The sequence below is a fragment of the Cornus florida genome, unplaced genomic scaffold (genome assembly GCF_030987335.1).
Source record: "Cornus florida cultivar Cherokee Brave unplaced genomic scaffold, ASM3098733v1 CherokeeBrave_3.0.0_Hap2_Chr08, whole genome shotgun sequence".
NCBI lineage: Eukaryota > Viridiplantae > Streptophyta > Magnoliopsida > Cornales > Cornaceae > Cornus > Cornus florida.
In genome coordinates this window covers 57243615-57315703 of record NW_026775578.1, presented here as the reverse complement: position 1 = coordinate 57315703, position 72089 = coordinate 57243615, and the positions used below count along the sequence as shown (strand labels likewise).

At 34.9% G+C, this 72089-nt stretch overlaps 2 protein-coding genes and 1 pseudogene across 2 annotated transcripts in view; 1 reads left to right on the top strand and 2 right to left on the bottom strand.

The window, feature by feature from the left end:
• Positions 1-8702: 8702 nt before the first annotated feature.
• Positions 8703-8801, bottom strand: LOC132272029 (small nucleolar RNA R71; annotated as a pseudogene).
• Positions 8802-27125: 18324 nt separating this feature from the next.
• On the bottom strand, positions 27126-61572 carry LOC132270318 (pectin acetylesterase 9-like). Its single transcript, XM_059771502.1, has 12 exons — positions 61443-61572; positions 61254-61336; positions 60094-60223; positions 32315-32394; positions 31388-31474; positions 30461-30585; positions 30257-30317; positions 29894-29950; positions 29733-29810; positions 29530-29635; positions 27420-27568; positions 27126-27230 (listed from the first exon to the last, which is right to left on the bottom strand). Exons 1-12 carry the CDS (start codon positions 61570-61572, stop codon positions 27126-27128), a joined length of 1191 nt encoding a protein of 396 aa, XP_059627485.1.
• A 10169-nt stretch (positions 61573-71741) lies between these two features.
• The window catches only part of LOC132270317 (uncharacterized), a 510-nt gene continuing 162 nt past the window's right edge, over positions 71742-72089 (top strand). The window contains exon 1 of the mRNA XM_059771501.1: positions 71742-72089. This exon is cut by the window's right edge and continues 162 nt beyond it. Coding sequence (XP_059627484.1) covers positions 71742-72089 — 348 coding nt within the window.

Sequence of the window (72089 nt, the reverse complement as noted above, 5' to 3'; positions counted from 1 at the left end):
ATCGGTTTACTTTGGACTGAATAGTCCACGAGGTTTTTCCAACGCAAACAGTTGATGTATTTTATCAACTGGGGTTTCCTCGCTAAAATCCTGGTGTCATCTCTGACTTTACTTTGCTTTATTTTAGATTGCATGATATTAATTTATTAATTGCTAAAATAAAGTAAGTTAGAAAAACACAAGATCTGTTTTTAAAATAATCAAAACTTTCTTAGTACATTCCATTGCGTACAACTCATATTTTATTATTCATTAATGTCCTATGCAGTGTCAAAAATTGTTAATTTTAATGAATAGCAGGGAGTTATATAGGGACCATGCTGTTAAAACCTGACATGATCCACGTGTGCTGAAATGACACGTGGGCAAGATTCCCTTGTCAGGGGAAAATCTGAATCCTTAATATATACTGTATTTATCATTCACATCTATCATGTCATTATACATATATGTGGCGTTATTATCTATTAGCAACATTATTCAATTATTCTCCTGTAAATACAGGCTCGAGTTATCACATATTCTCATAGTAAAATACTCAAATGTCTGTCATTATGTATTAACGGCATTATTCAATTATTATATTATATTCATAACTGAGTTAACACATTTTATCATTTATAAAATAGTAAAAAGACAAATCGACCCATGCACTCATATTCCACACATCACTTTTTTTTTTCTTTTTTTTCTTTTTTTTTTTCCATCCCCCAGGTGGATCTTAAAAAATGACACAACAAATCTTTGTATTCACATGTGAACTAATTTAAAAAGACAAAACTCATAATTGTTAAAATAAAAACAGACCATTCCTGTATTTATATATATATTAACATGATAAGTCCAGTTCATAGCACAGTCACTAGTTATTGAATTTTATTATTGAAATTTTGATTGTTAAGTGTTACTATAATGGTTGTGGAAAACAACTATTAATTTTTTAGAAAGGATGAATAGGTTGGACTTGTATTTTATTATATTTTTGCAAATCTAAAATTTATCAAAATAAAATTAGATAATCAACTCATAATGCAAAAATTAAAGTTAAGGTAAAGTAAAGTAGAGTTATAGTTTGACACAGGAATTTTAGCAATGAAATCCTCATTGGAGAAAATCATCCCACTTCAAGAAAAATCTCGGAGACTATCACATAGTCTTGAGTGAAATGATCTACTATAGATGAAGCGATGTATAATGGACTTCGACTAAGGCTTATGACGAGCCCATTTCTAATGCGTTTAGAAAACAGACTTTTTAATGCGAGAGGTCGCTTCACAAGGTCAAAATAAGATTATGGTTTAAGAAGCCTTTCTAGTCAAATTTATATTTATAAAACCACTACTACAACTAATGAAGTATAGCGAGTAGGGATCATCCATAGGGATTATACCTGTTGGAATTTAACTTCGACTTTAGCGTATCAATTGATTGCAAAAGAAAGAGATTGGTTGATTAAAATAAGATGCCAGGAAATTAAAATGAAATTAAAGTAAACTAGTGAGAGATAGGGATTTGCTTTCCATTAATGGGGAATACATTGTTGTGAGCAAAATGCGACTACCAATAGCTATATTAAGCATGGACCATCAAATTAAAGAATGAATTGTCTACCTAACCGACAAATAAATTAAGTGTAGCATAATCCATCAATTCTAAGCATGACTCATCAAACTAGTAACAATTGTAGCATAAATCAGTCTAGAGAATCATGGAATTTGCAATAATAAGCCACGGAATATCAAATTAAGTAAAGATTATCTACCTACCTACAAACATGAATTAAATTGTAGAACAACCCATCAAGTATAAGTATAATCCATCAAATTAATTGACAAACCCATTCAATGAAAACCCATGCTTAGCCATCACTAAATCCTTAATTAATCACACATAGACATGCAACCAACATAGAGAATTTAGTGTAGAGATCAATTCCCCAAATAATCATACATAAGATAACATGTAATTAAAATAGAGAATCATAAGGAAGAATTAAATCAATAATCACAAGGCTAAGCACTAATCACAACAATATATATATATATATATATATATATATATATATATATATATAAATCCCCAAAAATATAAACACAAGGGTTTAGATTACACAAGACTTAGGGCTCATCCAAGCCCTAAGTGTAGATTTAGCCAATCATGGAGAAGGTAGATGTGGTCATGAAACCTTCAAGGGTAAGCTCCAAACATAGCTCCATATTCTTCTTCTTCTTCTTTGAAAGTCTAGAAAGTGTGTATGAATGGATCTAGAGATGTGTTCTTGAGATGTGCCTCCACTTCCCTCTTCTCTTCTAACCCTAATCTCTAACTTTCTAGAAAGAAAAAAACTAATAAAAATATAGAAATTACAATGAAATATATGAATCTCTCTACAAAAATGGTTGAATCTCTCTTATATACAAGGCTTTGAGAACCCAAAAATGTGTGAACTCGGCCCTAGGAGCTTCCCTTTTAAGCTCTGCCCGAGTTGGTTCGAAATGAGATTCAGATCTGCTTTTTAATTACTTTCATGAACAGTTCGATCGATCAGAGAAAAGTTCGATCGATCAGAGTTTGATCGATCTCAAAATAAGTTCGATCGATCAAAAAAAGTTCGATCGATCAGAAATAAGTTCGATCTATCCAACTTGGCAGTTTTTCAGTATCAGCCTCCCTTTGCTCCAAATTCTGACTAAGACTTAGTTTAACTCCAAAAAGGCCTTAAGAAACCATTTTTAGCCCGTTTTAACATTATTGACCTGAAATAGACAAAAACACAAATAAGTACTAAAATGGGTAAATAAAGATAGATGAATGGACTAAAATACCCTCGCTTAAGGGGTTTAAATACGCACTTTTCAGCGCTCATCACACCCCCTGATGAGCGCTTGAAAGTACGCATTTAAACCTCCTAAGCTTAGGTATTCTAGAACCTTTATCTATCTTATTTTCCCACTTTAGATTGATTTCGTGTTATTTCCATTTTCAGGTACTTATCCCCAAAATAAGCTAACTCAGCTAATAAGAGCATAATTGAAGCAAACTTGAGATGAATCAAAGAAAGGAGCAAAGTGGGAGCAAAAGGAAGGAAAATGTGGTAATTCAGCAAGTTTGATCGATCAGGGAATTTATTCGATCGATCCAACATTGATCGTTTTCAGCACTTCAAGATGAATCCAAGCTATTTTGTCCTTATTCTGAGACCCCACAAAGTTCAATTAATCCAACTTTCTTTCGATCGATCGAAAAGATTCCATCTTATCTAGTTGTACCACCCCACCTACCAATTTTGTCTCTATCCCAAAAAATATCTCCAAAATATCTCAGATTTGTCTTTATCCAAAAAGGGGCTGCCATAGAGGATCGATTCAGCCATGTTCGATCGATTTCAGCCAAGGTTCGTGTGATACCCCCCCGGATTTCCGAATGCGGGTTGGCCAGGCCCACGCCCGAATACCCGAGGCTATCAAACAAATTGATAATAAACGAACACAGAGTACAAAAGAATAAAGAAGAATAAATAAAATGCTGACAAGAAACTAAAATTATAATCTAATAATAAACCTCATAATATATTTCCATTAATTAATAAACTCTTCTGATACAACTGATCCTCCAAAATACAACTCGGGAATCCATACTGTGTGGACCCCTAGAAAATCCAAACTAAACAAATGACAGTAATCTAAAATAGGAAACTGAATCATAAAGGAACTCCTATGTAGCATCGGAAGAATGAAGTAGACTGATCCCCGCTCAGCACGGACAACCTCTACTCGTGACGAACACCTGAAAAATAATGGTGGGTCAGGCCCACAAACAAGTTCTACTCTACTACAGTCCAAGCAGAGATCCAATACACGTGTACATCCTAGTCAATCCAATAGTAACTAGTAGTCCGTATATATATATACACACACTAAAGGAACCTCACTAAACTATAGGATTGTCTCAACCTGAATAGTAGGCAACATGCAAAATGCACATATAGTGGGCATGAGTACCTAGACCTACCAGGATACACAACTACACTATATCTAACTACACATCCCTGGCGATATACGCGCCCTAACCATTGATCCTGAGACTCAAGCTCATATCATGGCACCATACTTATATATATAAAATCTAGTAACCATCATATCCAGTATAAATTAATCCTCCATAAGTCATTCAACTTGTTCAGCTGACCTGACTTGAATATAAGTAGGACTTAACATTTTAGTTAATCCATTCCCTTATATAATAAATTAATCCTCCATAAGTCATTCAACTTGTTCAGCTGACCTGACTTAAATATAAGTAGGACTTAACATTTTAGTTAATCCATTCCCTTATATAAAATAGGTAGCACTTAACTGATAAGTTAATCCATCCCTAGAATACCACCGTCCCATACCGGTGCATTAAACCACACAATCCAATAATTGATGTAACAATTAAGGAAATACATCAAACATTCTATAAATAACTATGATAAATATGATATCAAGTTATCATATAATAGGAATGACTTATTATTTCTTTAAACTTCCTATATCATATGTCCTACACAAATTGAATCTTATACATGATGATATTTTATTATACCATTAAATAAGGATTCTCTATATCCAATTCATCCTACACATTTAATCTCAATTGCTAAAATATTTTAAAAGATTAAATCCATTCGTTTGTTTAAAACATTCAAATAGCAAGTATCATTTTGATTGCGTCTATTTAAATTTATTAAAACCCAAACCTAGTCCCTATTTAATGTTCAGGAATCCTAGGCATGTTTCTACGTTCCATCATTCCACAGATATGAAAAATATATAATTTAAACATGTAAAAATTCACATAAGAAATCAAATCAAAATTATGCATTTTATCAATTCATAACACAAGAACAAATATGAACCAATTTCATAAAACCTATGTTCTAACCCAATTAAACATGCATGATTATTTAATTTTATGTGTTTAATAAATTCTGGAATTTCCTAGGCATGTACAGAAACACGAATCAAAGGGAAAGAGATAGAAGAAGAACTTGCCTTAAACTTTCGGATTGAAAGTTAAACTTCTTCTTCCTTGATCTTCTCTCAATAGGGTTTTTCTCCTTATTCCTTCCCTTTCCTCCTTCCCTCTCTAACATTATCTCTCCAGTATATATCACGTGAATATTTCTAACCCCCTTTTACAACCTATAGCTATATATTTATAGGCTAAATAAAATAACCCTAATCCTTTTCCCAATCCAAGTCAATTAAAAAAAATATGAAAATAAAAATATTAAAAAGGTAAGCAAAATATGTTACGTATATAATTTATGTATATGTTTATTAAATAAATAAATTATACACATTCCATTATTTATGTTACCATAATATTATAAAGTAACTTAAAACATAACACGTATCAAATCTATGTATATTTTTATTATTTAAATAAACATATACATCAGATTAAATATTACTACCCAAATTACCATAAAAGTAATTAATAAATTACTTTCTCTTTTATATATATATTAAAACGGTAAGTAAAATATGTTACGTATATAATTTATGTATATGTTTATTAAATAAATAAATTATACACATTCCATTATTTATTAATGGATTATCCAATAATACTTAAGTTACCATAATATTATAAAGTAACTTAAAACATAACACGTATCAAATCTATGTATATTTTTATTATTTAAATATAAAACATATACATCAGATTAAATATTACTACCCAAGTTACCATAAAAATAATTAATAAATTACTTTCCTTTTTATATATGTATATAATATATCTATATATATACATACATTATCCATGGGTAATAATACATACACATCCAACCTCCTATCCAAGTAGTCCATGGGACCCAATTGGTTGGCCCATTACTACTAACCATAACCATAAAAGAAAAATAAAATAAAATAATAAAAGAAAAGAAAACATTTAATTTACAATTAATCAAAACACCATTTAAGCACATAATCTAATTAAACAATTAACACATAGACAAATACAAATAATACATAGACACATAATCAAATAATCAAGTAATACCTAATTCAATTAAACACATAAGTAATTAGTCAAATAATTAATTAAATAATTAAAAAATACAATTAAAACAAATAAATAAATACTGAGACTATCCTTTTAAAATTAGGGGTATTATAGTTTGATCGATCGAACTTCCCCAAGTGCATAAAAAGACAAAAATCCAGCTCATTGAAAGTTGTCCCATAGCCAATCATTAGAGGAATGTTGGAGTGCGAGCCCAGACCATTAGGGTGACATTTTAACCTACCTATATAAGGAATAAGAGGCACCTTTTTGAGGAGAGCTAAAGAGAACGAGGAAGAAAAGAAGAGAAGAGGCTAGAGACACAAGCTTGGAGTTCTTCCATCCACCAAGAAGAGGAACAATTTCTTCCATGGAGTTAGCCCTTGAGGGTTGGAGGACACCATCCATGAGTGGCTAAACATCTTCTTGGGGCTAGAGTTAGCCCTAAGCATGCTTTCTATATCTTGATTTATGTATTTTTTAGGGGATTTGTGTTGTAATACATGTTTTGACATTTATATATTCAATTTATTCAATGATTTGTGTGGTTTAATGCTTCCAATTGATCATTTCATTCTATCCATATGTCTATGTATGCTAGAATAGATGTTCATGTGTTTGTCTCTTGCTTTTGTGTTATTGATGCATATCTATGTGTATTGATGCTATAGATCTAGAGATTGTCAAGACATAGTGCTTAATGGAATGCTCTTGTGGTTTATTTGATGGTTCATACTCATTTCTTGATGGATTATGCCTCTCTCTTAGTTTAATTAGTTTAATTTTATGTCATTGGCTTAGTTGTAGTATAGTTGTAGTTTAGATGTTAAATGGGAGGACAATCCATGCTTGTTGTTTGGTGTTCCATACTTTTGAATGCAAGTAGTATATGTCTCTAACCTTGTGATGTGTTTGGATTGTGAGCATAAAGGAAGGATTAATGACTTAGTTTGATATATTGTGCTTTTCACTTTGTTGCTTAGACAATATATGCTTAATTGGTCATCCATGCTTAATGAAACAACCACAAACACACACTATTGTTGCAATACATATTTTCCCCTCATTAATCATTCATTAAGGGTATAGAAAAGCTATGCTTAGTGGTAACCTCTAAACCCCAAGATCTCTCTCTCTTTTATTCTCACTATTGCATTTTATTGTTTACTTTAATTTAAATTGCACATTAGTATAATTCAACCAACCAACCAATCTTTTGATAACTCGACCTACTAACCCTAATCTCGATTCCACAACCTTGTACGACCCACCAATCCCTTGGGACGATCCCTACTTGCCCTATCTATATTTTGTAGTGAAAGGTAGTAGTGGCACTTATAAATTCAAAACTTGGCCACATTGCACACTCACACTCTTAGTGCACATTTTAAACTTCGGTCACGGACGACAACCACCAAGTTTTTGGCGCCGTTTCCGGGGATTGTTTGAAGGCAACGTCGTATTTATGGAATCAATTAGGAATTAGTACTATTTTGATCGTGTTTTTACTTAATTTTCATTTTCATTTTGGTTATTTATTGTGTTGGTTCTTGTTTAACTAGGTACATTGAGCTAAGAAGGTGAGCAAAGGAGCATTCTAAGCAAGGAGCTAAGCAAAGCAAGGAAAAAGCTAAAAATCTAAAAATTTTGCAATGCTAAAATTGGAAAATGAATTGAAGTGCTAAAGGAACCTTTGTGAGCTCTTTCTTAACTCAACCTCTAGTTAAATCGTTAGCCTGTGTGGCGGCTTGTATTTCAATTCTTAGATAAATCGTGAGCCCACGTGGAGGCATTTTATTATTCTTTGTATATTGTTAAAAGCGTGGGAGTATTAGATCATTGTACGTGGAGGAAGTTTGTTGTTGATTGATTTGTTGCGAAGGTGAAGTGTTTGTTCATTGTTTATTGCTTGTTGTTTCTTTTTGTGCATGCATGGTCGTAGGTTATTAAATCCTACCTTGTCCCTCTTAATTTAAATTTAGTATCCATTGTTCGTACACCTCGGGGAAGGGGTAATTTTGATCATTATACTTCTACAATGGAAGTACATAATGAAAACCATGTGGAGGACCTTGGTCATATAGACCAACAAGGTATCCTCCACCCCAATGTGCATCATGAAACATACAAGTACCTTTAGGCATGCCGAGGCCATTCATTCACCAATCACAACAACAAGGCCAAGTTCCATTGGGAATGCTTAGGCCAATGTTTATTCCACAACCTCCCATAGTCTAAGCTAATCAAGGTGCTTATGTAGCACCGCTGGTTGCTAATCTACCTCTTGTTTAAAGAGATCACTATGTGCCTAATAAATATAATGCACCCACATACATTCAATTGCCACCATTTAGAGCAAACCACTATGAAATCAAACCACAAACCATTCAAATGCTTCCTAATTATCATGGACTTCCAAGTAAAGAACCTTACAAGCATTTTGATGAGTTTCTTGAAGTATGTTCCACTGTGAAATACACCGACATGTCGGAAGAGGTCTTAAGGCTTAAACTTTTTTCATTCACCCTCAAAGACAAGGAAAAATATTGGTTCAACAATCTTAGGCCTTTTTCAATAACTTATTGGGCAGAAATGCAACAAGAGTTCTTGAAGAAGTACTATCTGGTTTTTAAGACCAATGCCATGAGAACTTCAATTAGGGAATTTTCACATAGGGATGGGGAAATATTTCATGAGGCATAGGACCGATTCAATGAATTGCTTAGGAAGTGTCCACATCATGACATGCCCAAATGGCAATTAGTTCAATATTTCTTTGAAAGTCTATCGGACAATTATAAAGGCATGGTTGATGCTTCCATGGGTGGCTCTTACATTGATAGGCATGAGGATGATGTGTGACATCTTTATGAGAGCATGAGTGAAAATTCTTTGCATCGAACTTTATCTTCCAAGAATGGTAGAAATTCTAGTGGAAGAAAGAGTGTTGGCTTACATCAAGTCGACCATTCTATTGAAATTGCCGTCGAGATGAAATCATTAGCTCAAAGTTTTGATCAATTCTTGATCAACCAAAACTTGGTGAATCAAGTATCTTCTTTCCCCAACCATTCTCATCATGCATCTAATGAGACATGTATGATGTAATACCCCTAGTTTTCAAAAGGATAAAATGGGAATGGGAATTTAATTTTCAATTTTGATTTGTATTTTATTTTTATTTATTTAATAATTGGACTTATTTGTTATTTGTTTAGCTTAATTGTTTTATTTGCCTAATTGATTTATTACTATTTGTGTGTATTTAATTTAATTGTTGAATTGAGATTGTTTTAATTTAATTATTTGATGATAAATGACGTGCATTTTATATGACTTATTTTGGTTAATTGTCTACATTAATTCAGTTTTATTCTTGCTTGGTTACATATTAATTGTCTGATATCCTTCGGATCTGTGCTCGGACTTGATCACCCGTGGCTCTAGAATCGAGGGGTATCACAGTTGGTATCAGAGCACTCCAGGTTCTAGTGTCCTTAGGAGTGTCTTTTATTAGAAGTCTTCCGCGTTGCGTCTCTTAAAAACTTAGAGCCATATTAGGATTCGTTGTGCTCCTTTACGGTTCATTAGGAGGAGCTCCTGATGTCAATTATATTCCATAATTATGGAATGGTTGACACTAGAAGGAGGATGGGGTATGCGGCGACAGCAAATCAGACCGAAGGAGTAGAGGAGTACGTTATCGAGTTCTCTATCAGAAGCAGAACTTGGGATTTAAGGTTTAGATCCGGTTGGCACTACTTTTAGAAGTATAAGCCAATGAGGGATATAGGAGTGTGTTTTAGGTCCCCGTATAAAGGAACTAACACGATTTTAGTTATTCTCATAAAGGAGACAACCGAGGAATAGGAGTCCAAAGAGGATTCTAGTAGAGGAGATTTCAACAAACCCAAGAAAGAGGGTATTAAATGTTGAAAATCAAGGATCACGTGAAAGTGATCTTGTTCACTAATAGTATAGTGAACGATACTCATAGAGTTGAGGTGGATAGTTAACTTTGTGTATTACCTTTAAATGAGGTAGATAAAGGGAACTCTTCAAGGGTTTGGGAATCGGATGAAGTTCTTCTCAGAACAAAGCAAAGATTATATAGCACGTTCCGAGGAGTATGGGGATTAGGTTTTAATGATCTAAGTTGCTTTATACAGCTCCATTAGATGGTTTGTATCCTGTGTATAAGGAGGATGAAGGTTAAGCCTTTGGCATTTGCTGAGGCAAATGGAGTTGGTTTTGAGCTATGTTTCGAGGTTGGGTGATTACCTCCGAAACTGTAGAAAGGAGATTGTGAACCAATCGGGTAAAGTTGATTTCTAAAAGAGATTTTCTTTGCTAGGAGGAACGATGTTTTACGTAGGAGTTTATTGTGTTTTATTGTGTGTGCTTTATGTGTTTCTTTTTCGTTAAGTATCAGTTAATTACCGTTTTGGAGGAATAGCGTTAATTATGCTAGGATTGTAGGCATGTGATTATTTGATTTGGTTAGTATATCTAACTTTAGTCAATCAAATGAACCTAGACATGCGTGGTTGTAGTATGTGTTCAGGATGGGATAAGAAAAACCAGCAGTTTTGAGTCAAATGATATAGATTCATTGGATAAGCTGTAACGTCATGCTGGTTTATCGAAGGAACTAGCTTGGCTGAATATCTTCTAGGAAAATTTTAAACAGGTGTTCCTAAGTCAGTAAGAGGATTTTGGTACTGGTTAAAGTACTTGTTGGAATGACACCGACTGAGGATAGTAGACGAATTTACTAGTCATCAGTCAATTCTTAATCAAGAATTTTATTCTCATCAGGGGGTGTCATTAAGAGGAGGTGCTGGCGATGCATATCAAGGAGGAGGCAGAGTTACTCATTTGCACAAATAATATGGAAATTTTTTTAGATTACCGTTCGCAACAAGTAGTTGTTGCTCGAAATTTTTTTGACTATTTGGAGGATGAAAAGATTTCCATATGCGGTTGCAGTTAAACGGGATGTCTAATAGACACTTACTTGTGTTAGAAAAGTAAGATGTCAAAGACTTGAAGATGAGACCGAACATCTAATATCTGTCTCAAAGTCTGATGTTTGGTAAATAATTTAGATGGACCGTCAGAGGTCATTAGATCCTTGCGGCCACTACTCATGCTAGAGCGGGACTGACAGAGTAGTTTCCACAGATTTAGATGAGAGATTATTAATTCTACACAAGGGTCAGGATTCTGGTTGGGAGATCGTTGACTGATAAAATTAAATCAGTTTCAATTTGTTTATTTTGGGAACTAGTAAGATATCAGTTCCTACGAATAGCGCGGATCACAAGACGGCTTAGATGGATAGATGTGGTGATTCACACTTTGCGTTAAGCTTCGTCTGGTGGAAGTAATAGGGAAGAGGATGATTTTATTAACCGATATGGTAATTGAACCTTCAGTGGTTATTGCACAATCCGTTGTGGTTTAACATATGGAAATTATAACACCTGCTGTTACCAGGGAAATGGAAGTGGTTAACTTAGAATATTTGAGCTGACCCCACAGGAGGTAGTACCTTACTCAGATGAGTTTAAGGTACTGAAGGAAGATTGGTAGTTATCTTTCTGCTTTTAGAAGGTCGGAGTGACTGAGGTATAAAATTCATAAATTTTACGGTGCAGTCAACTGGTTATGGTTTGCATCCCGATATACAATGTTAGTTTTGGTGCGGTACGGATAGGGACATGTACATAACTGTCTCCAAGAGTATTATCTGTTAGTAAGGTGGAAAATTGATACTTGGATATCACTGGAGGTTTTAGTCCTTTCTTATATCGAAATGGGAGTAGGACTAATCAGGAGGGGATGGTTGGTAGAAATTACTGACATTTGTTAGAATTTTAATTCATATGGTTTAAGAGTAGTGGATAGAGCAAGTTCATTTGTGGACTACACGTTAGTGGAGTTTACTTTGGCATTTCTTATCAGTTGTACATTGCGCTGATAACAGAGTTATAGCATGTGGTTATTCAATATGGAAGATAACTGGTGCTATGTCAAAGGAGCTTTCTGAAGGTGTTGGAGCAACAACTATGCTTCGCATCTCTAGACGGGAAATGGGATCGTGATATTCTATTTAATCATGGCAAATATACTTAGGATATATATCCTAGGTTGGCATGGGTAATTGAAAGTGTTACTTACCGTTTCAGATATTATCTGTGCTATTATTGGCATAAGGAGGTTCATGCGATAATGTTTGGGATTTTAGATAGTTGGGTTGTGTCGATCTCTTACTGGTTGGTCCGACATGGAAGCGAGGTTATCTAATAAGACCTTGACTTTATGTAAGGATACATTGGAGAACCATGCTCTCTTTTGGTAATGAGTGCTCACGGTTTGGAGGCGACAGTCGGATTTTGTAGCTAGTTGAACTCGTACATGGGAGTTTTCTATCAGGGAAGGGTTGTTTGAGCGGTTTTCCGTATCGGAAGCAATGTGTTTTGGAGGAAAGTCAATTTTATGTATCGCACTGACTCTTCACGGGTTTTGGTTATTGGTTTCGGCAGTAGCCTATTGTTTAGCGTTACTAACTTGTTAAGCACTGGATGCATAGGACTTTTATGTGTTAGTTCTATGGAATTGGAAGGACGAGGGATGGTTACCCTTCATTAAATATTAGGTAAGATTGGATCGTTGCTAGATACAATCTAGGAGTTGCACATTTATGCTATTTCTTAAACTTAGGAATCTTGTATATGGTTGGATGTGTTGGAATTTGGGTGGCGCTCATCTAAAGGGGCTGTGCCACACGAAAACGGAAATGAATTTTGCAAAGACATTAGTTCAGATTTTTGTGAATTCCGAGGACGGAATTCCTTTTGTTAGGGGGGAAGAACGTAATACCCCTAGTTTTCAAAAGGATAAAATGGGAATAGGAATTTAATTTTCAATTTTGATTTGTATTTCATTTTTTATTTATTTAATAATTGGACTTATTTGTTATTTGTTTAGCTTAATTGTTTTATTTGCCTAATTGATTTATTACTATTTGTGTGTATTTAATTTAATTGTTGAATTGAGATTGTTTTAATTTAATTATTTGATGATAAATGACGTGCATTTTATATAACTTATTTTGGTTAGTTGTCTACATTAATTCAGTTTTATTCTTGCTTGGTTACATATTAATTGTCTGATATCCCTCGGATCTGTGCTCGGACTTGATCACCCGTGGCTCTAGAATCGAGGGGTATCACATATGACTTGGTCAAGTATTTTACATTCTACTTCCAATTGTCCCCATGGACATGTGCAAAGTGAGCACCATGAACAAGTCAATGCAGCTTTTGTTAATCAAGGGAACAATCCTTATTGCAATCACTATAATTCTAGTTGGAGGAACCACCCGAATTCTCTTGGAAAAGCCAAGGGGAGGGCTTAAACCCTTCCTAAGGTGGTTTTCAAGGGAAGTACATCCCACCTCCAAGGCAAGGCCAAGGATCCCAAGGATATAAACCATATCAATCACAAGGAAACCAATTCTCAAATTCTCATTTTCCCAATCAATCATATTCTCAAGGAAATGCTAGGAGTCCCACTTTTGAAGAGAAAGTTTTAACCGCTTTAGGCACTCTAGAGGTGAACACATAATTGCTTCATTCTTACTCTCAATCTATTATAAAGCTAGAAACCCAAGTAGAGCAAATAATTAGCACTTTAAATGCGAGAGAGAAGGAAAAAAGGCCTTTGAATGGCCCACCAAAGCAACAATGTGTTGTGGAGACTCATTCCTCATCGGAAGGTCACATAATAGAGCATGTCAATGTGGTAACGACCTTGAGAAGTGGAAAGATTGTGGACAACCAATTGGGTATGTCCAATGAAAAGAATGAACCGATGCAACCAAAAGTTGACACCCGTCTCGTTTCTCATCATTAAATAATCTGAAGGACTCGCCTAATAGATAATGCCTCTAAATGCGTAAGGTAAAGACCACAGCTGCCAACTCCAAATCATGTGTTGGATAATTAAGCTCATAAGGCTTAAGTTTACAAGATCCATATGAAATTGGTCATTCCTCCTGTATCAAAACACACCCTAGACCTTGTAAAGAAGTATATGTGTAGACAAGATACTCTATCCCACTCTGTGGAGTAGACAGAACCGGTGCAGAAGTTAACTTACTTTTTAGCTCATCAAAAGCTTTCTGATAGTGTTCATCCCATACGAACTATACCCCCTTCTTAGTTAAGTGAGTGAGTGGTCTCGCTATCTTTGAGAAACCCTGAATAAACCTACAATAATATCCTGCCAATCTGAGGAAACTCTGAATCTCAATAGGTGAAGTAGGTTGTCCCCACTCTACCACTGCTGAAACCTTGCTAGATCTATTGTATTCCCCTTTCTGACACTACGTGACCCAGAAACTTCACTTCCCTCTGCCAAAATTCACACTTCTTGAACTTGGCATATAACTGGTGTTTACGAAGCGTTTGTAACACTATACGAAGATGTCTAGCATAATCGTCCTTTGATTTAGAATAAATCAAAATATAATCAATGAAGACGATGACAAATTGATCTAAATAAGCCCTGAAGACTCTGTTCATTAAATCCATGAAGATTGCTGGTGCATTAGTCAATCCAAAGGCATGATACGAAACTCATAAGAACAATACCTAGTGAGAAACGCTGTCCTAGGAATATCTTGCTCCCTAACCCGAAGTTGATGATATCCAGAACATAAATCAATTTTAGAGAAATATGTAGCTCCCTTCAATTAATCAAAAAGATCATCAATCCTGGGCAAAGGGTACTTGTTACGAATAGTAACCTTGTTCAACTCCCTGTAATCTATACACAGGCGAAGTGAACCATTATTCTTCTTCATAAACAAAACTGGTGCTCCTTAGGGTGAAGTACTCCTACGAATAAAACCCTGACTGAGCAATTGCTGAATCTGATCCCTCAGCTCTCGCATCTCCACTAGTGCCATCCTGTATGGTGCTTTAGCAATAAGCGTAGTGCTTAGAGGTAAGTCAATCATAAAGTCTATCTCTCGACTTGGTGGCAACCCTGGAATCTCTTAAAAAATATCCAAAAATTTCTATACAATTGGTATGTTATCCAGTGACACAGTAATCTCCTCATCAGTTTCCTCCTCCACATAGAATAAATATGTGCTAGTAACCTACTTAGAATGTGGCATAGCGACGACGTACATATCCTGACCAGGTATGGTGAAAATAATAGACCTATTATAACAATTAACTTGGGCATGGTAGTGAGATAACCAATCTATCCCAAGTATCACATCATAAGTGTGCATATCCAGAACCAATAAATTGGCTAGAAATATGAGTCTACCAATATCTAGTGTCACAGGCCTATCACTCTCATATAATATGGCAGCATTGCCTAAAGGTGTAGAAATACCATGAGATTTATCACATACTCGCGTCGTCATCCCAGATAATGCAACAAATGATTTAGATACAAATGAATTTCTAGCACCCGTATCAAATAAAACACGACCTTGTGTATCATGAATAAAAAACATACCCTCAACAGCCTGAGGTGCCTGAATATCCTATGGCATGGGGTTAAAAACCCTGCCATAATGCAACTGCTACAATGCCTGTCCCTGAGGCTATAGCGGTACTGGTAAAGCTAGATATGTCTGTCCCTAAATCCGTAGAATCTGTGGAGCAGGTAAAGGTAATGGTGCCCTCTGTCCCTGCTGCACATGCTATCCCTGTCCTGCTTTAGGACACTGCTTGGATGACCAAACTCTCCATAAGTGTAGCAACTACCCCGGAAAGTGCCAAATAGCCTCCTTTATTGATTAGCCTGTGGCTAATCTTGTCCTGTAGTCCTCCATCCTGCTGCCTCTGAACATGTGCTCCATTCCTTTGAGCATCTGAACCACCCTTGTGCTTCTTCCAAGAATGTTGTCCTTGGAATTTGCCCTTATCATTATGTCAGTATCCATTGCCATTCCCTTTCTCAGCTGACTGATTTGCAGAATCTCTGTCACCCAACTTCTCACCCATAGCCTGTCTGAAGTCCACGGTCAACTGATACTACTATAAAGCAGCATCGACCACCTGAGCATAAGTAGTGTAGGCTGGACTACCTGTAATAGCTCGCTTAATAGGTCACATAAGTCCCTTAACAAAACTATTATATTTCTTCTCTTCTGTATCCAGCTTCTCTAGAGCAAAAAGAGATAAGCGCGTGAACTGCTGCTCATACTCTGCCACTGTCATGTTCCCCTACTCTAGATTATGGAACTCTATCTTCATAGCTGTCCTGACTGCATATGGAAAGTACTTCTCATTGAAGCGAGTACTGAAATGCTCATATGTCAATGAAGTCCTCTCTTTTATGGTGGTAACTGACTTCCACCACTGTAGTGCATCCCTAACAAGCTTGAAGGTAGTAAATATCTGCTTCTGAACCTTTATGCACTGAACCATGCGAAGATGTCGTTTGATATCCTTCTTTTACTGGTGAGCTACTTTCGCATCGGTGGAGTCTGTAAACTCAGGTGGGCTCCCTTTTGTAAAAGAACTCCTAGCCTTTTCCCAAGGATCAATCTGAACCACTGGTGATGGTATAAGTGCCTGCTGAACCTGTGGCTGATTCTGAAGTACAGCTGTTATTCTTACTTTTATAGCCCGAGTAAGGAGGTCATTGAGATGAGGAGAATACTCTGGATCTCTTCCCTGATCCTGAGTCTGCCGAATTTCCTCCCGCTCTACATGCAATTGACCACCATTGTCTTGAAACCCAGACAATTGTTGTTCTTCCTCCATTAGCTGACGTTGTAGGAGATTTTGCTTCCTACGTGCTGCTTCCCTTCGCTACCTATTGTTCTGTCTGGTTCTAACATTAACCATATTGTTAACATAGAAAGACAGATATCAATACTATTTTAAACGAATCCTAAACTTAAGCTCTAAAAAAGAGAATACACTACGTGAAAGTCTTATTACGAAAAACCCTAGAAACATTTGAACCTGGAGTTCTTTGATACAAACTATGATACCCCTCGATTCTAGAGCCACGGGTGATCAAGTCCGAGCACAAATCTGAAGGATACCAAACCATTAAGTATATAAACAAGCATTGATTATAAAAGAAATAAAGAATAAAGAATAAACAGGATGAAAGAAATCTAAATACTAATCCTTAAAATTTTTAATTAAATAATCTAATATTTCCAAAACCTCCAATATTATTACAACTCGGGAGTCCATCCTAGTAGACCCCTAATAATATCCCAACTGGAAATAAAATAATTGAACCGAAAGAAAATCCAAAACAAAAATAGGAAAAAAACTCCTATGTAATCGTAAGAGTAAGTGACTATCTTTGCTCAGCACGAACAAGCTCTAAGACTGGAACTGTCGAACACTTGAAAAATAATAGTGGGTCAGGCCCATGAACAAGTTCTACTCTACTACAATCCAAACAGAGACCTGATACGCATATACATCCTACACAACTCAACAATAGTTAAATAGTCCATATATGTATAAATACACACTATAGGACGCTCACTAGACCATAAGTCTGTCTAAACCTAAATAAAAGGTAACATGTAAATCACACATAAAGTGGGCATGTATACCTAGACTATCAAGGTACCCAGATGTCTACTATATCCAGTTATCTATCCTAGGCAATATACGGACCCTAACCGTGATCCTAAAACTCAAGCTCATATCACAGTACCATAATCATATACTTATATATATGTATATGATTATGGTACTGTGATATGAGCTTGAGTTTTAGGATCACGGTTAGGGTCCGCTCCATCCAAAACCAAGGTATGTCATTCAATTGTTTATTGACTTGACACAAATATAAGTAGGACTAACTTTTATAGTTAATCCATTCCTTATTCCAGAATAGGTAGGACTTAGTGTTTTAAACTAATCCATTCCTAATATGCCACCGTCCCATACCGGTGCATATATTCCACAAATCCAATAAATGATGAAGTAAATAATAAATTAAAACATCAATTAATCCAAAATAAGCATAATAATTTTCAAATAGTCAACTATGCTTATTACATTGCTGAAACACGATTAACACTCTTTAATCATACATAGAAAATTTACTAGAATAATAGTAAGCAATTAAATCATTTATTCAATAATCAACATGCAGATTTACTGTTGAAATTCATGTTGCTCCATTCCTTAGCCTATTAATGTAAATCATGCTTCCAAGTATTTTTACATATCTATAACAATCATTTAAATCATTCATAGCAACTTAAACAACTTAGAACTACTCTAGATAGCCAACAGAACCAAAAAAAAAAAAACCAAAATTGAGCAAAAGAGTTGCCTCCCTTACAAAGGGAGCCACTTCCTTTCATCATGGAGCCGGCTCCCTTTATAAGGGAGCCGCCTCCCCACTACCTAGAGCCGGCTCCCCCTTAAGGGGAGCCGCTTCCCTCCAAGAGGGAGCCGACTCTCTCCCTGGTCTCATCCATCGTTCTCATGTTCGGCGACTTCCAATCATTCCGACCCTCTCTATTAAGATCTCTAATGGTCCTAACTAAGCCCTAGATTATTCCAGAAAAATATCCAAATCCAATATGCATTATCAACATCAATTTAAACAAGTATTTATGCAAGAAAACTTAAGTTCAAGCAATTAAAAATTTATTAACATACATACGGTTATAATCTGAATTAACATGCATAATAAGATCAATTTAAAATCTAAATACTCTTGGAATTGTTTTAGGCATGTAAAGAACATGAAGCCTAAGGGAGAGTTTTAGAGGAAGAACTTGCCTTTGAGATTTCGAATAAAAATCTCAACGTCGTCTTCTTAAGTTTGCGACAATTCCTTGACTATTCTCAACTCCTCTATTGCTCTTGGTCTAACCCACGAGCAATCTTCCTCCTTCCTCCTTGGTCTGACCTTTAATATATAGCCGAAAACCTAACTTGGTCTCTCAGTTTTGTCTTAAACCTCTCTGTATATCACTTAGCCTCTGTGTGTACATAAATAGGTTGTTTTTTAACCCTTGGCAGACCTATAATGATATATATATATAGACTTAAAAACAAACAAACCCTAATTCTAACAAACCCTAGTCGACTATCCCACACCATGATTTCATAAAAATATATAAAATCCTAAAACTATATAATACATATATAATGAATAATGATACTAATTTAATCATTAATAATAAATAATTAAACTAACCTTATATATATATATACCCATATATATATGTATAACCATCCATGGGTATTAACCGTACCCATTTAACCTCCTATCCAAGTAATCCATGTGACCAAAACCGTTGGTCTATTACTACTATCCAAGCACAACTCCTTAAAATAAAATAAATATCTAATTTAAATATTTAATTACAATTAAACACTTAACACATAAAACAATTAGTTCAATTTTCACATAAGCATACAATTTAAATGAACACAAATAATTTACGTAAACAATTAAACAATTAAACAGATAACCAAATAATCTAATAAATAATTTAAAAATGCACTTAAACAATTAATTAAATACCGAGACAATTTTTTTAAAATTAGGGGTATTACACTTTCCAAATCAAAAGGAATTAATTTCTTTTAAAGAAAAGAATTTTGGTGGGTCCAAGAAATTGGCAATTCATTTTGTCAGTGTCAGAAGCCAAAAGAAGTAAGTGGTCTTTTTAAATTCCATGCCTTTTTTGTGCAAACAAAGGCAAAGAATTTAGGGGGGCAATGTTTATACCCTTATTTTCTCCCAATGGAAAAGCAAATATGTGGAAGGAATTTTTTGTCAAGCCGGGTTCTGATACGTGGAAGAATTTAGGTCAACCTAGTTTCTGATGGGTGAGAGTTCTGCTCAAGGAAGATTTTCACTAAATTCCAATTAGAGGTAGTTTGGTTATATTAAACTACTCTAATTTGATGAAGGCACATGGAATATGGTTTGACTCAAAGAAGCCCATATAGGGACTTTGGTAGTTGAATTAAATCACAGGAAAAGCCACGTAAGGAACATTTGGTCAAAGGAACATGTCAATTATTGGACGTGGAGAGTAGAATTCCTAAAAATATGGAGGTTGGTTTTCTTCAAAAGCCACTATATTAGCCATAACCAATTGCACGTTTGGGCCATTATTTCCACCATCCGGGAAAATATGAGTGATGATCATTACTCAGACAAAAGAAGTTGTGCAATTTATTTAGGATAACGGCATTAAAGCACGATTACATCATGGCACGATTGCATGGAAGTTCTAGAAGCATCAAAGCACGATTACATCATGGCACGATTGCATGGAAGTTCCAGAGGCATCAAAGCACGATTACATCATGGAACGATTACGTGGAAGTTCCAGAAGCATCAAGGCACGATTGCATGGTTTGGACACTTGGAAGCATTTGAAGGCATCAATGGAACTGCTTGGAACTACTATTGTAACTGATTATATTTTTATTTTATAAATAGGTCATTATATTGTAACCTAATAGGCCTGCTTAATGCCAAACCAAACACGCATTTCAATACAATCGTCATTTTCATTGCAATGCACTTTCAATATGATTAGTTTTAGTCCTGCACTTTACTTTTCATTAGATAATTTTACAGTCAATTCCTTTACTTTCATAAGTATCATAGTTCTTCCTAACCAGTTAACTATCCAGAAATCCTTTATTAAAGGCAAAAAGAACCCCGAGGTTCATTCCAGACCTCATTACAATCACTTGGTCTCGCAATCTTCCTTTTGGAATATTGTTTGGATCTTTCTTCAGAATTATTGTAGTTCTTGGCATGCCCATCACGTTCTATCAGAACTGACCACTTTTACAGGCCAAACAGCTGCAATAACAAGTAACAATCTAATGGATGTTATTCTTGTTACTGGTGAATATTTATCAAAATAATTCAAGCCTTCCTTTTGCCTATATTCGTTAGCAACAAGCCTGGCTTTACATTTATTAATTGAACCATCAGTCTTCATCTTCATCTTGAAAATCCACTTATATCCTAAAGGTTTAGTACCAGGAGAAAGATCCACCAACTCCCAAGTATGATTTTGCCTTATGGATTCAATTTCACTATTAACGGCTTCTTTCTATAAAGGAGCTTCAGGAAAAGACATAGCTTCCTTATAGCTTTGTGGCTCATTCTCCAATATATATGTCAAAAAATCAGGACCAAATGACTTAGATGTTCTAGCTCTTTTACAACGTCTAAGTTTATCCTTATTTCCATAATCTATAGACTCTTGGTCTATATTCTCTTGTACATTGCTATTAGCAATATCATGATTTCTTTTAAGATGATTTTTACAAGGAAATATATCCTCATAGAAACAAGCATTTCTTGACTCAATAATTGTATTGACATGGATGTTAGGAATGTCGGATTTATGAATAAGGAAACGATATGCACTACTATTCTGTGCATGGCCTATGAAAATACCATTAAAGGTTTTTGGTCCTATCTTAACTTTCTTAAGAGTAGGAACCGTAACCTTAGCTAGACACCCTGCACTTTTAAGAATTTATAGGAAAGTTTTTGACCTTTCCATAATTCATAAGGTGTCACATTTTTTTTCTTTTGAGGTATTTTATTGAGGACATAATTTGCAGAAAGCTAAGCTTCCCCCCACAAATTCTGGGTTAAACCAGAACTTATCAACATAGCATTCATCATTTCTTTTAAGGTACGATTATTGAATTCAGCAACACTATTCTATTGATGTGAATAAGGAGCTGTAGTTTGGTGAACAATACCATGTTCCGAACAAATGTCAACGAATGATGTTTCATATTCACAACTGATAAGCGCCGAATATTGCATATTTAAGCGCCCTTAATTGCATTAGTTAAGTCCATTGTTCATTTAATTATGTAGATTACTTTCATTTGTATATTTTTGTGCATTTTCAGGTTCAATTGCAATAAAGGAGCAAGAAGGGTGTTTTGTAGACTTTTGATCAATAATGTGCTCAAAAGCTGAATTTCAGGCAGCAGTGGAACTCGATTTTGATTGCCACTTTTGACCCAGAAATCTCAAGATCTGGAATTCCATTATAAAATGAAATATTTAGAGATCTGAATTAGCTTTCTAAATCTTCAAACGGTTTGTCATTCGGAGCTCGGAGCAGAGAGTTATGGCCTTGTTACCAGAGGTGCACACAACTGCCTGGCAGCAATGAAATTCTGCCTTGATCTTCATTTTCGACCAACCATCCTTGATAATTGGATCTCCACCATAACATGAAAGATTTAGATCTCTGAATCAGCTTTCTAAATCTTCAAACGGTTTGTCATTCGAAGCTTGGAGTAGAGAGTTATGGTCTTGTTACCAGAGGTACGCAGAACTGCCTGGCAGCAATGAAATTCTGCCTTGATCTTCATTTTCGACCAACCATCCTTGAGAATTGTATCTCCACCAAAACATGAAGTATTTAAAGCTCTGAATTAGCTCTCCAAATCTTCAAACGGTTCATCATTCGGAGTTCGGAGAGCAAAGTTATGGCCATTTCATCAAAGTAGGTCTGGGCAGAGCAAGTGAAGCATGGAGCTTTTTACACTAAATTCGAGTGCTCGAGGCCTTGCTTAGAGTGCTCGAATTTTGGGCAGAATGCCCTTCGGAAATGGCTCATTTCAGCCCACTTGCACCTTGGTTTCTTCATTTTGTTTTCCTCTTTAATGAAGTGGTTGGAGATGTTGGTTGGTAGCCTCTTGGAGTGGATAAGATATCTAATAAAGGGAAGCAAGGCCACACAAAAAATCATTAAGCTTCATTCTACAAGATTAGAGGAGGGAGAAGAGAGCAAAGAGGAGGAGTTCTTGAAGCTTCAAGGAGGAAGCTCGAAAATGGAGGGGAAAGCCTTGCTTCTTCCTTCATCTAGGGCCACCATGGGTAACTAAACCTCCTCTAGAGAGGTGATGAAGCTCCATTTTGTAAGCTTTGCTTTGTTTTGATTTATATTTGGGGGTTAATATATGTATGTAATCCTTCCATGAACTAGAGCTCTTCATTTGATGTAATGAATTTCAATACCTATACATAATCATCTTGAGTTAAATATCTTGTCTTAGATGGTTTTTCTCCTATGATTATATTGCTATATTTTCATAGTGACAATGGAATGGAGTTTATGGAAGTGTTGTTAATAGCATGATATTTAGGAGATTTGATAATCTATTGCTTAGGATCTTCCTTTGATAGATTATTCTTGGATTCTATGTCATGTGCTTCTACTATGTGATTAAGGGCTTGATAACTCTATGCTTAGTGAGTATGTCTAAGGTTACAACCTAGTTTAGGTAACCAAAACATGCAATGCTTTGATAGGTTATTCTTACCTATTGATTTCATAAATTTCTTGAAGGGAATGTAATAATTTGTGTTGTTGCATCCCATGGTTATACATATATGTTATTCCCCTAAGTAAATCATATCCTAGCATGCTTATTGATGGTTGTGGAGTCTCTTCCCTAGTCTCTTCTCTATTGTTCTATCTCATCTAATTCTTGCAAGTCGCTGTTGTTTTATACACATTTGAATTCCTAGTTTAGTGACAAACAAAACAAACCCTCTATGAACACCCCTCATCATTCTAGAAAGATTCTAGACACTAAGGTTGCCGTAAGACTAGCGCAGTCCCAGTGGTTCGACTTACCCGACCAATAGCCCTATTTTACAATGATTCGTGCTATTGCGAAGGTTGATGTATGATTGACCAACCGATCAGCAACCTCTACCACTTTTAAATACCTTTATCTTTTTGTGAAGTTGATTCTCAACCTCATTCTTGTAATGTTTAAACATTTCCAAGGCTTCATCTTTGCTTCTTAGCAAGTATACATAACAGTATCTTATGCAGTCATTAATAAAAGTAATAAAATATTTTTTCCACCTCTAGTTAGCACGGATTTAAAGTCACATATATCACTGTGAATTAATTCTAGAGGTTCAATACTTCGCTAAATAAAGTGAAATGAGGTTCTAGTTAGTTTTGCTTCTACACATATTTGACATTTTTTATTTAAATCAATATTAACTTTAGGTATAAAATCCATGTTAATTAATCTACGAATCGTATCATAATTAATATGTCCTAACCTACCATGCCACACATCAGATGACTTAATTATATAAGCAAAAGCATTAGCTTTATTATTATTAATAATTTTGGGTACAACAGTCATTACATTGAATTTGAATAATCCATAATTTAGGTACCATTTGCCCACATACACCCTATTCTTAGTAACCACTAACTTATCAGATACAAAGACCAGCTTGAACCCATTCTTGCTTAGGAGTGATCTAGAGTCCAAATTCTTCCTGATGTCTGGTACATGTTGCACATTATTTAGAGTGAGCACTTTCCCCGAGATCATTAGTAGCTTAATCTTTCTTTATCCTTCAACCTTTGCAGCAGAAGAGTTCCCCATGTGTAGTTGTTTTTCATTATCTATATATTCGTAGGTAGTGAAAATCCTCTTTTCTAAGCAAACATGACGAGTAGCCCTTGTGTTCGCCCACCATTCTCTAATATTGCCCACAAGGTTGATTTCAGAAACCACAGCTGAAAGATTTAGCTCTGACACATCAGCTGTCAACTTATCTTCCTCGGCAATGTGCACCTCAGTGCTCTTTTTCTTAGAGTTATGTTGTGCTTTGTGGCTGTGACAGTCTTTAGCTCGATGTCCTAGCTTCCCACATATGTAGCATTTCCCAGTGAACCTCTTGTAGTTTCCTTAGCTAGGATCTTCTTTAGAGTGCTTCCTGTTCTTATTTTTCTGTCCAGCTTCCACTACATTTTCTTTTGACACCATTGAAGAATTCCCGGCTTTCTTTTCAGATGTACAGTTATCTTCTTCAATTCTCGGCCTGACAATCAGGTCTTCGAGCCCCATTTCCTTACGCTTATGCTTCAAATAATTTTTAAAATCTTTCCAAGTAGGTGGAAGCTTTTCAATAATTGAAGCTACATAAAAGTATTCACTCAAAGTCATCTTCTCAGCATGTATCTCATGTAGGATCAGCTAGAGCTCCTGCACTTAGCTCATGACTATCTTGGAGTCTACCATTTTGAAGTCCAGAAATCGTCCGACCACGAACTTTTTCAAACCAGTATCCCCTATTTTAAACTTCTTGTTTAGTGACTCTCATAACTCTTTAGCAGTATTTATTAGATTGTACACATTATATAAAGTGTTGTCCAATCCATTGAGGATGTAGTTCTTGCATAGGAAATCTTAATGCTTCCATACATCAACAACTCCTAACTTTGTAATGTCAGTCTCTCCCTCTTGTAGTACTAGGGCAGTTTTAGTTAGGAACTTGCTCAGATTTAGAGTTTATAAGGTAGAACATCATTTTCTATTGCCACCTTTTAAACTCCGCCCCATTAATTTTTTTGGTTCTCCTTATGACTAACAGGAATATTAGGCATAGTAGTACTCGTACTCGCCATTCCTCTGTTATATATTAAATATATAGACCACAAGTCAATATACAACAATCATAACAACAAAAATAATAATTAAATAATTAATACTATAGTAAAGTAGAATTTGCCTTAAGATTGTAGTCCAATATATGGTTTAAGTATACCGTATACTATAGTTTTACTTATTTAAATATTATATAGAATATAATGTGTATATATATATATATATATATATATAATTTCTTACAAAATATAATTATATATATGTAATAAAAAAAAAGTATATAAAATAAAAGAACTTGAATATAAGTCGAGGCTAGAATTTGATCATATGTCCTTAAGATAGATTCGCCCCGCTATGGTGCTAACGAACTCAGTGGCGTCTATCTCCCAAGATACAACACATTTTCTTCCTTCGGTAGTAGCACTACAAACCAAAGGAATGGGCGAACTAGCTCGGTGTAGTACTCTCTCTCTGAAGTAGACTCGAAGGCCGACTCAAAATGACAGACTAAGACTCGAACCCACAAACTAAGGCTTGAATGCACAAGAAAAGAGAGGAAGAGAATTCAGAAATGGAGAAGGTTGATTTATGAATGGTGTGATTTGCAAATGATCCAAGGGAGGGTATTTATAGTCAACAAGGTGTCTTTTCGGGTGGGTGCAACCCCTTTGAAAAAAAAATTAAAAAGTGGTTTTTAAGCAAGTTGCCTTAAAAACTAAAAAGTGATTTTTTCAATTTAAATTTAAATTCAAATACCAATCACCCATTTGTGACACCCATTTAAATTAGCCTAGCCCAAAATAAATTAAGTCCGAACACAGACCCAATTCAAAATTCCGTTTAGTAAAAAGAATAACTGGACCTTACAATTAAGCCAAAGCCCAAACCCGGACCAGGCGGGGCGCTCGAGTGTGTGGTAAATGGTTAGGACCCAAGCTTGCCCAGGTCCTGCCCCTCTTAAAAACTTGGGTGCCCTTAGGCCCAAATCCAAGATCCAAACTTAGCTTATTTGAATTTCAATTGGTTTCAACATTTTTTTCCATGTGGGATTAAGTACTTCCCACATTTGGCATACTCACTTAGGCTTATCAACCACCTCACTTTGGAGCTAATTTCTTATTCACCCGGAGACAAATTTGGGAAAGTAAATATACTAAGTTATCTCCTTTCCGAGAGGAACGCGTTCGTTTATAAATCCGCAAAAAACTAAGGGCAAAATCTACTATAAATTTCATCCAAAGTTTTTGTTTTGTATGCCCCATTTCCAACACATGAGAGATCTAAAATCATATATTCTACCATGTGATTTCCAAGAGTGTGTGACACACACAACAAAAAATCAATGAACCTTTTGATATTATTAGAATCAATGCAAAGTACAGATCTTAAGATAAACTATCCCTTCCTTCATAATAAAGGTATCAAACAGCTTTCTTCCTTAGAAAATGAGAGATTCTTCTTAGAAGAACTATCCCATAAGTTCCGTGTAACCTTTAATCCTTCAAATTGGACCTGCAATATATATATATATCACATTTGAAAATGAGCTCCGATAGCGTAATTGAAAATTTAAGAACGTCCAATGCTAGGAAGGCAGTAACTGACCCTGTGGTATCAGCTCATCTTGGTATGGCAGGTATTATCACAAGGGTATGCACAGTCGATCTCCTTCGTCTCCCTCCTCCCGAAATACCAATCACCAACTGCTTCTGCAATCGTCTGGAAGAAATTGTTCGGTTGTTAGTCACAATGGAAACAATCCAATAAAATTTTAAAACTTGAAAACATTTTGAAAATTCAACCCATATTGAAACACACTTGTTCATGCAACTCCTGCAGTAAACTTGGAAACTATGGCAATTCATTAAAACTAATTTGTCTAACTGGGGATAGAGTTGGTTTATAAACCTTATTGTTAAATCTTGGCGAGTTGAGCGCGAACCAAGTGTTCTGTGACTCACTTTGGCAATGAGCAAAACACGAATTTATAAACATCCCTCGGCTGTTTGACGAATTGTAGAACAAACTCAAAGCTCCAAGCATATCGTTCCTGAACCCTAACAAAAATCCAAGTCAACAAATATATTATATTGCATTGTAGTGAACTGCAAAAAAATAGCATAATTGATGATTTCCTCCTTATATATTCATGGGGATGGAGCCAATATTTCATTTCAGGAGGCATAGTAATTACTTTACAAATATAGATTGTTTAAATCAAAAGTCAAAGAAGAAAAAAAAAAAAATACACACACACATTGCAAAATAACATGCTAATTAAGGAGTAGTATAAGAAAGATAAATACTTGATAGATACAAGAACCAATATATTAATTGATAATATGTATATTTTTTTTCTTAATTGGTACTCACACACAACGTCTTTTCTGAGACTTGAACCCTGACCTCTTTTTAAGAAGTAAGAGGCCAATACCGCTAGCCCACTAGCTTGTTGGTTAATTGATAATATTTCCATTGAATGTAAAATACACACATAGAAGAAGACAAAATGAAACGAAAATTGAGAAAACTTTGAAGGCAGAAAAATTAGATTCTGGTTGAGGAAGGAATATGAGACTTTTTTTTTTTTTTTTTTTTTTTTTTTTTTTTTGCAAGGGTCTATTTGGTTAGAAAGAAAATTTTATGAACAGTGAAAGTGAAAAAAAGTGAAGTGAAAGAAAGGAAAATTAAATTTCCATTGTGCATTTGGTTAGCAGGTAATTTTTTGAAGAAAGTTGTGATAAATAATTATTTTGTTAGTTTGGATGGTATGAAAAGGAAAAGAAAATGATTCTACTTACTAAAAATATCCTTATAATTTTAAATAGTAAATAAATAAATAAATTTATATTAGATGAATATTATTTATATTTAATTATTTATTTTAAGAAAACAATGAAATATGGAATAGAATAAATAGTATGTGATATCATAATACGATGTCATGTAAACTTAAATTCTTGATATTTTATCTTTTAAGGTAAGAAAATTATGTTTTTGGTAAAGTGGACAATCAAAATTCAAGTATTTGTTTTCTCTTTTCTATTAGTTTTATTTTTATTATTTATAAATGATGTAATAGGATACTCAGGGCTCATAAAATTAAAAGTCATGGATAGATTATGTAAGACTATTTAAGAATCATCAATTATTTATTTTAAGATAATGTTTGATGTTAGGTATGAAACAAATTGTGTTAAGATAATATAGATTAGTTTTCACCAAACACTCTTACTATCAACAAATAGTTATGCATATATATAATAACTCTTAATCATTATTAACTATAGAAAAAAAATATCTTACTTATTTCAGACAAATCAAAAAAAAAAAAAAAAAAATCAATAATAAAAGGAAGAAATTATTTAATTTTGGATGCACACATAAAAAAAGTACAAACAATTTAATTAGTCATATATGATTGTATAAAAAAGTAATTTACAAAAGAAAGAAGCTTTCACTTTTCAAGGAAGTCTATGTAATTAAGTGAAGTAGAAGATAGACAACTAATATGAGTATAATAGGAAAGTAAAATATAAAATGCACAACTTTTGCAAGAAATATAATTTTTCTGTGTTTATTGCACGAAAAAATTTGAGAAAAATTTTCAGATGCGGGGATCCTACTTTCCCCAAAATTTTCACTTTCCTTCCGACGAAACTTCCAAAAAGTTTAAATATTTTCCTTTCTAGTTACTTGACGCTAACCAAACGGACCCTAAGGAATCAAAGGAATTTTGAGGAGTAAAAGAAAAAAAAAAATTTGTCAATTGAAAATTTTAGGAGGTGATATTATGTTAAATTTCTCATATATATGAACATAAAAAGAACATATATATACGTTAGATGCATAATTGGAGACAATCATGCAGATTGAGAAACAAAATAATTTTCCCAAGAAAATTATTCATCAAAAGAATAGAAAAAAAAGTATATTTGAATATAAAATACAACTGAAGTATTTTTAACTGACTGAGAAGTTTTCTTTTGTTTGAAAAAAGAGAGAGCCCAGAAACAACCTTGCAAAATATTTATTTGGTCTGAACTACATGCTGTCAGATTTTGCTTGCAGTGGCTCCAGTTTCGACCGGGATCAGCAGAAGAGGGCACCAATATATTATGAAACTGTTAAAGACGGAAAGTTGTGTCACCTAGCAGATGCATATTACAGGCATAACAAAGTTTATGTCACGGGACTACCGCAATGAAGGAAAACACTTACTTGCCACACATCATATGCCGCGTTTAAGACGAAGAAAGGCGTTTTAATGTAAGGCAATGCATACTGTGGGAAGAAGCACTGCACAAACACTCAATTTTCAGAACAATGCCATACGATAGTACCTAACCACCAACGAAAACTAGCATTCCTAGAACTCATACTTGTTTTGGATCATTACGAGAACTCGTGCAATTTCCATCCAGATTCTGTTGTACCCCCTGTAATGTCAAATGCTAATGCATTAATACAACATCTATGATTAAGAATATCAAATGTAGCAGTGGTTTATAAGGGCACATAAGGTACCACTTCCCCAGCTTTCTAAGGGCACATAAGGTACCACTTCCCCAGCTTTCTTTAATGAAAAACGGCATAAATAGGAAATGAACAACAAAGAAAAAGAAAGAAAAATGGAAGACCTTAACTATAAAACATATATCCCCACAGCATCTGAAGCACATATATATTGTTTGGACTAAATTAATTCAATATTTTTTCTTTATGCTGAAAGGTGCACGGTGCACCTGTAGAGAAACCACGTCATCGTAGATGGATTTTTTGGTTTCGTTCAAACTTATGTCTCTTCTGCAAGGGAAAAGCCAAAATCGAACATTTAAAGGACATAAATATATATATATATATATATATATATATATATAATGAATAAATAAATGCAACAAAACACAGCTTAACATTTTCAATTGAAGGGATAATAATTAATAACTCACATATTCAAGAAAAATCCAGCATCACTCATACATTTTACACTAGCATTGCATGGTAGATAGCTGGTGAAGTTGTCACAGTGCAAGAAAGATGCCAGACCACCAGCAGAGCACCCCGAAAGCAAAGCCTAGACAACAAAATCAATCACATGTTAATCTCTGCACTAACTCGAAGCAAACCTACACATCATAAGCAAAGAACGATCTTCGATTAGCTATAGTTGTCTCTATGAATCTCTTAGTTTCGTAATTAAAACTTCATGTAAACTTTTATTCCCGGTACATTTTGAAATTGAGCTTCAAACATCAAAATGGCTTCCTAGATAGTCCGAAAACTTAACCATGGGGATATTTTTTTTTTTTTTTTTTTTTTTTTGTTTTGTTTTGTTATATATATATATATATATATCTAAGATTCAACCATGGTGTTTTTTTGTCTCAACAATAAAATGGCAGCTTGGATTTTGAATCGGATAAAATTTAGTTAAAATTTTGAACTAATTTTTTCTAATTCCAAATTCAGAATGTCAATTTAGTGCTCCCGAATGCAACATGAAATCAATAGATTGAATCAGCGACGGAAGCAGTTAAGGACCCAGGGGCAAGTGCCCCCTGGATTTTCTCCTTCTCTTATATTCTATATATATTTTATAATAATATATATGTTTTTTTAATGAAGATATGGAAAGTGCCCTTCTCATTCTTCATAAAATTCTATATATGTTTTATATTTTTTTCTCCTAAATTGTTTCCTCATTACTTATAAATTAATTTAATTCCAAAAATATCACTATCTCTTTCTATATATATATATATATATATATACACTTATATGCATATACATTATATTGTAAATATATATTATGGTATACAATACTTATAATGTGCGCCTGAAATTTTTTTCAGCTGGCTCCATCACGGATTCAATACCTTTGCTGCACTGCCCAGACCTTTAGGTAGAAGGTCAAGAATAATTGCTTGCCAGATCCTTTGCCCTCTGAAGTAAAGCAATGATGTCTGTTGTTCATATCACATAGAAAGATGCTTAGTTATTATAGGGCATAATGAACTACACATACAATTTGGTTATATCACTCCCTCACCAAGGGCTACAATTTCAAAAATATTTACCTTCCCCTATAAAATGTATGTTCCTGCTAAAAATAGGTCAACACAATCCATTTAAATCATGATGGAATGATATATTTATTGATTAATATAATTTTAGTGAAGTTGTCGTAAAAGCTCAATTACACTAATGCTATGTTTGGCGATACCGAATCGAGACTTTGACATTGAGATTGGAGGAAAATTAGTTTCGAGTTTTCCATCACTCCCTACAATATTAAAAAAAAAACACTTTTCTCTTGTGGTACTCTTCATTATTCGCCAAGTAGCTATTAATCTGATCAAATAAGTGCCCGCCTATAATGTTGAAATGCTGATTACATTATACTCGATAAAAGGGATTTTAAGCTCAACCTTTTCTCCAAAATTATCAGAATATTTCTATTGTCTTATGGATTTCAAAACCCTTTTTTTTAAAATAAAATCGATCAAAATAATTAACCTAGGATGACTTATGGTGCATTTAATCTGATAAAAGGGACAAGTTACCATGCGAGTCTAAAATCATTTTTAATGATACGTCATAATTTTTTTGGTCAAATGCATGCAATTAGGGTTTAGGGTTTAGAGTTTAAAGTAATGAAAAAGGAGAAGGACGCTACTATAATTAATTGATATTTTCTATAATTTACACACAAAAATAAAAAATAAAAAATTATAATCATTGACAATCACTAAAAGCAACACACAGAATTATGGTAAAGAGGAAAAGTTTTTGGGAGTTTATACCCCATTGTCGAACTTGGAGTCCCCAGCAAAAGAGGCTCCATCACAATATCTAAGATTCACACGATTCCAATTGTAGAAATCTGCTCCATTTAAACCGAATGCAATTAGTTAGTCATATAATTAATTCATTATGTTCTCCATTTTTCTAGATATGATAGACTACAACAAAAATAAAAAAATAAATAACAATCATGTACTACAATAAAATTATGCCCCCTTGGCGATCCTCTGCCGTGGTGCGGTAGGTGATGTTGTGCCGTATTGGACGAATTCCAAAACTTGCATATGTGACTGATAAGATTCATCAGAGCATTCCAACTCTTGCAGAGGAATGTGAAATGCTAGATTTCGGGCCAAGGACACCAATAGTGAACATTAATGTCCGAGAATGATACTAGTGGATTACCAAAGAAAGCAGATAGATGAGGGTTGAAGAAGGTTCCAGGATTGTGCTAGGCTACGTTTAGCTACATGAAATTAGAATTAGTGGAATTGAAGAAAAGCATCTCAAAAAATTAAACTAAAATTTTCTCCAATTCAATGCTTCAATTTCATACAGCCGAACACACCCTAAGCATAGTCGTGATCGTGTAAAGCAATCTTTGTCGTTAATTATGATGATTATGCTGTGCATCTTGCATTTGGAATAGGAGAAAATTTAGTACAATGTTTGAACTAAATTGGTACTCTCAAACATAACATCAATGTATTATAATAATTATGTTATGTTTGGGAGCACCAAATCGGCACCTTGAATTTGGAATTGAAAATTTTTAATACAAAATGTTTATCCTATTATTTTTGGCCTAATGGAAAGGTGACATGTGGCGAGTTCCAATGAGCTTGCCACACTGGATTGGTGCTTTAAAATCCAAAAGAGGAATCATAGTATGGAATTACTAAAGATTGATTGTGTAATATCTGCCAATAAGGAAGAAGTATGTGGCGAGTTTCAATGGAACTTGCCACACTGGATCGCAACTCTAATAAGTTATTATTGAAGTATTAAAGCTATTTAATTTTACGTAGCAATCAAAGACAAGTGGCCAGTACAATCTTACCATGTGCAATTTTCTATCCTAAAAGAAAAAGAGGTGAGTCCTATTAGGACTTGCCATCTTTAAAACGATGGCCCACATTTTTCTATTTGGAATATAAAAGTTATATGGAAATATTACTGTGTAACTCCATCCAATTACTCGAGACAAATTCAACCAATTAGCTCTCAACACGTGGCGAGTTCTACTGAGCTTACCATAGTGCTGGCCATGGTATAACAATTCTTTTAAAAGTTATTATTATTAAAGGTTTATGGAAAAATTGTGTTTTCAAAGAATCCTGAGTAAAAGGAAGGTTTCCCATTATGAAAAGGCCAGAGTTGACCAAGCAAAATGTGGGCTGGATTTTCTCCTTATTTTTAGGAGAATTCAAACAACTATTTCCGCTAATTCGGCAACATTATAGAAAAAAAAGGGAAGTAGGTGATGGTTTAAAATGGCAAATATATATTTTTTGATATATATATATATATATATATATATATATATACATTGAAATATGATCCCGGATGAAGAGATTGCTGAAATAAAGGAGTCCATGATGCTATGAACTCCAAAACCAGAAAGGAAAGTCTGGTTGAGGGAGCTTACTAAAATCAAGGATGCGTGGTTTGCAGAAGAAAAGGGACGTGGAGGATGATTTACATTTAAGGATATATATATATATATATCAGATACGGCCCACGATGAAGAAGTCGCTGAAATAAAGGGGCATGATGCCATGGAAACGAAGACCTGGAAGGAAAGTCCAACTAGAATGAAGTTACCCAAAGCCGAGGAGAGTGGGTTTGTAAATAATAGATATAGATTATATGCATGATATATATGATATATACAAAAAGAAGGATTCTGCAAATGTGTGGGACACTTGGCCAAAGAAGAATACGTCAGTTGGAAGTGGTGGTACTTCATGCAACTACTACCACTAACTGAAGGAAGTTACAGAAGATTATGGATGACAAGGCTAAGTTAATAAAATTGTGTCCGAAATATGAAGAAGGAATCGATGGCAAAATAAAAGGGAGCAAGAGATCGTAGGACGCACTTAGGTTTGTGAATAGGACAAGTGGAAAGTTAACTTCAAAAGTATACATAAACTTGAAATCATGGAGGACGTGTTTGAAGTCATGCTCAAAAGAAACAAAGCGGAAGAAAAAGATGGAAGAAGGTGGTTACAACTGCCAAAAGATCATGGTACACTTGGCAATTCGGAGCCAATCCAAGTGGAAGCTGCTACATTAAACTGCTGCATGCAAGAAAGTCTATAAATAGGGCACTAAGGCTTAACTTACAAATCCTATTCAACACATATAACAAATAACACTTTTATTTACTTCATTTCATGTATCTTTACATTCCTGTAATGTATTTACATTATGTTTAATTTAAGTCCAACACTTATTTTTCCTACTTTCTAGCAAGTAGTCCATAACTTATATTGCAAGTCCAGCACTTTCAATACCGTCTTCATTTTCACTAGCTATAGAAAAGTCCCAAAGTCCTTTTTCAAGGCAAAAAGACCCTTTGAAAGTGGTCATTCCAGACCTTCATACAATCGCCTAATCCCTAGAACTTCTAATTGGATTATTATTCGAATATCCACTTTAGAACGACAGCAATTCCTGGCATGCCCGCTCCCTATAATTTTGCTTTCCACTCACCCAGAAAGTGGAACCGTGCATTTTTTCTGAGCAAAACATACTGGCACGTACGGGGGGACATCTCGACAGATTGTTCAATGGCCGGTAGAAGAAGGCAAAGCAAATTTGTCCAAGAACCTGCTAAAATTGAAAAGATGCAAGCCAATGAACTTCTAGTCAAAAGTTCACAAGTTACACTCGAATAAAGAGATTTGGTGGAAAAGTTTGCTCAATCAATGGCAAACGGACCCATCATGGATAATATCTGCATGATGGCCATGCAACAAGATAGGCATGCTCAAGACCTAGTAAAGGTCACTCAAGACCAAACAAGAGCCGCTCATTCTCAAGAGCAGAAGCTAGAAGAATTGGTGGACCAAATCTCTCATAGGTTCAAATCTATATTAAACAGTCTTTTAGAAGCTTGGCTTAAGTTATGGCCCCTTGGCCAAACAATTCTGAAGGGACTCAATAATCGGCCTTTCAAGCCAATAGGATCACCATATTTGTTGAAGGCTGTTCCTCTCAACAATATATAGGTTCATTCCCTTTAAGTTAGCAGTAAATGCAGTCTGTTCCAGTAGCACAGACTTATATTCCAATTACACTTATGGCCGCTCCAGTGGCACAGATGACCATTCCATAATCAACACCCAAACCAGTTACTCAGCAAGTTCAGAACCCTCCACCTGTGGTGTTCCCACAGTAGACTTGGCATGATCAGCCTGGCCAACCATAGCCATACAGCATTCCTCAAACACAGCAAAATGTTCCGCATGTGAACATTCGGCTAGCGGCTATACTTCCAAGGCCACACATTGTCATTCCTATGGTGGTTGGGGGGCAACCTTTTCCAAGGGAGCCACTTTTGGACCAAGGAGGAAGAAACCGCGGTAGGAACAACTAAGTAGATTCCAACCCAGTGCTAATGGCAGGGGGCATCAAGGGGTCAATCAACCTTAACGTTGGCCAAATAATAACCCTCCACAACCTATGGCACTTGACAGAGGCCAATTTACAGAATTCCTCCAATAGGAATTTGGCTTAACTCGAAGGGGTGGAAGACCAGCCTACAAAAAGCCCTATCCAGAGTTCATTGATGAAGTTAAGTATCCAAGGAATTTCAGAATTCTAGAATTTGCAACATTCAATGGAGAGGGTGAATAGTCCATATTGGAACGTGTCAGCCGTTTCACTGTCCAATGTGGAGAAGCAGCAGCCAATCCATGGCTGAAGGTACGCTTATTTCCAAATACACTGACTAGCTATGCTTTCAGGTGGTATTCCAATTTACCAGCCAACTCTATCCAAAGTTGGCAGCAATTTGAGGAATTATTCCATACTCAGTTCTATAGAGTTGAGCCTGAAGTGTTCATGGTAGACCTTTTCAGATTTCATCAGTTACTTGGAGGGTCGATGATTAGCTTCCTTTCCAGATTTAGAAGAGCCAAATAAAAATGCAATTTGTCTTTGCCATCGGAAGAATATGTAAAAATGGTTGTGAACGATCTAGAATTTGAACTTCATGAGAAATTTGAAGGAGCACAATTTCATGACTTATTCGACTTGGCTAGCAGAGTGGCTAAGTATGAAGAGCTCTTTCATGAAGAGCAAGACTGTAAAAGCTCTTCCAATGGCACTTACTATCATGATCCTAACTATGAGGTGGTTACTACTGAAACTGAATGAGATTTTAAAGTGAATATGGCTGAGCTCAACATAAAGAAAGGCTATACTTATAAGGCCTTGGCAAAACCAAAAGCGGCCACAACCAATATGCAAACCGCTTCCAGTTCCAAGTTAAAAAGGATAGACTCTTACAGGAGTTATTCTTTTGACATTTCCAAAGCTGGGTAAATTTTTTATTTGCTCGTGGCTGACAAGCAATTAATCTTCGTAATAAGACACAAGATGCCAACGGCCTCCGAAATGGCCAGGAAAGAGTATTGCAAATTTCATAATTCGTGGAGACATTCCACTAACAATTGTGTAGTTTCCATAATATTGTGCAAAAGGCAATTGAAGATGGTAGGTTAAAGTTTTTAGAAAAATCAGAAGTGATGGGTGTTATGGAAATCCTTTCCCCAAGGTTGTTACAACAAACGTTATATTTTTAGCCTCGGAACACCCTAAAAGGAAGGTAAACCTAGCATATTCAAGTGCCAAAGAAAAATTGGAATGTCCTAAACTAGTAGCATCTATGGAGAAACCAATGGCTAAGTTGGAAAGGCAACTTCGAGAAGCTTTGATTGCCTTAATCCAGCAAGGTTGTTACCTAAAGTGTAGAAATCAGAATGAAGTTTGCCATAGAGACTTTCCAAAAGAAAAGTAGAAGGAGAAGCTTACCAACAGTGACCAAAGGTAGAAAAGGAAGGTTCATGATCGGCTAACTTTCCAAAAAGTGGAAAATATGATTACTGTGACAATTCTAGAAAATGAAAGCCAGATCCATACAAAAATAAAGTTAGCAACAAGGAAACCAGAACTCCTTCCAAGGATCTTGGAAAGGCGTAAGGTTCCCTATGAGACGATGTCCCATCTTAGCAGAAAGTATGAAAACAGCAGTAAGCATAGTGTTGACCTTAAGGATTTCATCCAATGACAATCTAGGTGTTTTGATGATAACAAACCATTAATGGTGTTTAAGGACTAATGTTTACATTGAGTGTTATATAGATTATTCACATTCAAAGAATGACCTCAATGAAGCACTAAAGATCATTCAAAGTATTCCATTATTCAAGATCACATCAAGGAAAGAAATGGATACAATGAAGATATGAAGTTGCAAGGAACAAAATGCAATGTCCAAAGATAGCTTGGACTTCAATGAGTAAGAAAGCAACTCAAAGGAAGAAAGAAAGCAATACTACCTCAAGCCTAAACGATCTTGGACAATACATGAAGAAAAGGGGTAGATAGGATGGTGAGTGTTTTGGATTCAATGTCAAAGTATTTATGAATCCATTTGAAGCTCATCTCTAGAGGATCATGCATATTATCATCATTCACATATTCTTATATCCTTAGTAATAGACTTTGCACTTCATTCATAGATATTGTCATATGAAGTCTTTGCTAAGAAAGGGTTAGTTCAAGCTTGCATAAGCTTTGAAAGAACTCGCAACTTGAGCTAGAAATGCTAGGACCATGCACATTAATCATAAGATTTACTTTGGTGTCTAGAAAGAAAAGGAAAAGGCATTGAACTTAATATTTCATCTTTAAAGCCTTTGTTGCCATAATTTAGTAAATAACTCTAGGATACAATGAACTTGATATTTATTATCCTTATATGTCCCTAGACTCTTAGAAATAGGTCTTGAACTAAATTGAACTATTCATCAAAGTCCTAGGTGCTAGAAAGATGGTTATCTCAAAAGAAGCAATTTTCAGCCCAAAAAATTTCCAGACCAGCCTATGCTAAAACTGCTATAACTATTTTTGTAGTTGGAATTTTTAAGTAAGGGTAGGTGCATTAGAAAGCTGACTTCGATCTCTTGAGTTTAGACTCAAATTTCACCTAAAAAGGATTTGAATTGAATGAGATATGAGCATTACAAAATGCATATCTCTGGTCTGCGAAAATTCTGACCAGGTTGCACTAAAACGACCATAACCATTTTTGTGGTTATAATTTTTGAGCAAGGCCAGTGGATTTAGAAAGCTGACTTCAAGACAATAAATTTAGACTTAAATTTCACCTCATTTGGAGTTTCATGGACTGAGTTATGTCCATTTGAAGTCATGCCATTTTCTGTCAAAATCCAAAAGTGTTGCCTCCATGAAAACTAAAGCAAGCACATTTTATCAATTGGAGCCGCCTCCCATTTTTATTGGAGCCGCCTCCCATTTTTATTGGAGCCTCCTCCCAATTATAGTAGCCGCCTCTTTGCACTCCAGTAGCCAAATTGTGTGTCATAGAATGCATTTTGTGAATTGGAGCCGCCTCCCAGTTATTGGAGCCGCCTCCCATTTATTGGAGCCTCCTCCAATTTTTTGTAGAGCCGGCTCTTCTAAATTATTTGAATCTTCAACGGCACTTTTCTGCATTTAAGTCTTCCAACTACTTCTAACAGACATATTAAGCTACGGCTGTCTATATAAGGAAGGCTCATTTTGCTGAAGCAGAAAGACTACCATTTTAAGAGACATAATATTACATTTCAAGAGAGCTTTTGTTCTCTCATCTTCTTCTCTCTCATTTAACGCTTATTCTATTTTTGAGAGTTTCTAGTAAAAGATCAAAAGGGCTTTTGCTCTTGTTTTAATCTTCATAGAGTTTCTACTCTATTATACTACTTGAGAGAGCATTCAAGAACATTAATTCAAGTACATCCAAGAGAGCTTTTTGCTCTATCATTATACAGAGCTTTTGTTCTGCATTTTTTCCTCATCATCTCTCATACATTTCATACTTAGAGTTTGAGCTTCACTTGACTTCATATATACTCTATTGTGAGGTTTGATTTGTATCAGTTCTTGAGAGGATTTCTTGTACTACAAATTCTATCTACAAATCTGCTGTAAGACTAAGAGGAAGAGTTTCCCTTAGCAAAGAAATTGTAAGGGCTGGTGTGGCCTATGTAAAACTAAGAGAGGTGGTCTCTTAGCAAGGATATTGTAAGGGTTGGTGTGACCCAAAGAAAAACTAAGAGAGGTTTTCTCTTAGCAAGGAGTTACTTCTAATCAAGGTTTGCTCTCCACCCGTAAGGAGAAGCTATATTGGATTGGGAATTCTCAAGAGGGATCTTGAGCCGAGGAGTAGGAGTTTTCCGAACCTCGCAAAAATCGCCGTGTTATAGTTTGCAATTTCTCTTCCCTTATCTCTTTTATAATTGTGCTATAAATTGTTTACTTTCATATCTTGATTTCATATGTTGATTATTGCACAATAGGTTATATTGTTAATTAGAAATTATATTTCTATAAATTACAAAAATTGGCCATTGACTCTATTCACCCCCCTCTAGAGTCAATTCTTAAGTAACACATAGCAGAAGCTCTAAAAGTGACAGATATTCCAGGCCAAATTTGGCCTCTGAAGTATGGGTCAAAAAAGTGAATAAGTAACTCCGTTCAAGAATGGTTAAGCCCCCCTGCCTCGCAACTTGAGAGGTGGAAGAGGGTTAATCATCCTAAGTTTCCTGTTCGTAATAATTATTCCTTAACCCGCACACAAAAGCAGAGGCAGTAGAGAAAGTGGACTGATAAAAGGAAGTTGTGGGAGAAAGACCATAGATGATCCAAGTGGCTAAAGGAAATAATGAAGCCATCAGACTTATCAGAATGACCATCTAAAGGAAGAGATCCTGATGACTTGGTAGATCTTGTTTCAGAGGTTGGAGACTCTTTGATGGTAGACGACCCTCCTACAAAAGATAGAACAACTATGGAAATCTCCAACGGTTCTAGCAGTAACAAGAAGTTTTATTTTGGTAGCCTTCCAGGTGAGTTTACTTGCAATATGGTAGTAGTGCTCCCTTTGGTTTCCGAGCCACAGCCAAATCAGCCAACTTCAATGGAAGGAGATGTGGTAGATACAAGTCTTCCCATGGAAAGCCCTGAACAGTCTAATTTCGGGCCATTCATAATAGAACCGAATAATGATATCCAAGTAAAAGAAATCTTTGAGGATGAAGCTGAGCATCTTCAAAAATTAAAAGGAGCAGTGATTGAAGAAAACAGCCCCATGGCGCCAAAGAAGATTGTTTTGGAAAAGCCGTCGTATGGCATGACTCAACAGCTCAAACCTTTATATATCAAAGTACTGGTTGAAGGGAGACCCTTGGCAAGAGTTCTAGTAGATAATGGTTCAGTGTTGAACATTATTCCAATTAATGTCATGCATATGCTTGGAAAGTCACCTGAAGACGTTATTCTAAGTGATGTATCAATCAGCGGATTCACGGGAGGAACAGTGAAGACGCAAGGCATTCTGCCTTTGGAATTAATAGTGGGGGATAGAACTTCAATTACAGCCTTCTTCATCATTGAGTCCACAGCAGCCTATAACTTGTTTTTAGGCCGCGAATGGATTCACCCAAACTTTTTCATTCCACCTTCACTCCATCAAATGCTTATACTTTGGGGTGGAAATGAGGTAAAAATAGTGGAGGCTGATAACTGGCCATTTATGGCAAGGGTCTACCATGCAGATGTGGAGCTATATAGCAAAGAATTTGTTTCAATCAGATTTATTGAAAGGAATAACAAGGGCCCCCCAAGGAAGGCCACAATAAGGCGAACTCTCACAAGAGAGGATGTCAAGGAATTGTTCTAAGGAACACCAAGGCTAACAATTCTACCCAAGTCTAGTGTTCAAAGCTGCATTTGAAATAAAAAATTTTATGGAGGACAAACCTAAAGAAGATAGAATACTTGACCAGACAGTTAATTGCTACCTTGCTAGGTTGAAAGCATACATATCCAAATTACGATTGGAAAGAACTGAGGCTGCCAATATATCATTTTTAACAAATGTTTTGGAGATTATAGAAAAGACTGGAGATAATTGGATGCAATATAGTTGACAGATTTGAAGGCAACACGAATGAAGTTAGATGATTTCAATGCCGAAGTACAAGATCCACTATTAGAGGTTAATCTTGGAATGGAGAAAGACTCACGGCCCACCTACATAAGTAAGCTTTTGGAACCAACCTTTAGAGAATAATTAATTTCTTTACTTCAGGAATACAAATATTGCTTTACATGGACGTATGAGGAAATGCCAGGACTTTCCAGAGAGTTAGTAGAGCATAAGCTGCCAATAAAGGAAGGTTTCAAGCCTTTCAAACAGCCTCCAAGAAGATGTCCCAAGAAGTTGTTCTAAAGGTCAAAGAAGCTATTGAAAGGCTACACAAGGCTAGTTTTATAGGGACCACCATATATGTTGACTGGATTTCCAATATAGTTCCAGTTATTAAGAAAAATGGCAAGCTGAGAATATGTGTGGATTTCTGAAATATAAACCTTGCAACTCCAAATGATGAGTACCATATGCCTATTGTTAACCAATTGGTAGATTCTGCTGCTAAGAGTGAAATTCTTCTGTTTATGGATAGGCATTCTGGGTATAACCAGATTTATATTGTAGATGAGGATATTAAAAAGACAGCTTTCAGGTGTCCAGGATCCATTGGAACCTTCGAATGGGTTATCATGCAATTTGGGATGAAAAATGCTAGGGCAATATATCAAAGGGCCTTGAATGCCATTTTTCATGACATAATTGGCCATTTCATTAAAGTAAACATCAATAATGTAGTCATCAAGTCCTCAGCCAAAGTTCAACATCTCCATAATCTAAAGATGGCTTTTGAAAGGATGAGACAGCATAAGTTGAAGATAAATCCCTTGAAGTGCACCTTTAGGGTTTCAGCTGGAAACTTCCTAGGTTTCTTGGTCCACCAAAGAGGGATCGAAATGGATCAGAATAAAGTAATGGCCACTATTGAAGCAAAACCACCGGCCAACAAGAAAGAATTACAAAGATTTCTTGGCCAGGTGGGGTATTTAAGAAGGTTTATTACAAACCATGCTAGAAAGAATCATGTTTTCTCTCCATTGCTGAAATTAAAGGGGGCTGAAGAATTCAAGTGGACGGAACAGCACCAGCAAGCATTTAAAGGGCTGAAAAGCTACCCGGCCAACCATCTAATAATGATGCCTCCAATCAAAAAAATGCCTCTAAGGTTATACTTTTTGGTCGCTGATGAATCAATTGGAACTCTTCTAGCTCAGAACAATGAATGGGGTAAAGAGTAAGCTATTTATTATCTAAATATGGTGCTCACTCCAGTGAAATGTAAATACACTTCTATTGAAAAGCTATGTCTTTCCTTGTATTATGCGGCTACAAATTGAGAACTTACATGTTGTCGGTGGCTGTGTATACATCTCTCAAATAGATTTGATTAAGTATATGCTCTTGAGGCCTTTGATCATTAGATGCATTGGAAAGTGGTTATTAGCCTTAATGGAGTTTTCTTTCAAGTATATTCCACAAAAAACAGTTAAAGGAAGGGCAGTGGCATAATTTCTAGCAGATCATCCTTCTACCAAGATTGATTTAGAAGTATGTGAAGAGGTAGATAATCTCGACCTTGACTACACACCTTGGACTCTCATGTTTGACGGATCAAGCAATCACGGTGGAGGAGGAGCTGTAATAGTCATCATTTAACCAAAAGGAAGAAAAAGCACATTTTCCTTTTTCTTCGACTTCAAATGTACAAACAATCAAGCCGATTATGAGGCACTAATCATTAGGTTGGAAATCTTGCTAGAGTTAAAGGTGGAAAAGGTCCAAATTATTGTAGAGTCCAACTTAATACTTAGCCAACTTTCTAAGGAGTATAGATGTCTCAACTGGCATCTGAGGCCTTTCCACTCATTGGCCTTGGAATTACTATGCTAGTTTGATGATTTCCAACTCCAATATTGGCCAAGACATTTAAACACAGAGGCTGATGATCTAGCACAATTAGCCTCTCGAGTAAAAATCCCATCGGGTATGGAAGAAACTTTGATTACAATCAAAAGAAGGTCCCTTCCTTCTGTGGAATCATGGCATGAAATAGTAAGTCATTTCCATGCTGATGAGCCAGAGAAAACCAAACCTGCCAAGAAGACATAGGATATTTTTAATGTTGATATAGATGGATTAGACTTGGATGATTAGAGAACACCAATTATTCACTTCCTATAGAATCCGCCAATGTGGACAAGAGAGTAAACCTTTTGGCACCACATTATATCTTGATTGATGGAGATCTCTACAAAAAGAGTAAAGAAGATGGACTCTTGCTAAGATGTCTTGGCCGGAACGAGTCCATGAGAGTGATAGCGGAATCACACCTTGGAATATATGGAGCTCATCAAGCCGGAATCAAAATGAGATTGCTTTTTAGAAGGTACGGTTATTATTAGAAAGGCATATTGAAAGATTGCATAGAGTTTGCAAAAACTTGTATTGCATGTAAAGAGCATGGTCCGGTCCAGAGTGTTCTGGCTATCAACATGTAGTCGAAAGTAAAAATATGGTCATTCAGAGGATGTGCTCTGGACTATATTGGAAATATAAGGCCACCGTCCGCTGATGACCACACCCATATTGTGGTTACAACAGAATATTTCAAAAAATGGGTGGAAGCTATCCCGTTGGTAACCTGTAAGCTGTCCATAGTGATTGATTTTACCAAGAAGCACATCATACATTGGTTTGGAATTCCAGAGACTCTTACCACTGACAGAGGCCTTTCCTTTGTTGGAAACAAAGTCATTGATTACTAAGCAGAATGTGGTGTTCAAGTGATCAGTTGTACTCTATATTTTACCCAGGCAAATTGACAGGCAGAAACTTCCAACAAACTAATTCTCAACATTCTTGAAAAGATGATTGAGAATCATCTAAAACAATGGTACCACCTACTTTTTGAGGCACTTTAGGCTTACAAGAATTCAAAGAGATCAAGCACGGGCATTACACCATATATGCTTACATATATACATAATGTCATTCTTCCAATGGAGATGACCATCTGGTCTGCAAGGGTGGCTTTTCAAAATATGCTTACTCTAACAGATTACAACCATACCAAGTTGGTAGAATTGGAAGACCTTGATAAGGTCCGTCTCAATTCCTTAGACCATGTTATTGCTCAAAAGAAGAAAGTAATGAGAGCATATAATAAGAAGGTTAAGGAAAGTCATTTGTTGAAGGAGATTTGGTATAGCAAGCCAAATTCCTACCTGGATTCAAGGACAAAGAATTGGAAAATGGACTCTTAACTAGGATGGTCCTTAATTAGTAGAACGAGTCCTTGAAAAAGGGGCTTATAGGTTGATATACATAGATGAAGGATCGCACAAGTATCCAGTAAATGGGGAATACTTGAAAGAGTATCGTCCTTCTATTTAAGAAGACTAGAAAGCCACAGTGCTTCAACCGGCCACATGAAGTGGCTAGTAATTTCCTTTCCAAGTAAACTAAAAAGTTGGAAAGGACATAAATGGCCACATATGGCCATCTCAATAGCTAAGTCCAAGTATGTAAAGAATCATTCATTCAAAGGAGGAAAGGCTAAGCACTTAGAAAAAGTTCATTGGCCAGAACCATAAAGAAGACTTAGCTGTATTTCCAAGATCATCTAATTTCCTAAGTATGGAATATTTCGTTTGAGAAGAGGCTATACTACATGGTCTAGGTTCTATTCATACTGGAAATTACTTATCTTACTTATATATACATGCATTTACATGTTAGCAATTCTATTTATTTCTTAAATTACTTTGTTATGGAAAGTCATTTTATGGCTAAGCCTTATTATTAATATATGCGAAGGAATTTTTCCAGTTTTAATAACTTAGAAATTTTTTCATATAATGATACAAGAGGCACATGCAAAAGAATTTAGAAATAAAAATCATTTCCATTAGATACTTGACTTCATTATATGTCCCAAAAATGGCGGCTAACCTTATAAGCTGGCCATGCAAATGATTTCAAAAGTAACCTACTTATTTCCTACCATTATCGAAAAACCACAAGTTTTCCAAAAGTAACCACATAAAGTATCATAAAAGAACCACATGAGATCAAATAGAGGCAAGGCTGCCTCCAAGTTCCATCCAAAGCTTCCTTGACTCTTCAGAAGCAGCCAGTGCTTTAGCCTTAGCATTTTCAAGCTGAGGGAATTCATTTACTAGACTTTTCCATTCCTTCCTGTGAGGCTCAGATTCATTGAGTATGGCACTAGTTTTTTAGTCTAACTTAAACTCTTCATGTTTCACCTGCTCCAATTCTTTTTGAATTTGGTTCAGCTCCTTAGTCAGGTCCTCTTTCTTAGCTATAAGCTTCTCAGTTTGCTCTTTAATTTCTAAATAAGGCTCCAAAGTAAGATGGAAGCTTTCAAAAGCCTTATCTCTGAGTTTAGCCTTTCTCTCATAATCCAAGAGGGAGGAAGAATTGGAACTCACATGATAAATAATAAATTGAAGCTCATACTGTAACTTGTTCAAAGAATTTTGGATGCTCTCAAGAAATCCAGAATGCCTTTTTAGAGTGATTATAGTGCTGGCCAAGTTTTGATGGAAAGATAAAACATCTTTCATATCATGAGCAAGATAGAACAACAGTTTTTCCTTGGCCGCCATGACAGTATCACCTAAAGGAACTGGAAGCATTAGCATACTGGCACTTGAAGTTGAAGTACTTGAAAATTTGGTGGCCTTGATCACTTTGTATAGATCAACCAGCTCTGGAAGAGCTCTTCTCTTCACTATGAAAGACACTGATTTAGATAAGGAAAGGGTAGTCAGAAGAAAAGACAAGCTGGATTAGTTAGATAGAAAGAAAGAAATAAGGAATATTGAAAACTATGATGACTTGCCTCTGGATAGAAATAGCAGGGCTTGTAGAAGTTCCATTAACACCGAAATGGATTGATGTTCCAATGGTATGAGTTAGGATGGGTAGATTTTTTCCATTCTGGCCAGCCAAACTTTCCATGATGGAAGCTTGAAGGGCCAAATCCTCCCCTTGTGCAACTTACTTGTTGGTCCATATTGATATTAAGAAGGTTATGTCCCATGGAAAAACCCTATTAGTCAAGATGGAAAGGTAATTGTAAACACTCCAAGTGATGAAAAGCTGGAAAGAAATGAAGATAGAAACTTACAAAAACAATCCCCTTGGATGTCTTTGGCTCCTTTAATTTTGGTGAGTCTCTAGGCTGTTTGAAGTCTTCAGCCTTTTCCAAATTAAAAATTGTAATACCCCGATATTTTAAAGGATTTATTAATTGAGATTAATTACTTTTATTTTATTTTTAAATGATTTGTTTGATTTAATTGGGATTAATTGCTTTTATTTTATTTTTAAATGATTTGTTTTAGTTAATTGAGTGCTTAGATTAATTATTTTATTTTAATTAGATTATATTTCTTGATTATATTTGTTGAATTAATATAATGTTTTGCTTTATGGAATGCTATGATTGAATTATTTATTTGATTTGTGCATTTTTATGCTTGTTTGAATTGTTTGTTAATTATTTGTAATTATTAGATTTAATTTAATTAATTTATTTCAAATTGGATTGGGTTTAAGAGGAATGGGACCAATGGATGTGGTATTGGCCTTGAAAGAAGCCTTGTTGGGTTAATTAATAAAGGCCCGTGGTTATAAAGATATTTAAATAATTATCTTTGCATAATTATGTATATATATATATATAATTATATGTATATAAATATAATTAATTAATAATTATTATGAAAGTATATATATATATATATATATATATATATATTTATTTATTGATATATATATATATATGTATGTATATTATTTAAGGATAATTATGATTTCTTTTATTTAGTAGTCATTATAGGAATACGATTAGGGTATTAATGTATATAAATATACACATAAGATTTTATTGTTAAAAAGTTAGAAAAAATAAGAGAGGCAGAGGGAGAGAGAAGAGGAGAAGGCTAACAAAGAGTAGGCCAGGTCTAAGAAAGAAGATGCTGGGATTGGAATAGACAATCAAAGCTTAAAGCATCGGTTTCGTTTCGAAACCTTCAGGCGAATTCTTCTTTAACTTTCCTCTTAGAACTCATAAGGATTTCACTTTGAGTATCAAGGCTTTAATTAAATTTATTAATTAAATCATGGTTAGATATGATAAATTAAAAGCATGAATTATTATATTTTAATTTTTTAAAAAAATTTTGAATTATTAAATTGATAGATATATGTGTTGTATGTATTGTTGAATCAACTATTATGCTTGATCTATGACCCAAGAGGGTTAGTTAAGGGTTTATAGATTTTATGGGATTTTTCTGTATTTTCTAGGATTTTTTCTGGAATTGTTTTATAATTTTTGAAATATTTTTAGAATTAATTGTAATAATTTTTGGGTAATTAAATAAATTATTAAACTGGGGGAAGGATTATGTTCATTAAAAGGGTCGGCGATTCAGTGCGGCGCAGTTCATTGAAGTATAGTGTGCTGCGGATGTGAGACATAGATGCGACATGACGCCATTAATGGGGATCAAATCAGTGGACTGATTAAGTGTGGGCAAGCTCACCGTAGTGTATGCTCAACCAATACCAGCACACACAGAGGCTTGGATCCAGCGCGTGCAAGTGCATGGTAAGCGCGTGGGCGTGCGTGGGAAACTATTGTTGGCCTAATTCGACACTTGAAATTGAAATGGTCATAACTCAATCATCTTAAATCGAAATTGGGTTATTCTTAAGCTTAAATTTAAGAATTTTTCATCCTCTTTCTAATGGTACCAATTTCATTATCATATTCCCATCCTACTAGGACATATTTATGTTTTAGTAAGACGGTGTTGAAAAATTATTGAAACCGAGATGGAGCATTTATGGGAAACCATTTATGACGATATTTAGTAACATTTAATTTGCATAAATATAATTAAATTAATATATTGGTGATGGAAGGAGGAATATATATATATATACATATTTATTTTTATATGTGTACATCTGGTTTGATTAATTTATGAGTTGTATAGATAGACGTATGTATATATATATAATTATTGATATTTATGTATATATGATTTTAAATAATCAAGGATTATTAAGGAAGGTGTTATATACACACACACACACACACACACACACATATATATATATATATATATATATATATATAAAATAATATATGTATATATGTATATATTATTTAAGATGATTAATATTATTAGTCTTATTTGGTATATCTGGATAAGTTGGTCATTAAATTAATTATATGCATATGATATGCATGGAATGTCAAGGTATGAGTTGTTTAGTTTATATGTTAATTTGCCTATGTAAGAATTGTTTGATTGATAAATTAACTTTTAAGATTTGGTACGTGGTTGAATTGTAGGTATGGATGAGCTACCAAATGCGTAATTATATTACCTAAGTATTTGTATGAATAAAATATATACATAAGAAGTATAGATGAGTTACTAGTTTAATAGTATAAATATATATATATACAATGGGAGGCATGGTTGAATTGTCAATGCATAAATAAAGATACTTAAAAGAGCCATGGTTGAATTACCAATATATAAATAAATATATTTATAATGACATAGTTGATTTGCCAAAGCGTAATTGAATTGCTATGTGTTAGATGATTAAAATTTCATCTAAGGTTATTATATGTATAGGTTGGATTAGGATTAGATATTCTTAAATTGGAATAATCTAGTAATTACAGGTTAGTGTATTATTTTATGTATATTAATAAAATAATATTGGTGGAGACATGGATGATTTGTTAAAGCCTAAATATTGGTTGTGTGATTTAAATAATTAAATCATTATTGGGTTTTGGATTAAATATAATATTCCTTTAATTATATTATATTGTTTAAATGATTAATTAACTGTCAAGGATGTGATTAAGGTAAATAAATTTTTCTTTAAAAGAAATGGTGGATTGGTCTAGGTATGATTATCATTTAATCACTGTTAATGATTTTCAAATTTATGAATCTAGTAATAGATATGACTATTGTATTATATATAATTATTTATATATATGTGTATCATTGTATATTAAAGATAAAAGACTTTATTAGGATTGGCTTTGGTCAGAGATGATCTTTTTATTGATTTTCAGAAGCCTGGTAAAGAGAACTTGTACGTGGGTTTGACCCACTTATTTTTATCTTTCAGGTTACTAGAGGTCCAAATCTCAAGGTTGAGGATCTGCAAGTGGAGAATTTATCTATTATTTCAGTTTATTTCAAAGTAGGATAATAGACTTATTTTTTTTATAGTTGACTGGATTATTGAATAATGTTTTTAGGGGTCCTTGAATGGGATTCCCGAGTTATAACCATTGGAGAATTATTAATGGATTTATTATCTAATAGATTTTCCTTCAGCGAGTTATTTATTCTTTTTATTTTCTTTTTGTACTCTGTGCTTGTTTGAAATACTTTAATTGTTTTGATATCCCTAGTTTTGTGCACGGACTTGATCAACCGATGTTTCGAAATCAGGGGATATCACAAAAATGATCTTCCTTTTTGTCTTTCCAATAATCTTTCCAGAAGGACTACGCTTCGTAAGCGTCTTGCCAAAGTGTTGAGTAGTGGGCTGCCTTTTGAAAATACCATCCTCATTAGAAAAATCTCCATCACCAAAGGAGGAGAATTGAGGTTGAAATTCTTTCTTAACAATGGCCAGTACTTGCAAAAGGAAGTATAAGTAAAGTCCAGAACTTAGAAAAGTTAAGTCTAGCCATATTGAAAATACCTAAGAAACTTTTTCTTTTCCTTTTGCTTTATACAAAATATCCTCTCCTTTTTACAGTACTTCCACTTCTTCTTCTTCAATTTCTTCTTCCTCTTTTTCATCATCACTTGAAGAAAGACCTTTGTTGCTCACATCACCAATCTCGGCCACACCCTCAACCTTACTGGGCATTGCAGTGGCTTTGTCTCCACCTTCTTATTCACTTTCCTCGGGTATTTCTTATTTATTAGGCTATCTTTCAGCATATGAAAGGTTGACAGACTTCAATATAAGGAAAGATGGAATGGAAAGTACAAGATAAATGCATTATACCTAGAGATAGGGGCTTGAAGGAGGCTAATATAGTGTTACAAATAGCCTTGTGATTTTTTTGTCTAAATGGAGGTAATATAGGTTGTCCACCATGCATTAAATTCATTGGTAGACTGAGGCTTGCTAGTATAGCCTTGAAAGTTGAAAGTTGCTATTTTTGCTGTATAAGCTTTATCAATTACTGCAAATTGCGCATACTTCATAAGCCTCACCCGTTGATCAAAAAGTCTATTGTAAGATTTGTAAAAAGGCAAGGGAATGAATTGTGTGAACCCTATTTGACTAGCCAGTTGGGCTGGATTGTAGAACTCCATGCCACAGAAACTATTCCTTAAAATGGGCTGAGTAGTACTGTAATGAAGGTCACGAGCAAGAAAAAAGCTTACCCAAATATTTTTCCACTCTTCAGAGTGTTTCTTGGTGGAAACACCAAGGGAATGAACCAACCAAGATGGCATGCGACAAAGGGAGGTAAATGGATCAAACAACTTGTTATCTCCAGTTTAACATTGATTATAAAAAGTACTCAAAGTTTTCAACAAAGCTGAAAGAGGAAGGATCTGTCGTTGCTAAAGGGTAACATAGAAGAGATTTTCCTATCTACATGGCAAGTGGAGAAGTTCTGTCTTGAATATACACTTTAAACCACATCTAGAATAACCAGAAAGCGCCTAGGAACCTCAAAATTTTTGAAGCAAGGAGGTCATTCAGACCTCTATACATATGAAAGAGTACAACAGGAGCCAATGCCAAGTCTCCATTTCTGGCCAAAGAGATAGCAACTTGGACAAAGTCCTTAGTGACTTGGCCAGACAAGACTCATAACAACTGGCCAGAAAGCCAATAAATCGGAAAATAATGTGTTCATCTTCTTGGAGTGGTCCAGATTTCTTGTGGCACTATCATCATCTCAATGTGGTCTAAGACCTATGATATAACAAGCATCTCTCAAAGTGGGAGACATCATTCCACATTTAAGGTGAAGAGCATTGGTGCTCGAAGACCAAAAAAAAAGAGCTAGAAATAGAAGGTGTGGATCAAGGGTAATGGAAGCCTTACTAATTTGAATTATGTCGTAGATACCTTATCTTTTCCATTGAGAGGAAATTTTCTCATCTTTGGAAAGACAACTCACCTAAAATGACCATGAAGAGCAATGTGTGGGCCAGTTCTTGATGCTAAATGAGGGTTTTACTTTCTTGCCTTTCTGTAAAAAAGGAGAAAACTCTAAATCAAATGGGAGAGGAGACTTACCAGAAGGGTAAAAATCTTCCAACTCAGAAGGAGCCACGCCGGCAAAGGCTGGCCTAAGTCTAAGTAAAGAATCTTCTAGAGAATCAAAGGTTCGAGATAAAACCTGGTAGGGTTTAAAGACTTCAAAAGTACTTGAACATGGTGACTATGGCTACGGGTTTTGACTTTAGGTTAAATAGATGGGGCTGGAAGAGAGGAACTAATGGTTTGCTTGGAAGGTCGTTTGACTTTAGCAGGAGCCATGGGTCGTGATCTCTACAGATTAGGGTTTCCTTCCTTTAAGGTTGGTTGAAGAAGATAGAGAGAAGAAATAAGAAGATAGAGAGGCTCCGTAAGTAGGTTGATAAGAACAGAAGATATATATGCACATATATATAGAAGCAATGAAAGAATAAAATCTAAGGACGGCTTTTAAGGGTGGTAGTTGGAAGGTTTGAAATTCAAAAAAGGAAGTAAAGAGGATTCAGAAGTCTAAGAGATTTGAGCCATAAATGGATAAGACTCATTTGGGATATGAGAGACTTTTGAAATGGTGGCAGGTGAGACTGACATGGAAAGAATCTAAGGGTCAGCCGCAAAAGTCTTTACTAGCCCATAATGATTGCTTCAGAAAATCCAAAGTTGATGTAACTTTTGGAAATTCAAAAATCCCATGCCTTGTCATCAAATTGTTCCACACGGCATGGAATTTGGGGGGCAAATGTTTATCCCATTATTTTTGGCCTAATGGAAAGGTGATATATGGCAATTTCCAATGAGCTTGCCATATTGGATTGGTGTTTTAATGTCCAAAAGAGGAATCGTAGTATGGAATTACTAAAGATTGATTGTGTGATATCTGATAATAAAGAAGAAGTATGTGGCGAGTTCCAATGGAACTTGCCATGCTGGATCGCAACTTTAATAAGTTATAGTAGAAATATAAAAAGAAAATAAATGAGAGAATTGCGTAAAGGCTTGAATGAGATGAATTACTCATTCACAGCTCTAGTATTTATAGATAAAAAGAGCACATGCTCATATTACAAGAAAGGAAACTAAATCAAATCTAAATCAAATCACAACCTATTCTAAAGCATAGTCAAATCTCTGCTATTATGATAAGTCATTCCATAAATCGTGGCTATCATGTATGCTAATATATACATAGTCAAATCTGTGCTATTATGGTAAGTTATTTTATAAATCATGGTATCATATATGCAAACACTCCCCCTCAAGTTGGTGCGTGGATATCTAAAACGCCCAACTTAGACAATGCATTCTCAAACATAATCTTGCTAACGCCCTTTGTAAGAATGTTTACAAGCTGCTGAGAGCTTGTGACAAATGGAGTTAAAATTTGACCAGAGATGATCTTTTCTCGAATGAAGTGATGGTCAATCTCTAAATGCTTAGTCCTATCATGCTGAACGGGATTTGTTGCTATGCTAGACAGATTTGTTATCGCAGTAGAGTGAGAATGAATGCGAAACTGGAAGGTATAAATCTGTCATCAAAATTTTCAACTATAGCAACTCATCTACCCCAAGAGCTATAGCCCTATACTCTGCCTCTACACTAGATCGAGAGACAACATCCTGCTTCTTACTGTGCCAAGTAACCAAGTTACGACCAATAGTGGTACAATAACCCGAAATTGACCTCCTATCTGAAATTGATCCTACATAATCAGCATCTGTCCAAGCCTCAACACGTAAGTGACCATGATTGGCAAACAAATACCACGGCCTGGACACCCTTTTAAGTAACAAAGGATCTGAGCTGTATTAAGGTGAATGGCATAAGGAGAGTGCATGAATTGACTCACGACACTCATGGCATAAGTAATGTCAGGTCAAGTCATTAATAAATAGATGAGTTTCCCTATAAGTCGTTGATACTGACCAACATCTGATAACAACTCCCCCTCAGAATCAGCGAACCGATGATTCTACTCAATCGGAGTATTAGCAGAATGAGCGCCAAGCTGACCAGAGGTAGAAAGCAAGTCAAGAACATACTTGCATTGAGAGATAAAAATGCCAGCCTTGGAGCGAGCCATCTCAATACCTAAGAGGTACCGTATAGGACCAAGATCCTTAATCTCAAACTGACGGCCAAGATAGCTTTTAACCTCATCAATTCCGGTAGTGTCATTGCCAGTAAGAACAATATCATCCACATACACAATGAGAGCAACTATCATACTACCTGAATAACGTAAAAACAAGGTATGATCAGCTGCACTTTAATGGAAACCAAACTTGAGCATGGCAATGCCAAAGTGATCAGACCAAGCTCGAGGAAACTGCTTGAGGCCATACAGAGAACGACGAAGACGACATACCATACTAGAATGAGAAGGAGAATAAAAGCCCAAAAGAGGAACCATGTACAGCTCCTCCTATAAATCACTATTGAGAAAGGCATTCTTGACATCTAACTGAAATAGAGGCTAAGATCGAATCGCAGCAATGGAAAATAATACACGGATGGTATTCATCTTGGCAATAGGAGCAAAAGTTTTCTAATAATTTATGCCATAAGTCTGAGTGTAACCCTTGGCAACCAATCGGACTTTGTAACGAGCAACTAACCTATCTGGATTATGCTTCACTGTAAACATCCAATGACAACCTACAGCCTCTCATCTAATAGGAAGTGGAACCATGTCCCAAGTTTGATTTTTCTCAAGTGTTTATAGTTCTTCTGTTATAGCATCATGCCATTAAAGTTGTGCCAATGTATCTGCAACACTAGAAGGAAGAGGAACTGATACAACAGAAACAAGAAAACTCCAATAGCAGGGTGACAAAACATAATGAGAAACAGAATTAGAAATAGGGTATGTACAAGAATATTTACCTTTCCAAAGTGCAATGGGGCGATCATCAAGTGAAACAATAGCTTGAGAAGGTGGAGCTGGTGCCAAAGGAACATGGCAGTCGATCGTGGGAGTAAAAGCTTGTACCTATTGTCTCCGACTATAAACCTGCGAAAAAGGAACAATTCCCCCTGCTAAAGGGGTATGACGAGGAGGAATCATAGAAGACGAAATAAGTAACGATAAAGGAGTTGAAGACAGAAGAAGGTAATCATCCATTATATTCAATGGAAACCATTCACTTTAAGAACCAACTGAACCACTAGAGTATGGTGTATGCTCAAAGAAAGAAACATCCATAGATATAAACCACCGACGACTAGGAAGATGGTAACACTTATAACCTTTTCGAGAGTGAGAATAGCCCAAAAACACATACTTCAAATCCTTGGGGTCAAGCTTTGTACGAGTCTGCCCCAACTGTTAAATAAAGCACACACACCTGAAGACTCGCGGAGGAATCAAAAAGAGATATGAATTGGGATATAAGATTGAGAGTGGGGCTGTAAAGTTAAGAACCCTAGAAAGAGTCTTATTAATGATGTAAATAGCTGTAAGAACTGCATCTCCCCAAAATGACTGGGGAACATTCATGCCAATGCAGATTGCTTTGGCTAAGTCAAGAATGTGGTGATTCTCTCTCTCATAATGACCATTCTGTTGAGGAGTTTTAACATTAGCCATCTGATGCTCAATCCCAAATTCTGTTCATAACCATTGTACCTCCCCATAAGTGTACTCTGTACCCTGGTCAGATCTGAATTTTTTAATGGTACAACCATATTGAGTCTGAACCATTGTCATAAAATTTTTAAAAATAGTGTATACCTTATTTTTGGTTTTCATAAGATAAACCCATGTAACAAGACTATGATCATCAATGAATAACATAAAGTATCGAAATTCAAGACTATAAGTAATTGGGCAAGGACCCCACACATCTGAATGAACAAAATCAAAAGGTGTTAAAGCAGATTTATTACTAGCAAGATAATTGAAACGAACATGTTTAGCCATATGACATGTCTCACAGGATAAATAGACACTAACACGTTACAAAATAAGAAATGAAATAAATGTTTTAAATAATAGAAATAAATATGTCCTAAACGCATGTGCTAACGCATAAGTTGGGCTTTATTGGATGAAACAATGTTAGAAAATGAAGCTAAAAGTGCTTGAGGTGACAAAGGAGCATCCAACAGGTATAAACCGTCCACTTCACGCCTATTGTTAATCGTCTGTTTTGACACCAAATCCTGAAAAATACTATAAGAGGGAAAGAACATTACATTACAATTTAATTTTTTAGTAACGTTACTAACAGAAATAAGATTTGTAGTCAACTTTGGAACATGAAGTGTATCTGACAAATTTAATGAAGGAGTAACTGATATGTGACCCTTCCCAGCAATGAAAGATGGAGAGCCATCCGCAAGGCGGACCTTGCGATGGCTAGAGCAGATATTATAAGAATGAAAGAGTGAGGACATACTAGTCATATTGTCTAAAGCTCCAGAATTAATGATCCATGGTGTCGAAGATGTAGATACGCTATGTGCAGATGCAATAGTACCTAAGTGGGCGTAAGTGGAGGTTGGCTGAGATGATGCCTCCATTTAGTTGAAGAATGGCTTGAACTTGTCCAAATTAGCTTGAGTCAAGGTAACTATGGAAGAAGATGTAGAGGCAGAGTTGTCACAAGTTGACAATGAGATTAGTTGTGTAACAGAATGTGCAGAGGATCGAGGCTGTTGCTTCTATTGCGGTGGGCGTCTATGTAGAGCATAACAACGAGATTTGATATGACCAATTTTTCTGTAATGGTCACACCATCCGCGTTGTCACCACGGAGGAAGACCGGTGGTAGAGCTGTGAACTGACTAGGATGGTACAGTTCTTGAAAGGTTGGGAATCCAAATTGCCATAGCAGAACGATCAACAAAAGCAACACCTAATGGATGAGTCCGACAGCTCTCAGCTGATAGCACATAGGAGTATGCATCCTCAAAAGTGGGGAATGAAGATAAGCCCAATAAATGATCACAAGCATACTCAAACTCGTCGTTCAACCCGACAAGAAACTGAAACACTCAATTCTTCTCCACAATCCCTGTATATAAAACTGCACTATCTGGATCGTTCCAAGAGTGGAAGGAATCATAATATGACATCTCCTCTTAAATAGCATGAAGTTTGGCTATGTAATTTGACATTGTCAAGTTACCTTGAGAAATCCTAGTGATATTTCGCCCTAGGAAAATTTGTGCATTATTCTGCCTCTGAGAATAAGTGCGTTAAACTGAATGACAAATCTGCTTAGCAATCTTCATAAACATATAGCCAACAGCTATGTTTGGTTGCTTCGAATTGACTAGCTAAGACATAACCATAGCGTTATCTGCAAACCACTGTGGATATGCCTTTTCTAACTCAACTGGCTCTTTCTCAGAACCAATAATATAGCTAATATTGCCCTTGCCACCAATAAACATCTTGGCAGACTGTGCCCAAATCAAATAGTTGGAACCATCTAACTTCACTGTGGTGATTTGAAGTCTTGGATTTTCTTATGAGTTTGTGGGAAAAATGGCACCACCACCCATAAAATATGAGCCAATAAAATTAATAGTCGAGGACACTGAATCTTTGATAATCTATCACATGACAATAAAAAAAACTCTAAAAATACCACAAATTCTGTTAATAAATCAAAGGGTCTCCTTAGACAATAAACAATAACAATGTCTCCTTAGACTATTCCCGAAGAATCCAAATACATACCTTTTTTAAAGAGCACTGCCCACTTATATATAGCCAAACAACCTCCTTCTTAATATCCGGAACCTCTTTGTAGACTATTATTTTTTTTTACCCAAGCCCTTCTAGGTGTTAGAGACCAACGATTCCAATTAACTCAACCTTAGAAGAGTAAAACAGAAATTGTAAAACTTAAAAATATCTGTTTTCGATTACAAAACAACAACACAGAAAAACATGTATAGGCAACGTCACACGATGTCACAAACAGCCTAAGGTGGCTATCGCACAAGTAGTAAGGCTGCTAAAAGGTGTGGAAATGTGTTGGCTTTAATACCAAGTAGAAATATAAAAAGAAGATAAATGAGAGAATTGCGTAAAGGCTTGAATGAGATGAATTACTCATTCACAACTCTAATATTTATAGATAAAAAGAGCATATGCTCATATTACAAGAAAGAAAACTAAATTAAATCTAAATCAAATCACAACCTATTCTAAAGTATATTTTATGGCATATTCTACAACTTATACAAATCTCTGCTACTATGGTAAATCATTCCATAAATCGTGGCTATCATATATGCTAACATATGCATAGTCAAATCTCTGCTATTATGGTAAGTCATTCCATAAATCGTGGTATCATATATACTAACAGTTATTATTGGAGTATTAGAGCTATTTAATTTCACGTAGTAATCAAAGACAAGTGGTCCAGTACAATCTTACCATGTGAAGTTTTTTATCTTAAAAGAAAAAGAGGTGAGTTCTATTAGGACTTGTCACCTTTAAAACGATGGCCCACATTTTCCCATTTGGAATATAGAAGTTATATGGAAATATTACTGTGCAACTTCATGCAATTACTTAAGACAAATTCAACCAATTAGCTCTCAACACGTGGTGAGTTCTACTGAGCTTACCACAATGTTAGCCATAGTATAACAATTCTTTTAAGAGTTGTTATTATTGAAGGTTTATGGAAAAATCGTGTTTTCAAAGAATCCTAAGTAAAAGGAAGGTTTCCCATTATGACAACTCCAGAGTTGACCAAGCAAAATGTGGGCTGGATTTTCTCCTTATTTTTAGAAGAATTCAAACAACTATTTTAGCTAAGTCAACAACATTACAGAAGAAAAAGGGAAGTGGGTGATGGTTTAAAATGGCAAGTATATATTTCTGGATATATATATATATATATATATATATATATATATATACAAGCACTGAAATACGACCCACGATGAAGAGATTTCTGAAATAAAGGAGTCCATGATGCCATGAATTCCAAAACTAGAAATGAATTAAAGTCTTGTTGAGGGAGGTTACTAAAATCATGGATGCGTGGTTTGTAGAAGAAAAGAGACGTGGAGGATGATTTATATATATATATATATATATATATATATATATATATATTTGTATCAGATACAGCCCACGATAAAGAAGTCGCTGAAATAAAGGGACACGACGCCATGAAAACGAAGACCAGGAAAGAAAGTCCAACTGGAAGGAAGTTACTCAAAGCCGAGGAGAACATAAGTCTGTAAATAACAGATATAGATTATATGCATGATATATGTGATATATATAGAAAGAAGGCTTCTGCAGAAGGAAAAGACTACTAGAAGCGTGGGACACTTGGCCAAACAAGAATACATCAATTGGAAGTGGTGGTACTTCATGCAACTACTACCACTAACTGAAGGAAGTTATAGAAGATTATGGATGACAAGACTAAATTAATAAAATCATGTCTGAAATATGAAGAAGGAATCGACGGCAGAATAAAAGGGAGCAAGAGATCGTGGGACACACGTAGGTTTGTGAAGAGGACAAATGGAAAGTTAACTTTAGAAGTATACATAAACTTGAAATCATGGAAGACGTGTTTGAAGTCAAGCTCAGAAGAAACAAAGAGGAAGAAGAATATGGAAGAAGGTGGTTACAACCGCCAAAAGATCATGGGACACTTGGCAGTCCGAAGCCAAGCCAAGTGGAAGCTACCAAGGCTGCTACATCAAACTACTGCATGCAATAAAGTCTATAACTAGGGCACTAAGGCTTAACTTGCAAATCATGTTTAATACATACAACAAACAGTACCTTTACTTATTTCATTTCATGTATCTTTACATTTCTGTAATGTATTTACATTATATCTAATTTAAGTCAAGCACTTATTTTTCCTACTTTCCAGTAAGTAATCCATAGCTTTTCTTGCAAGTCCTGCACTTTTAATACCGTCTTCATTTCTACTAGCTATAGAAAAGTCCCGAAATCCTTTTCAAGGCAAAAAGACCTTTGAAGGTAGTTATTCCAAACCTTCATACAATTGCCTTATCCTTACAACTTCTAACTAGAATATTGTTCTGATATCCACTTTGAAACGACAGCAGTTCCTGGCATGCCCGCTCCCCACGATTCTGCTTTCCACTCACCCGAAAAGCGGAACCGCGCTTCTTTTCTAAGCCGAACACAATATTTGAACTAAATTCATTCGGTACTCCAAACAAAGCATTAGTTTATTTGACAGTAACCTGAAGGAAGAATTAAGACAGTATATGATGTACCTGGGTTTTGAGAAGCGTTGTTGCTGAGGATTCCAGAGAAGACTTCGGACTTGTTCATGTAATTTGTTGATCCAAGAAGCGTTTGGGCTCTCTCCAAACACGACTTAATATCATTACACCACCCACCACCCTATTTAAAAATAATAGGTTGATCAATGATTGAGAAATTAAAAATCATAATGTGTAACAGCTAGGGACCTAGTAGCTAAAATTTAATAACCTTTCATAGGCTGATCAATATAACCTAATTTTAGGTCAAATTAAGGTGACACTGACCTATGATTCTAATATAAAGAAATAAATAAATAAACTTGATGTTTTTGGTTTCTTAACTTCAATCTTTCAAATCAAATCACATTTTAACCCTAAAATTTCAATAGAGAAAACATATGGTAAAAGGGTTTAAAATTCTCTGCAAAATCGAAATAAACGCAGTGCAACTTGAAATAAATAAAAAATAATAAGAAAAAAAAATCTGGAAATAGAAGTTCAAACACGGTTTTTATTATAAATAGTGAAGTTTTAAATCCTTTAAGAAAATGGTTTACATCTCTATTAATTAATTAATTTCTTTTTAAATAAATTTGATACTGACAGTAAAATTAAAATAGTATAATTAATATATAGACGATAAAAATATTTAATAAAAAATGATAAATTTAACCTGAAAGTTTGACTTTAATTGCATGGACAGTTTGTACTTTAGGGAGTTACTTGAAAAAAATATTTGTTTTATATATATATATATTATATTATATAGAATAAGATTATTATCAGCCCGTTCAAACATAACACATAATTCATACCCGATTTGTTTAATTAATAAATTATAAGTTTGGGATTTTTTTTTTTTTTTTTTTTTTTGGGGAAGAATTTAGGTTTCGGATTGTTAATTGTTATCAAAAATGAATCCATTGAAAGATTTAACTTTTGAGAGCTAATATCTTGTGTTAGTAAAATAATACTCAATTCAATTCATTCACCGGTACGCCATTATAGGTTGTTTTCAGGATCATTTGACACTTTTGTGAGACCATTTTTTCTAATTCTGAGAGTTTGGATTGAACTCATCCTCCAACTTCTAGGGTTCAAGAGTCACTGAACCCTGATTGGGTAACAAGAAAGAAATGCTAAATATCCCCAACGAGAATAAGAATTACCTCGAACTCTAGAAGCCAATTGCTTGCTCCATCACCAAATCCACTGTGAAGATGATAAGCAGGCAAACTTCCATCCAAACAAACTACCAATATATATATATATATATATATAAGAATAAGCTTAAATTATTTTCTGAAATGTAATTCAAGAGAAAAAAAATTCAAATACAATTTTCATTGAAGGCTTACCAGCTCCTTGAGCCGAAGCATTTTGAACCAGTGTCATGTTCACCTGAAGACGATCATCATCAGAGTAAACGCACCATGAAGCGCATGTTAGCAAAAGAAAGTTAATGGCAGCCCTCAATTTCATTGTCATTTTATCAATCACAGAGAGTCTGGTTGGATTCTTCTTTTTGTTGAAGAAGAGAGAGGGTTATATATATATATTGGATTGTGTTTACAAAATATGAATTTAAAGGTTGGAGGTGCTATTGTCACTCCATTTTTTTACTTTTACATTACAATTTTAAATGAAAGGACAATTAAAACCTTAAATTTATAAATAAATTATTATTACTTTTTAAAAAATTTCTCTCCTTATCTCTCATCTTTAATATTTTAGGTCTCTTTTGACAAGATAAAAAATAAAATAAAAAAGTTACCATTAAAATAACTATCTCTTTTGACAGGAAAAAATCCCAAAAAAAAAATATTTATTGAATAAATTATCTCTTTTGTCAAAATAAAAAAAATAAAAAAAGAAAACAGAAAAAGAGGATTATATATATATATATATATATATATATATATATATTGATATTGAATAAATTATCTTTTTGATAATACCATAAAAAATATATATATTTCTATTGAATAAATTATTTTATGGGACCACAAAAAATCACAAAAAAAAAAAAAAAAAAGTCACCTCTTTTGGACATGATTAAAAAAAAAATTAAAAAAAAAAATCAACTTTGTTGAATAAATTATTTGTTTTGATTGCACCCAAAAATAAATAAATAAATAAATAAATAATCATGAATAAATTATCTCTTTTGACTGTTAAAAATAAAATTATCAGTTTGGAATAAATTATCTTCTTTGAGAGACCTCCGAAAAGAAACTATAGCACTGGAAAAAAAAATAGTGAAGGAACTAAAGAAGGTAAAAATAAAAATAATAATAATAAAGTTGTATAAAGGCTAGTTATGTCATTATAAAATAAGGTATAGTACATTAATGAATTGAAAGACATTTTTGTCATTTTCTTTAATAAAAAAAAAAGATAAATACAATACAATTGGAGAAAAGTGGAGTGCAGATATTACCTTAATATGTGAGAGAACAAGAAGAAGAAGAAGACGGATCTTGGAAGCGACCATGGCCCATGAGAGAATATAATGTAAGTATACATGTAGGAGAAGAATCTTGGAAGCGGCCATGGCCCATGAGAGAACATAATTGAAGTATACATGTAGGAGAGAATTGTAAGTATAATGTGTGAGAGTTTTATATACTTATATTTGGATGAATGTAGATATTATGTCGATATTAATTAATGACATCAGGGTGATATCAATCTCGGGTCACATAAATTAAGTATGAATTGTCATACCGGACTCTCAATCATTTTTCTAATTTAAATGATGCAAACACCACCAAGGGAAGCTGGAGCATTTCCAAAAAACTATAAGGGGTAGTTTGGTGTGCGTGAATGGAATAGAATGTGAATGGAATGGAATGTGAATGATGATTCCCGTTCTCTTGTTTGGTTACAAACATGGAATGGGTAAAAATGATTTGACTGATGTAAAAATTAAAATGGAATAAATTTATATTGTTTTCTCCAAATAACATTTATCATTAATAAAAAATTTAACTAAAAAATTAACATCTAAAGAAATTTTTTCCAATAAAGAAATTTTTTTCCAATCTAGGGTAAGTAAGAGGTTTGTAATAATGAAATCGGGGCAAGAGATAGAGAGAGAAAGTAGAAAGAAGAAAGAAACTGGACACGTGAACGGAGGTGTTGGAGGTTGGGTTGCGTTGTGTGTTAGAGAAGATGATGATGGCGCTAGGGTTGGATTATGGAGAGGAGTATAACAAATCTTCTTCCTAAAAAAATCCTTCCTTTATTTATTTATTGGAATTGATTCACCCCTTCCATTAATTAAATACTACCTTAAAACACACAATGATTACTGTACAGGGAAAAAATGTTCTTGATCTATTTATATTGCAAAGTATTTTTTGTACAATACGTGATGCATCGAAGAATATATATATATATCTATATATATATATATATATATATTATGAAAAGGAGTATAACAAATCCGTGATGAAGCAACATATGCATAGAGGAATATATATATATATATATATATATATATATATATATATAAGTTATTGGATTATGGAAAGAGTATAACAGATTTGATATGAAGGGATGGATTGGAAGAGAACAAAGACGTGATGAATGGTTTTTTTTGTCATAATTTTTTTAATTTTATTCTATGTGGGAATGGAATGCTCATTCTATTTTTAAAGAGATGGAATGAAATAGTGGGAATGGTCATTCTCGCCTCTTGATTCTCTTTCCAACTTTAATTTAACCTACCAAACATGGGAATGGAATAAAAACCATTCTCATTCCCTCTTAATTGATTCCATTCCGTCACACCAAACTAGCCCTAAATTAAATATAGAGAAGAAAAGGGGATCATAATTTACTTCTTTTGATTTCTAAAAATGTTGAAAGGACAAAACTGATATTGTTTCGCGTTAGAAATGGCAGGGTGCCTTTCCCAAAACCATTTATCAAAAGACCACCATTTAAATTCTCTCACTGCGTCCCTACTGGCCCCTCCCCCTCCCATTTAACTATTTTTTTTTTTTAAAACAAAATATAAAAATAGGAATGATATGAATTTATGATATGGTGAAGAGTAAAATTATTAGGTTTTTGGCTAGATTTTTGAATAAATTATACGGACCTTCTTTAAAAATGAAATATTATTGCACAGATCTCTCTTTTTAACAGGCAAATGACACAGAATTTATATTAAAATTTTCACATTACCCTTGGTTCATTTGCTCGTCCTCTCTATTTGATCCTTCATTCTTTTCTCTTCCGTCGCTCTGACAACTTCGACTAGGTAGAACATAGACCCACTATGGATGTTCCACCACCAGTGGACAGATGGATGTTCCACATTTTATTAATTTTTTAACTTTTTTTTTTTTTTTTTATTCAGTTATACTTAAAAACTTTAATTTTTTTTCAGCATTCATGTCTTTATTTGTTCAAAAATTGAATGTTAGTAATTTTTTAAAATGTATAAAGAGTTATACACTCTATATGTATACAATATTTAAAATGTATAAGAAGTTATACACTTTGTATACGTACAATATAGTGTGTAGGTGTTTCTCGTTCGTGACTATATATATATATATATGTATATATATATATTGAACACTATAATGAAGTTTATCTATCTGAATTAATTAAGTTTTGAATTCGAAACATGTCCACTTGCGCGAGTGGGGCATTTAAAATAATGAGTTCTTTTAAGTACACGATTGTTTAATATTTGCTTTAATGTAACAAAGATGGAACAAAAGTAACTTCCACTAAAATCTTCTGGTGCTTTGTGGAAGTAATATATACCGTTCTCTCTAAGCATTCCAATTGTTTCTTCATCACTGAAAGCTAATAACTTGTTTGCCATCTCTATACATTACATGTCTATACCACAAAATTATACTATTATATGTAGTATATACAATTACATATAAATATATATATATATATATGATTGAAAGATATTGCACTTTACAAGGGCCAAGTAAGAATAATGAAATATAATATATACAAGTACATTTAAAATATGTGTTTGATTGAGAGATATCGCACTTTAAAAGGGCATAGAGAACAAATTAAAATTCTAATTGAAGCAGCTGCCATTATTCGATACCATTAATTAATTCCGATTCTGAAGTTGGCCAACTTGAGAGGCATTGACCTCTTGGATAAACTATTCATTTCTTTACTTAAATCTTTCCCAGATATCACGACATTTAAATAAATAAAAAAGGTGATTCGCTTTAATTTTATTATTCTTTATAGCACACTCTGATGTATAATTAATTTGCATTTCTCCTGAAGTTGCTAATATTTAAACATTGTTGCCTTGGGTAAACATCAAGAGAATGATATTCATATTCTAATTTTTATATATATTCTTGTATTCTACTTATTCATTTCTTTTTATAAAATAATTTTCTTTAAAGGTAAATTCGTACTCCACGCATGGTTCGCAGTATAATGAACTTAGAATACAAAATATTTTTTTTTGAAATAGGCCGAAAATATAATACTGTAACAACAGTGCATTAAAATAAGTAAATAAAAATTGAATAAGAAGAGAAGAAAAAATAATAATAAGGTTATTGCACATAAATTATGCATGAGTGCAAGAAAAAATAAATTTTTAAGAAGAAAAAATAAATTTTTAAGAAGAAAATGAAATAAAAAGAAAAAAAATATATGAGAGAATTTTGAAGGAAAAAATAGGTTTTAATTGTAGAAAGAGAATGTAAAAGTTTTTGAAGATGACAAAATGAAATTTAAAAAATAAGAAGGAAAAGGAAAAAAAGAATTAAAGACGTTTTTAGAAATAGATAATTTTATGGGGGCTAATTTGTAAATTTTATGAGACTGTTTTATAAATATTTACAAATTATATGCATAAAATTAAAATAAAATTTAGTGGATTCAGGGGCATAGAGGTCATTTTATTAATTTTAGGGGGGCATTTTATCAATTTTTACAAATTTATGTATATACAAAAAAATAAAAATCTAGTGGGGCAGCATGTTATCTCTGTCCCTTCGCGTATTGGACAATACGACGAACCATGACTCCACATTTATTTTAAAAAAATACTCATACACCTTACTTTTCAAGAATAATTGTGACATTTCTTTCTGTAAAAGAATCAAGAGGTATAGGAAAATCCTAGACATGCTAGGGAAATCCATTTTCTCCTCTAATCATACCATGACATGAATTTGATTATTGTATACAAATTAATTAATGAAAATTGTATATACATAGCAACATGATGGTTATTTGAACTTTATTATGAATAATATTGTGGGTGTGTGATTTGCTTGAACTTCTGAAGGAAAAAAATAAAAATGCCTAACCTTGGTTCATCTACTCCTCTCTGCTAGATCCTTCATCCTCTTCTCCGCCGTCGTTCTTACAACTTCGAAAGGTAGAACATAGACCCTCAATGGATGTTCCACCACCAGTGGACAGAAGTGAGACCCACCAAAGGTGGTCACATCAACGTCAACCCTAGGTTTATCAAACTGTATAGCTTCCGCCACAAATTTATGAGTTTAATTTCACTCTAGAGCAAAAAAATATATTCAATCTTAATTACCAAAATCTTATTTTTCCTTTTTTTTCTTTTTTTGAAAATTATTCATTTCCATAAGTGGTCCTTCTTTGTAGCTTCCCAAACCTTTACTAAATTTTAAATTTTTGAAGGATTGTTCATTTTTCTTACATATATTACAAGAAACCCTCTTCTATATGTACACTTACCACATTGTATATAAAGTCGTGAAATCCACACAAAAATTATATCATCGTTTTTTCAGTTCCCATACACACAACCTTGACTCTTCAATTGCTCTCAATCGTATAACACATTCATGGGGTGCCACAGTTTATACATCACAATTATCTCCGTCAAAAGCCTCAATGATGTGAATCTTATGACCAAGATAGACTTTACATGGTGGCATTGGTCTTCGACATCTGGAAACTGACCAATGTCGACAAGCGTAGTGGAACAAACCCCAAGTGGAACCACCTTATGAATTTCTCTATTACTGAGTCAATGTTGCACAACCTCGACCTTTTCCTAATCTACACACTCTGGTCAGATCGCGTCCTCGGTGACAAAGACTTCGTCAATGTAACAACCTGACCTCGGATGATGAGTCATTAATCGACGATGAAAGCAAGTCTGGGTCCTTGCCAGAACCCAAGGGCTCACTAGGGATAAAATAGTCATTTTATACAAGGGAGGTGGATAACTTGATCCAATACAAGTCAAATGAGGTCCATTAAATCCATCACGATTATTGCATAACATTCTAATAGGTTCTAAGGACATAAGTCATGTTTCCTAAAAATACCCCTACTAAGTTTAAGAGATTTCCTGACATTGTCTCACTAAAATATAAATATCTCATAGTAGGATGGGAATCTGAAAATGGGATTGGTATCATTGTAAATCTAACTCAAAATCCCTTTAATTTGAGCTCTACCCCATTTGGATTTAAAATGAATAAGTTATGACTGTTGAAAGTTCGGATGACAAAATTGTCCAATGCATGAACAGTGGTTGCGACCGGTTGTAGGGGAGGGGCGAACGGTCGTCCAAAAGCCAAAATTCTACCCAAAAATGAATTTCATGCCTCAAAATTTAATTTCCAAGAGTCCGATCAATCGTAGGGTGTTCAAATGCACTCAAATGATCTCGGAATGCCCATAAATGGTCGGTTTGGTTATTATGAGCTATGAATGAGCTAGGAAGATTATCCTAAAGTTCAACCTTGTGCCAAAGCTTTCCCCAAATAGATGGATATGGATATATATAATATGCATTACATTATTTAGAAACACTATGTCAAGTCTAACCCTTTGCACTTCATTAGTTAAAGATACACACAAATCATAATCATAACCAAAATAACATAATAACATTACAATGCTCATCTTGTGATCTTTATCTCCACTTTTACATAAATTACACTGAAAATAAATTTACAAATTTAAAAGGAAAATTATTGAGCAAATCCTAAAAACATCAAAACAAGTCCCAAGAATCAGATCCGTCCTCCTCTAAACTTTGTGGAAATGATCCATTCATTACTTCGTTTATCAACTAAAAATGCTTAATAATAATAGAGTGAACACGACGGCTCAGTGGAGCATGCCTAAAACACATCTCCTAAAACGGATCGGATTTGGACCGGATCATAGTTGATTCGATCCGAATCCAATCAGCATAATAAAGATTTCGATCCAATCTGACGAATTCTTATATAATGAATCCATATCCGTTACTTAACTTATTGGATATCCAATCCATTAATCCGATACGATTAACTATATAATTCCTCAAATCAACAAGCATGAGCTAAAACAAAAAGTTGAACAAACTTCAAACGTAAGAATGAGAAACTTTGGAATTTGGGTACAAAACCTAAAATTTGTCATTAACAGTGAGTAAATATGACACAATGAGAGAGAATCTATAGATAAAATAACTACATAATAGAATTTTTAAAACCTATTATGAGAAAAGAGCTGAATAGAAATTTAATTCTGGATTTAGGTTTTAAAAAAGCTTAATTGGTGTTTGAGGACACAAAAATGACCCGGGCTTGGTGTGATCCGCATTGCAGAGGACGGGTTGATCGGTTGATCAACTATACATCAACCTTCGCAATAGCACGAATCATTGTAAAATAGGGCTATTGGTCGGGTAAGTCGAACCACTGGGACTGCGCTAGTCTATGGCAACCTAAGTGTCTAGAATTGTTCTTAGAATGATAAGGGGTTTATAGAGGTTTGTTGGATGTCACTTAAGCTAGGAAATTAAAAGTGCATAAAACAATAAATTGCAAGAATTCAAGGGAGTGAAGTACAAGTAAAGAAGGCTAGGGAAATGAATCCACCTCCATCCCTATACACATGCTAGGTTAAGAATAATTTAAGGGAAAAACAACATATATGATAGTCATGATACATAACAATACTAGGTTGCTATAATATCCTCAAGGAGTTCATTTAAATAGGAAGGCAAGAATAAACCATCAAAGGTTCACATGATCAACTACCTAAACTAAAATGTAGCTTAGAACATGCTTACTAAGTCAAGGATTATCAAGCCCTAATTTAAATGGTGATGCACATAAAGCAAAGAATCAAGTATAGACCATCAAAGGGAAACCCTAAGCCATGAACTATCTAGGTTCTCTAACTCCATGCCATTGAAACCATTCCATGATCTAACTTCCATTGTCACCATGGAAGTGCAAGCAATATGATTACGAAAAGTAACCATCCAAGACAAGATGAATAACTCACAATAATCATTTATAAACATTCAACATTCATTACAACAAAAATGAGGCTCTTGACCATGGAAAGACTATCAAAAATACATTGTAATCCCCAAAAATAAACTATACTAACACATGCTTACAAGGGAGGGGTTTCATCACCTCCCTAGAAGAGGAGTTAGTTACCCATTGGAGCCTTAGAATGAAGAAGAAGCTTGAACTCCATCTCCAATTTTCGAGCTCCCCTTTGTTAGCTTCAAGAACACCTTCCTTTCTTGCTCTCTTCTCCCTCCTCTATCTTGCAAAAATCAAAGATAAATAATGTGTGGCCCTTGGGTAGCTTTTTATTCTCCAACACACCCTCTCTCTCCTCCAAGGAACACCTCCAACCACTTCATAAAGAAGGAAGATGGCATTGAGGAAACCAATGTGCAAGTGGCTGAAATTGAGCCATTTCCGAGTGCAATCTGCCTGATTTTCGTGCACTCGAAAAGTGATCTCGAGCACTCTAACTTAGTGCAATGTGCAACATGTTCCTCTTGCTCAGCGCTGACCTATTTTGGGAAAACTGCTATAACTTTGTGCCCCGAACTCCGAATGATGATCTGTTTGAAGATTTAGAGAGCTGATTCAGTGTTTTAAAAACTTCATGCTTTGATGAAGACCCAATTCTCAAGTCTGGTTGGTCGAAAATGGGGAGAAAGGCAGTACTTCAGTGCTGCCAGGCAGTTCTACGCACCTCTGTTACGAAGATCATAACTCTCTGCTCCGAACTCCGAATGATGAACCACTTGAAGATTTGGAAAGCTGATTCAGAGATCTAAATCTTTCATGTTATGATGGAAGTCTAGTTCTTGAGTTTGCTAGGTCGAAAATGGCGACAAAAGTCAGGATCACTGCTGCCAGAAATTCAGAAATGGCATCCTTTTTGCTCAAAATTCCACAAGGCATCATTTTTGCTTCCTTTTTGCACTTTAACCTGAAAATGCATAAAAACATGCAAATGGAGTTAATCTACATAAAATAATTAATAATTGGACTTTGTTAATGTAATTTAGGGCGCTTGAACATACAATATTCGGCGCTTATCACGGGTCGGGTGTGGACAAACGGGATAGAGCAAGTTCATGCGGGATGGGCCCAGGTCCATAAAGTCATTTCAGAAGCCCATGTTAAAATGAGGGAAGTTGAGTCCAGGCAAAGGGAAGCAGATAAGGCCCAGGCCAAAGGAGGTTGTAACCATCTATAAATAAGGGAAATCGAGAAGGAAAATGGGTGAGAGAGTATTGGGAGTGAAGAAATTCTCTCTCTGTAAAAAAGGGAAATTCTTTGTACTTTTAATTGGCATCGTCTGTGGGAAGAACAGGAAGGATTGATTGATGTCATTCCAGATCGGATCGATTCAACGCACTCTACGAGGAAGACGATTAATCTGCGAAAGCTGAATCAACATTGGTGATAATACGATCTATCTTGACGAGTCCAGGCTCCGATTGATTTCGGAAAATTGGCGTCCGATCCAATCAGATCAGATCTGTGCTTGATCCGGCATACTGCGCAATTGTGATCTGTTGTGATTACTGAATCCGGCCAGTAGCGGACTAAATTTAGCAAGTGTAAGTTCAGATCTGGTGTGCGCGCGTTAGCGGAACTCCGATTTGGTCAAGAAGTCTGCAGTTGATGACTTTGCTCCAATCTGGAATGATAATCGGAGAGGCGAACTCGAATCCTTTGGAGAACGGCCAGCAAACGAAGCTCGATGAGCTGATGAACATGATCGATGCTTTGAGGAAAGAAAATGCAGAGCTACGAGCTGGAATGGAGTGTCGTGAGGCTCCTGTAATTCCGAGGCCACCTCCTGAAGGAGAGGGAGCTTTACCGTCCGAAGCTGATCGTCAAGGTGATCCAGAAGATGTCAATCGTGGTGGTCCACGTCGTGATGAAGTTATAATCGGTAATCTGCCTCCGAATGTCCGTCGAGTAGAAGATCAAGAAGGATCTGTTTGTCTGGAAATGCATCACGAACGGATTATGAGGGAGGAAGCACCGGCATATGAACATAGAATTGCGTCACCATGGCGAAGTGAGTTTGCGGAGGACAGGTCGTTCGATCCGCCATACTGACCTTCATTAGCAATAGTTGATTACCATAGCTCAGAAAGGAGATCTGCCGATCGGGGATTTTCGTCACGGTTTTCAAGGGAAAATGAAACATTGCGTTCATCAACAAGGATGGTCGCATCGCCGTTCACTGATGAAATTATGAACGCGCCGAATCCAAAGAAGTTTTCCATGCCGATCTTCATTCTGTTTGACGGAACAACCGATCCGGTCGATCACATATACCATATTCAGTTGAAAATGGCTTTGAATACTAATAATGATCCTTTGATGTGCAAATGTTTCCCTACGAGCTTGGCTGGGCCAGCTCTCAATTGGTTCAAAAATCTGGCTCAAGGCTCAATTGCCAGTTTCCAAGACTTATGCGATAAGTTCATAAGCCAGTACTATGGGAATAAACGTCTGGCTAAGGATGTATCAAGCCTTTTCATAATGAAGCAGCATAAGGATGAACGGCTCCAAGCTTTTCTCACCCGGTTCAACCTCGTTAAAAGCATGGTAATGGAGTGTCACCCGTCCACAGCAGTCCAAGCATTTAAACTCGCAATGAACCGGGGGATGCCGTTCCACACCAGCTTGGTGGTTAATACACCAAAGACAATGGACGAGCTGAACGAG

Coding starts and splice junctions, on each gene's coding strand:
- LOC132270318 (XM_059771502.1), bottom strand. CDS start 61,572: ATGACAATGAAATTGAGGGCTGCCATTAACTTTCTTTTGCTAACATGC. Junction 29,951..30,256: donor ATGACGTGGTTTCTCTACAG/GTGCACCGTGCA, acceptor TTGACATTACAG/GGGGTACAACAGAATCTGGA. Junction 29,811..29,893: donor CTCGTAATGATCCAAAACAA/GTATGAGTTCTA, acceptor GTGTTTGTGCAG/TGCTTCTTCCCACAGTATGC.